At 42.5% G+C, this 60,948-nt stretch overlaps 3 protein-coding genes across 6 annotated transcripts; all 3 read left to right on the forward strand.

Moving 5' to 3' along the window:
- Positions 1-2,165: 2,165 nt before the first annotated feature.
- Positions 2,166-23,439, forward strand: mrps9 (mitochondrial ribosomal protein S9). The gene is made up of 11 exons (XM_085265263.1): positions 2,166-2,307; positions 2,629-2,814; positions 9,799-9,861; positions 11,193-11,223; positions 11,311-11,390; positions 17,946-18,031; positions 18,122-18,197; positions 18,283-18,451; positions 19,959-20,067; positions 20,820-20,989; positions 22,698-23,439. Exons 1-11 carry the CDS (start codon positions 2,221-2,223, stop codon positions 22,787-22,789), a joined length of 1,149 nt encoding a protein of 382 aa, XP_085121389.1. The 5' UTR covers positions 2,166-2,220; the 3' UTR covers positions 22,790-23,439.
- A 747-nt stretch (positions 23,440-24,186) lies between these two features.
- Positions 24,187-42,381, forward strand: LOC146547282 (SLAIN motif-containing protein 1-like). Of its 4 annotated transcripts, XM_085264554.1 has the most exons (10): positions 24,187-24,755; positions 26,260-26,402; positions 34,950-35,093; positions 35,261-35,380; positions 38,079-38,228; positions 38,654-39,037; positions 39,765-39,776; positions 40,261-40,410; positions 40,530-40,851; positions 41,244-42,381. In XM_085264554.1, the coding sequence occupies exons 1-10, from the start codon at positions 24,361-24,363 to the stop codon at positions 41,317-41,319; spliced, it is 1,896 nt and encodes a 631-aa protein (XP_085120680.1). In that variant the 5' UTR covers positions 24,187-24,360; the 3' UTR covers positions 41,320-42,381. The 4 variants fall into 4 exon arrangements, with proteins under 4 accessions (XP_085120680.1, XP_085120681.1, XP_085120682.1 ...); XM_085264555.1 differs by lacking the exon at positions 39,765-39,776; XM_085264556.1 differs by lacking the exon at positions 35,261-35,380.
- Positions 42,382-45,917: 3,536 nt separating this feature from the next.
- fam171b (family with sequence similarity 171 member B) lies at positions 45,918-59,284 on the forward strand. Its single transcript, XM_085265117.1, has 8 exons — positions 45,918-46,328; positions 46,990-47,223; positions 48,190-48,282; positions 49,420-49,578; positions 51,768-51,938; positions 52,030-52,146; positions 52,236-52,359; positions 53,629-59,284. The coding sequence occupies exons 1-8, from the start codon at positions 46,130-46,132 to the stop codon at positions 54,947-54,949; spliced, it is 2,418 nt and encodes an 805-aa protein (XP_085121243.1). The 5' UTR covers positions 45,918-46,129; the 3' UTR covers positions 54,950-59,284.
- Positions 59,285-60,948: the final 1,664 nt, after the last annotated feature.

Here is a 60,948-nt window from a genome sequence, read left to right on the forward strand (position 1 = left end):
CTGTGGTTTTGCTGTCATGCAGCTTGGATTATCCTGTTCATGCTCTTCTTTTGCTTTTTGTTATGCTTTAAAAAGCTTTTTCTTTTACTTCACCAACACACATGTCAAGATTTATCTGGTACAAAAACAAAGTGTGCGGTAAGAACGTGGTACCATGGTGCCACAGGCACAAACACAGGACCTTTTTTTCAGTAAAGTTCTAGCTTAGTGAAAGAGTAAATTGTAAAAACACCTGCAAGAAGATGTATTTTTTTTCTTACCAGATGTTGTTTTCATATTCGTGTTAATGAAATAAATCCTTTAAAGTTGGGGTACAGCCATGAAAATGATATATAAAACAGGGAAATATTTTCTGTGTGTGCACAGTTAAACTTGAGCTGCTACCAACATAAACTTGGATAATCATAACACGAACTAATAAGTAATAGGAAAGGTGTTTCTAAGAATTGTTGGACACTTTCTGAGGAAGTACACTGAATGAACCAACCTAAAAGAGTCACAACAACAAGGTTGAGTTGATGCCGAGGTTTTCTTAGTATTTGACCTGTATTTTCTTTTCTAATTATCTGCGCACCTATTTTTACCTTGCTGTATCCTACTAAAGACAAAACTAGGAGACCACACAGATAATGCAGTTTAAGCTAAATAGAAATATAGAGCAGCTAAATGTTTACAAGAAAAAAAAACACATGCTGCAGGCCCATTTTAAACAATTAGCCCAATGGTAACAGATTTGTTTTCTCTTAGGCCCCGCCTCTAATACGCTACCTGTTTCCTACACAGATGAGGAAGAAGGAGAATCAACCACACAGAGTGGGAGGGATCATCATTGCATATTAATTAATAATTAAGGAACTGCAAAGGAAAGGTTTACCAATCTATGATTAAAATATCTCATCAACATTACTGGTAACAACAACCTCATCTACCATATCTTTATCTCCAAGAAACTCTGTAAAAGATAGATAGATAGATAGATAGATAGATAGATAGATAGATAGATAGATAGATAGATAGATAGATAGATAGATAGATAGATAGATAGATAGATAGATAGATAGATAGATAGATAGATAGATAGATAGATAGATAGATAGATAGATAGATAGATGGGGGAAAAGCTCCAGTAACATGAGACTGTACTCTAAGCAGAAGGAAGAAGCCCAGTGGCTAGTGAGTGTCAGAACCACTGTCTAGGATGAGACAACAGACATCCTTGAGTACATCAGAGTACATCGAGCTGGACTGATAGCAGAGAGGAATGTCTGTCCTGAGTATGGCATGAAAATCCAGAGTTAAAAATGTGATATGCCCCCTCAGGGTGGTGAAGAATTACCATGCTAAGATCCTACTGGTCTTCCAGATACAGACAGACAAACTGATGATGGCTAACTAACCAGACATAGTAGTGGTGGAGCAGCAGAGGAAGACGGCCACAGTGATAGATAGTAGCTATACCAAGTGACAGCAACATCAGGAAGAAGGAACACGAGAAGCTGGAGAAAAACAAGGGCTCAGAGAAGAGCTCGAGAAGATGTTGAGGGTGAAGTTACAGTGGTCCCAGGGGTAATCGAAGCACTCAGTGCAGTGACCTCAAAACTGGGTGAGTGGCTCCAGCAGATCCCAGGAACAACATCCGAGATCTCTGTCCAGAAGAGCGCAGTCTTAGGAACGGCAAAGATAAAGCACAGGACCCTCAAGCTCCCAGGCCTCTGGTAGAGGACCCGAGCTTGAAGAATAAAGACCACCCTTTTTATACATATATACACAAACAGCTGATAATCATCTTCAAATAATGTCAATTTTACAGCCTGAAATACAAACTACTGACCTAAATTTCTTATTTGTTTGGCACAGTTTTGAGGTCTACACTTTATTCCCTTTGCTAAAATTACTTATGCCTCACTCATACTATCAGCATCTAATTCTTGGTGGGATGTATATTATGCCATATTTTCAGGGGTAATTCTTCTAAAATTGTAAACTGTAAAGACACCAGCAACATTCATCTACATACATAAATCAGGACATTGTTTTAAACAGAAAAGGGCTGCAAAGAAACTAAAACAAACTCCTGATTTTAGAATTTACACTTCTAATAACGTTGTTGTTGTTGTTTTATTAAGCGGACAGAGTTTATTTTATTTTATTTTTACGGATTACCGCACGTGTTTCTGACGTAGACAACTTCCGCCTCGGACGTCACCGCTGTCAGCAAAGATGGCGGCGTCCTGTGTGCGGACCGTGGGCTCGTTTCTGGGGAAATGTATGACATGCAGCTCGAGTATAAACACAGTCGCCACGCAGGTAAGCCAACAGGTAGAATTAACGTAGCGTGTGACATTTTAACGCGTTATTTCACCTTTAACGCACGCGAATATGTTTAAATAAAGGACGAAACTGCCTCGTCCTTGAGTTAGCGGCTTCTAGCAGGGTTTGTTAGCCAAATCTCCGCTGACGGATATTTAAATTAAGAACCTGTCACCACGTCTGTAGTTTCATGAATGTGCCACAGTCGTTGAGGTGCTTTATGTCAGTTTACTGAGCTCTTAACTGTAATTCGGCTGTGTTATCGAGCTGCCCTGGATATTTGTCTGACAATAATGGCTCTTTTCCCCCCGTCCCCAGGTGCTGCTGAGCAGGCAGGTATGTGTGAGCTCTGCCCTGTGCAGGAAGAACCTGGCGGCCGCTGGACCGGAGAAGTTCACCCTGGAGTACATCCAAAAGCAGGTGGAGGAGTACGAAATCGGGAAACGCCACCTGGCCAACATGATGGGAGAAGATTCCGAGAACTTCACCCAGGAGGACATCGATGTAAGTTCGCTTTAATTAGAAAGAATTTGGCAGCAGCTTCTAAAGCATCACACATAGGCAGGATGCTTTATGTGGGAAATAAAGGATAAAAAGACGAGAACGGCGAGGTTTTCATGTGATTTTTTTTGCACCATTTTAAGCTTTGAACTGTACATGACATAGTTGGGGATTTTCAGCACTTCTTTAGTGAGTCTTGAGTACTTGACAGTGGTGTTTGCAAAGGTATCTGCAATTGATGTAGGTCAGGAGCTGGCCTGGGCAGGGGTCACTTAATTTTGGCACTTGCGAAAAGAAAATATAGAAATATAACTGCAAATCAACAGAAAGCTGGCGTGAGTGAGTGATCTCATCTGGCTTGGAGTGTGAAAGTGATGTTTGTGTAGTATCTGAAATCTGCCCCAGCACTCTCCTTTCTTGTCTTTTCTCCTGCTACTGGGAAACGCAGGTGACCCTAGACTAGGGCTGCCACAAACAATTATTTTGATAGTCGACTAGTCACGGATTATTTTTGCGATTAGTCGACTAATCAGATCATGCATCCATTGGACGTAAAACGTACAGCTTATTGCATCAGCATGTGTCTGCTCTTATATAACTATCATTAGCTTAAAGCTTGAAGTGTTTAAGGTATGTGCTAACTAAAAATAAAGAGCAGATGATAGTTTATTAAGCTTTTATAGAAATTTGCAGATTGTCTCGGTGGAGTTTAATAAACTCAGCCGTCTGCTCCTTGCTATCTAAAATATAACAGGACATCGGAGTATATTCTCGACCATCTCACACTTCTGATGATCAGTTGTCTGTTTGACGTTTATTCAGCTGTGTAAAAACTATAACTTTAATCTCAGACAAACTGATTTACTCAGGAACAAAACAAAAAACTGAAAAAAATCAAACAATAACATTTTTAAGTTATCTAAGTGACTTATATATCATGTTTAACCTGAGTAGTGAAAGACGGCGGTGGGTTTGAAAACGATTTGCTGGGAGGTTTTTCGCAGCTCTAGTGAGCCTTGAACCCCGGCTAGCTATCAAGCTAGTGGGTAACAGACGTCTCTGAAAACGTCAGAGCGCTTTTGAAAATATGTGGTGTCCTGATAAACTGAGCAGATATTTGAAGTTTACACAGCTACATTCTCGCCTGAAAATATATTAAACGTTTATTTTGTGACCCAGAAAGAATAATAAGAGTAATATTAAAACTAGCTAGCTGCTGGAAACTGAGCAGGGCTGCGCTATGAATTCTGGGATAGCTGGGCCACGAAGGATACACTCGACCCATCCTTCAAATCTGGGGAAAAGGAGGGCGCATTTTTCGGCTGCATTTGGAGGAGTCTTCGAATTTGGACGTAATCGGCCTACAAATGCAGCCTCAGGAGGATGCGGCCCTGAATTTGGACACAGCTACAATACCGGACACTGCTTCTTCTTCTTTGGGGTTTAACGGCAGCTGGCATCCTTGTACATGCAGTGCTGCCATCTTCTGTTTCAGTCCGTTATTACACAATTAAATCCTACTACTTATTCCTGCATCTTTCTTACAAAGCTTCAAACTAGAGCAGGGCGATATAACCAAAAATATTTATCACGATATACATTTGAAAATTTGCGATAACGATATAACTGACGATATAATTGACACTAGACAAAATACTTCACAACTCCACAACTTCATTAGTGCAAAAAACCCCATCAATGTATTTTCACTTAAACAAGCAGCTGTTTTTTTATGTGCATTAAAGTTATATAAAAATGTAACGGTGCAAATTCCTTGCTGACAGTTTAACCAAAAGGCATTTCCAGTGGAAACTGGCCGACATATCCTCAGCATAACCATGTTTAATATCCACAAAATTTAAAAAGAGGTTATACACACACAATACGGTAATATTAGGCGCCTGCCTACGATAGCCGTAATGCTCCGACAATCCATCAAGCGGTGCGGTTTTGTAGCTTAGCAAAGTCGTACTGAAACATTTGACAGATTTTCGAGCGCCGTGTACGACATAAAATCGTTTCGAGGGAAGTAAACACAACCAGAATTCATACATAAGGCACACGGGATTATAAGGGGCACTGTCGATTTTCAGAAAAATCAAAGGATTGATTTTAAGTGTGCCGTAGTTTCCAAACAACACGGTAATAACGACGGCCCGCTAGCATGCGCTATCAAAAATAGTGCTTTGTTGTGTATCTGACGGACGAAAGCTAAACCAGTTCCACACCACTGAAGTTGCAGCATTTTTACAAACCAATTCTGGTTCATCCGTTTCATTCAACGATCCACTTTCGCTCTTTTCATTCTGCGTCGCCGCCATGTGTGTATGTAAACAAAGGCACTGCGCATGCACGTTTTACCCATATTCTATCGCAATATTTCATTTTCCTATCGTTGCCCAAAATTACACCAGTATTACCGTGAACGGTATGATATAGCCCAGCCCTACTTCAAACGACGCGTCGACTATTAAATTAGTTGTCTCCGATTTTGATAGTCAACGTAGTCGTGACTAGTCGACTAATCGTGGCAGCCCTACCCTAGACAAAAGGCTAATCCTCACATCTAAGATTACAACAACCACCCTGCAGCCACACTTACTGCTGAACTACACACCTGCTGATGTCTCCTCGTGCTCTGTGTTTCCTGCTGCCATCTTCAACAGCCAGTCTTTTAACCTTTTTACACCCAGTTTTAAATGAGCGTAATGCCATCTCGTTTTGGGCAAAACTGCAGTCTTAGACCCAGATCTTTGCTTACCGTCCATCTGACATTTTCTTTCACTAAAAAGTGTCTAATCCCATTTGGATATGTGATTCCAGCTAATGAAGCGATTGAGTTTAAGGGACTGTACGTATGGCATTTGCTGACGTTCACTATATTAAATTGTGGAGTCTGTTTATTTTTTCCCACCTCTCTAGACATTAAAACCTCCAGATCCACTGAGCAGATGACATATTTATATCACATCTCAGTCAAATGCTCAGAAAGCCACTAAATGTGGATTAATACGCCACTAAAAAAAGTCCCAAACAAACTGTGGTTGACTCCTGTTTGTTTGAATTTCCTTTTTAGGAACATTTCTGTAAATTAAAAACAATAAATTTTGGAGTCTTTAGCAGTGAACAGTGAGCTGTAAATCTCTGAAATGCTGAGTTTGTGCGGCAGTGTAGATTCCTACTGTAGCATGGTGGCTTTGAATCCACCGTAGGCCATCTTTGGTATGTCGTTCCCCCTCACACCATCCTATCTGGCATTGCAGGCAGAAGTTTGATGCGTTTAAAGCCTCCACTCTTTGTCAGCATCATTAGCGTCGTTTGGCTCCACGTGCAGCAGGCAGGTGTGGCCGCGTCTGTCTAATCCACTGCATCATTGCTATTAGCAACGCCCTTAAATGCACCCAAAGCTTGTTTGTGATTTTTCTTTTTTTTGGCAATACATTAGCCCTCACTGCTCTAACCATTTAGCTCGATTTCCCACCCGTCCCTCGTCCAGTCCCCAGTGCCCCTCACAAATAATGAAGTGAGCTGTTTGCGCCAGGCTGTGAAAGCCGAAGCGACGGCCAGCAGCCTGGACTTGGATGCGTGGAGGGAAAGAGGAAAATTTGGGAGGACTGCAGAGGTGCATAGTGGGGCACCTGAGAAATCCCTGCGCTCCAGTTTGGAGTCCAGACTCTTCAGGTGTGACGGTGATAAAGACCCGGGGAAAATCAAAAGGATGTTTGCAGCCAGGAGGAGGAATTAATACAGAGCGCAGACCCAGAAAGGCCCAAAAAATCTCAGATTTTTTTTATTTATTTGGGTTTTTTTCTCTTTTCTGGGACTCTGGTGACTTTTTGAGCCAAATTTACTTGCAAGTAAACGAGCACTGAAACAGTTAGACAATATTTAATAGATTAATCATAAATAAATGAAACATTTTTAGGGAACTGTTTATAAAGTGCTTAGAACATTATCAGGTTAAACAAAGGCGAATAAAAGATGATTTCTGATTTTAGAGGTAATAAGGAGGCTGAAAAAAGTGTCACTAACTGCAGTTCCTCTAATGGCCACGAGGCTGCTTCCGATAGTGGGTCAATCCCCACATCATGTTAAAATTTCCAACTAGGCTAGCTTCTCCCTTCATAGCAACTGTATAACTCATACATATGAATACAGATAAAGCTTAACTGCCATTAAAAAAAAACATTCATGAAGTTTGTGCTTTAGTTTTGGTCGCGTTCTTGTTAGCGATGATCACAATTTTTGAATATTCAGTCATTAAATTATATATAAATTGTCCATGCAGCTATTTATGATCTTGAAGCTCATAGTTTGCTTGTTTTTAACTGGTTCCTGCTAAGATGTAACACACTGCTACAACCAAAAGGCGGCAGTAGTGTACCTACAAGCTGTTACCGGTAAGAACTGAAAAACAAAAATAAAAGTATGTACCAGTTAGAGATTATCTGCTACTGTACAAACTATATTTGAAAAAATAAAGGGAAATTGGGTCTACCATAGGCAGTAGGATTCCATCTTTTATATACAGTCTCTGGTCTTTAGTCTTTAGAAGCTGGAACTTGAAAAAATTTGTCTTATTTAGCTAAACTGATTTTTGAAAAAATTATACATTTGAGTACATTTGTGGCATCTCATGCAGCTGTGATAGTGTTAGTCGAGTAAACCTATATTAAACTGGCTGCATTGGGGGGGAATCCAGCACAGGACCCTCCCAGAACTGGAAGGCTGCTGAGTGCAAATATAATAGTTAAATATGAATTTCTGTCTTTGTATTTTTTTATCACAATTAATTGCTGTATTATTAGAAACTGGTTTCATGTAACGGACAACTTGACTCCATTCAGTTGTCAAGTCGGCTGTTATGGCAACTTTTACGGCAGGTTTCAGCAAGTGTTGAATTGTTTGACAATCTCAATAACTGAAGTGAGACAACTTTATCTTATTGGATAAACAGATACTGGCAAAGTCTAACTTTGAGAACATTATTTGCAGTACCTTACTTTCCGCACTATAAGGCGCACTTAAAATCCTTTAATTTTCTCAAAATCGCCCTTTATAATCCGGTGCGCCTTAAGTATGAATTCTGGTTGTGCTTGCTGACCTCGAACTGATTTTATGTGGTACACAGCGCTCAAAAATCAGTCAGAAATGTTTTAGTACGACTTTGGTAAGCTATGAAGCCGCACTGCTTGATGGATTGTTGGAGCATTATGGCTATTGTAGTCAGGAGCCTGGCAGAGTAATCTGGGTCAAAAAACCGTCCTCTTCAGGTCCCGTTGCTGCTTTACCAGGTGTAACAATTAAGTTTAACATCCATGAAAACAGAATTTATGAAATTCAACAGAGTTAGAAGTTAGCAGGAAGTTAGCTCGCTAGCTTCTACCTAAACATGATATAGCATGTTCTGACTGAGAGATATCTGAAAGAATTCAAACTTACAGCTCTGCCATCACTTCCAACATAAATGAAGACAGAAAACTGAACAGCAGTGACTTTTTTAGGGTTGCTGAAGTTGGGCTAGCTGGTATATAATGATGTGCTACGCCATCGCTAGCAACACAGCTACGTTAGCATAACATAAACACAGTCAAGCTGGAGGACGAATGCTAACCTTTTTCCACTCAATAAAAGTCAACGGGAGACCTCACCAAATGCAATCGCATGGCAGGATGCTGTAAACAGACCAAACTTCAGTCAGGAGAACAACTGAGATAATCCATCCACAATATGAGGTTAGTCATTAATATACTGCAACAACATGGGAATAGAGCAGCTGTGAGAGAATTCAGCATTGGTGAATCAATGGCACAGAGGTGGAGGAAGCAAGAAGAAAAGGTTGACTAAAGTGTGACGTATCTGACTGTTTTGTTTCACTTAATGCGCCTTGTAATCCGGTGCGCATTGTGAATGAAAACAGACCGTTCATTGACAGTGCGCCTTATGGTCGTGAAATACGGTATATATTATTGCAATACTCGAAATATTACAAAATGTTAAAAAATCTCACAGATATTGAATCGTGCAGTGAATTTGTGAAGTTTTGAATCTTCACTCGTGGTTTTGTAGGTTTAAAATAACTCTGTTCATCTTCGTCTTTGATCTTTTCCTCCACTACTGTCTGTCCTGTTGCAGCTTCCTATTTCACCATGAAGTAAAAAAAAATATCTTTGTGCGCTGTGGCTCTGCTAAGTCGTCTTTTCCCCTCTGTCACTCCGTCTTTCCCCCCTCGGGGAGCTCTTCCACATCTCTGTCAACTCTCTGGGGACACACAGGTGCGTCTTCATCTGTTCCTCGTCTTTCCCTTTTCCTCCTCCTTTTATTTTTTTTTCCTACCCTTTAACTTCTCCTCACTTGTCTTCCTCTTCCTGCCTCTCACAGCTTTAGCGCAGACATTTCCCTCGACCGGCCCCCTTTTTTCTTCCTACTTTTCCGTCGTTTTGACAACCTTAAAGGCAGCAACCTGCTCTCTCCCCGCAGCACCTGCTGCCTCACTAATTGAACCGACAGAGAGAGCAGGACAGGAGGAAGAGTGCAGAGATGGTGGGATGAAGAGGGAGAGAGATGAGCAGGCTGTCTTGATGAGGGGCCTTTCTTCCCTCACACACACATTTCCAATGCCATCTGTAGCCCTGCTAATAACACACACAGCAGAGGATGAACTCGGAGTGAACTGTTAGACATCCACAGTGTCCTCTGTTCGCTGTCAACAAAGCCTAAACTTGTGCCTTTTCATGCTTGTTTTCTCCTCTAACTACACACACACACACACACACACACACACACACACACACACACACACCTTGCTCGCCTTTCCTTGAACCCGCAAGCAGCTTGCACCTCTTACTCTGTCACTTTGTTGGTGTGACCTCTGTTGTGTGGACATGTCAGCGTTGTCATAATGTGCCATCATCTCTCAAACTGCCATCTCCTTTTATTTATTTATTTATGTATTTGTTTGTTTGTTTCTCTGTCTTTCGCCCACAGAGAAGCATCACGTACCTTTTTCCCTCCGGCCTGTTTGAGAAGACAGCTCGGCCGCTCATGAAGGTAAGACTGCACGGTTTAATTTACTTGTTGGTTAAGCGTTTCTCTTTTTTCCCCCTATTTACTTCCATTAACCTGTCGTGGCAACACCTTTTAAATTAGGCTATTGCTTCAAGGCTTTTTCACATTGTCAGGAATCTCTGTTTAAACAAAACAAAAGACAAAAATTGAATTTTACAAAATGATAAAATGCTCTGGTGAAAATTCTCATCTTTGTGTTGTTTGGGTCGGTTTCAACCCATTTATAATATGAGACTATAAAACAATAATCAGTGCCAAAACTGAAATCATAAACATACTGTGAGGTCACTAACACTGTCAGAGAGAAGTTAGGGGTTTCCCTCTTTACCTGTTTGTCTCCTTCCCTGAACAAACAGCCCCCTTTATCCCCACTGCTCCAATCTAAACGTCCACATGAAAAGGTACAGACATGTAAGGCATGTGCAGACCAACTCGGTTTAGTCGCTAGCTTTCACAGTACACATCTCCAGTTTGTAGCATGCAAAAATAAGCAGATTTACAATAAGCCAAGCTGTGGTTCATCATATCTGGACACAAAACATTAATATGGATGAGCCAGTTTCTGTGGAGGACGACGATGTAGATGATCAACCAGTGGACACAGATACGTCTGATTTTCTTTACCATCTATGATCTTGGACAAGAACTTCTCAGGAGGACACGTTCCATGGTGGGCACAATAAAAAGAAAAACAAAAATAAAATCTGAACTGGGACAGGGCTCCACTTTCTTCAAAACCAGTTTTTGTAGACGCCAGCACTGTTGTTTCATATTGTCCCAATTTTTTTTTTTGCCCTTTTCTTAAAGGAAATAGGTAGTTGAAATATTAAAATAGAAAAGAACAAATGAAACAAATTTAGTTTAGAGATGGTCTGTTCAATTTACCTGTTTTTTTTTTTTGTTTTTGTCCTTTTTTTAAAGATTGAAAGGGATGTAAAAAACAAACAAAAGAAGCTTAGTGCTGAGTAATTTCTCTAATGTTGGTGGGTCTACAGTGGAAACACAAGCAGCAGTTTGATGGAACGCATCAGTTCTGGTGCTTTTATGATGAAATGTCCTTGATCTTTTCAGTTTGACCTCAGGTAGGTTGGTAAATTGTCTCGTTCACTGTGGTCACCAGTATAAATATAAACATCACAAGCACAGGTACTTGTCTGGTACATCAGTGAGTTTGAGGGGTAAACAGAAGCAAAAGATGGTTCCTGAGTAGAGCTCAGGAGTGGTGGCTTTTAAAGCTCTACACATCACCAGTTGTTTGATTTTATTTATTTGGGTTTTTTTTTTTACTGAAACAAATCTGTTTTTATTTCCAGCATCCTGATGAAATCTTTCCCAAGCAAAGAGGTATGTAAATCTGCTCCTGAATGCATTTTTTATTCATTTTTTTTAACTGAGGGTTTCCAGAGCTGATTCATTTTCCTCTCCATAAAGCTGTCCAGTGGGGAGCAGACGGGCGGCCCTTTCACTTCCTGTTTTACACTGGCAAGCAGTCCTACTACTCCCTCATGCATGTGAGTACGGCAGTACAGCTGGAGCAGCGAGCAGCGCTGTCAGTTAAACCTTCATCCCCCTCAAATCCCCAGCTCTTCCTCACCTGCTCCCTCCCTGCTTCCCGCACCCTCGGGTCATATCCTATTCAGACAGAGTGAGTTGAAAGAAGACGGTGCCGTTCCCTGGAGGAGCAGCGAAGTCAGATCCTCTTTTCCACGCAGCGGTGTGAGGGAAGAGGTGGGAGAATAGAGGGAGGTGAGGCGAGCAGGAGGTCAGAGGTAGTCCAGCTTAACATGCGAATCTCAGGGGGGAACCTGCTGCAGAGATGGAGGCTTATTTTCACCTGTTTGGATTCATGTTGAACCTTTTGAGGTCATCTTTCATCTGTCATACCGAAGGTTTATCTGTGTACCATGAATTTACAAAACATAGTACCAACAGTAGTTTTTATTTATGTTTTTATGGCATATCCTTGAGTCTGTTTCTGTACTTACAGTCTGAGGTCAGGACTAACCCACAATCTGCTGCACGACTTCCTGTTCTTCTTGTAGCTGAAGATATTTTTTATAGCCCTGCATGAATGTAATTTTTTTAGCTGGTTTTCAAACTGCAGCAAAAGGTTGTTTTTGTAATATAGGCTGCATGTCACTAAGAGATGTAGTTTCATAGCTCACATTTAAATGCAGTTCTTGTCAGCTGATGTAGTTGTTGGAAAACACTATGAACTTAAGTATTTATAGTATATATATTATATTTATTTCCCTGCTTCAGCTGCCATCAGACAACTTCTTCCACCAAGGAAGTAAAGCTGTTACACTACACCAGATGCCACGTCATGTTATTCGCAGACTGTTATTTATGACTTGATTGGTTAGTTTTTCTTTTGTGTGGAACTGAAACCAGCGCGTTAAAACTGAAAATCTGGATGTAGCTTCCCAGTCTACGTCCACACATAAATGGCATTTTGGATCACTGAAAATTGAGCTTTGGAAAAACTCCGGCCAGGGTGCAGATTTTCAAAAAATTGTGCGCTCTGTTATTGTTTGTGGGCTTTTGATTGGCAAACATTTCTTCACGGTGAGGGTTGCATCATTACCTGTTGGTTTTGTACACTCTTGACTGTCCTTAATGTTTTGCTTTTTGACATAGACTGAGATATGTTTTCAAAATGAACACAGAAAAAACTTTTCTGGATGATTTTTTTTTTTAATGATTTTTTAAATTCATCCAGCCCGAGGATTTATATCAGTCAACCATTTGGATTTTATGACTATAAAGCATTTGAATATGAAGGGTAGTTCCCGGATACTTTTAGGGGACCTTGTAAATCTTGTTAATATCACGCATTTAGTTTTGTCACTGTTTAAAACAAGTTTATGTGCAATAGCAGATTTCTAAAATTTATCAGAAGCCAGCTGCAGATTTGCAATGGTCAGATCAAGGGAAGAGATGGTGGCATATGAAATGGTGTCTTCTGCATAAAAAATTGCGGATGACAGAGATAATATTGTGTAAAGAATAAATAAAAGAGGTCCAAGAATGGATCCCTGTGGAATACCTAATCACCCAGCCCCCAAATCTCAGCAAACAAAACTAATGGAGGATTTTATTTTTGTTAGGGCTCTTGAAGACTTGTGAAGACTTTTAGCACAAAGGAATTCACAACACTGTGACAGTTTTGGGTTTGGTTGTTTTTTGCTTTGTTTTTTGGGGGGGTGTGTTGTACCTGAATATCCGTCTGTTGTGTAGGTATTCATTGGTCAATATTGGCATTTCGATAATAGTTTTGTACATCTTCAGCTTTTAATCTAAGCAGTGAGCATCACATGTCATTTTCCTCCAGTCTTAGTTATCAGGAATGGGACTTGCTAAGAACACGGACATTCCTGCTTCTGTTGCTCTCAGGCTGTGCACCGTGTGACAGAATAAAAGTACTAGAGCTTTTGTTGCATCTAACTTTCCCCCTCGGTGATTATTTTACATTTAAATACAGCTGAAATCACAGCACAGACAGCCATTATCTTTAATTCAAATCTGGGGTGATTTCCTTACCTGATGTCGCAGTTATATAATCAGACACAAGCCCACCTGCAGAGGTTTATTGTTTAAGCTAATTACAGACTCTATTTTCTTCATGTGGAGATGTTTATCATCTCACCTCTTCAACTTGACATTGTGCGTTAGTTTGCCTCGTTGTTGCAAACTTAACAAATTTGCCACTGGGTTTTGCAACTTTTTATATCATTTTAGCAACTTTTCTTTAAATAAGCACATACACAGTCACAGGCTGGCTCACTGACCTTTAACATTGTGTTGTTCAGTCAGTCTGTCCGTGTAAACAGAAGGCAGTCGAGGCTCCAATCTTGGCACCCCAGTGCTGGCTTTCAGATCCTTAATCGTAACTCTTTCCCCCGTAAACACAACATTTGGTGACCTCCCTGCACCCTTAATGAGGAGTTTTGACACCTCATTATATCTCAATAAAGATTTGGTTTTCACACCATTAGAATAGGTTGAGTTTTTCCAAGGGTAGCTCCGTACTCCGTAAGCAGACACCACCCTCACTAACTTCTGATGCACCCGGGCATTTTGTTCTTTGAGCAGGCCTGAAATATGACAGAAACTGCTCAGTTCAGGCTTTCAGGGGGCACCAATTAGCACTTACATACATACTGATTCTCATTCCCCTCATCCTCTTCTGTCTGTGTCTGTGTACATGTGATGTTTGAGGGTGGCTTTGGGATCGGCTTAGCCTAAGCACCCAGACCTGCTCTCTGGGTGCTTACTAAACATACCAAACAGGACCTGTCTTCCTGTCTTAGGTTCATCTACTGCAAATCTCAGAGAGTTCGAATATCAGTGGTCACCAATAGTCAGACCAATATTTAAATTTGAAGTCAAGGTCAGAGGTCAAGTTTTCTGAAAATCATGTGAACACGGTGACTCCAGAAATGAAATATACAAACATTTCAAGCCTCTTAAAGTGAAGATGAACCGTACACTGGTGTTGAGACCACAAAAGAGGGAAAATTTAAAAACTACTACAACAGAAAGTAAACGCACATCAGCAGTATATCCAGACTCCACTAAGAAAAATAATTTCAGGGCATTTTTGTCCTGCAGTGCCGAGATCATTTGTATTAAAAATAGATCAAATGATGTGTTTGGCCTGTGTAATAGCAAAACAGCCGTTTGAGACAAAGATACAAACACAACAGAATTTTAAAACCCTTTTGATTGGAATAAACGGTGTAGTTTTATTTTTTTATGTCCAGGATTCGAGTCCCATCAAAGGTGTCTGGTTGTCAGGCTTTGTCCCGCTACGGGGAAGACCTCCTCCTCGGGGATTTGGAGGGAAGCAGGGCTGGGCGATGAAGAGGAGGATGAGTGGGGCAGATGAGCAGGCACACCGTTCACGCTTGTTCTTCTGTCTGATTGTATCTGCAACACAGAGAAGGAGAGAGAGAAGAGGGGGATGATATGTGAATATTTGTCCCCACACACACACACATCGTTTTGCCCTGCAGCTGTAATCTGCACCCCCTGCTGTGGGTTTAAATAGGTATGTCAGACATGTCTGTCTTTCCCGTCCTTCCCATCCTTTGCCCTTTACCCATCGTCTCGCTGTCTCACAAGCCCCAGGAGCGTTGCCAGGAGGGGGCAGTGGCGTGTAAAGAAGCAGCCTTCGTGCTCAGCTGCTCTCCTCTCAGCCGGCGTGGCACATTAACCTGCTCGCTGCTCCGCTGAACCCTTTATGGCCACAACTCCAGGGAGGCCCGAGAACTCGCCTTCCTTTTCCACACGAAGACCGAATAAATGCTGGTAGTTAATGCCTCATTCTCACGTAGCCGGAGCTCTGAACGTGCATTTGAAGAGCCTTTATTGACTGTCTGTCTCTGTAACAGCCTCAACTTAAATGTATCCAGATACTGGCCCACTACTCCGCCGCCACCTCCTTTCATCCCGCCAATCCATGCGAATTATTCCTCGCCATTGTAGGAGCCAGTGTTTGCACACGTGTAACTCAAGCTGCCTTCTCCTCTCGCCTTCTTTTTTTCTGATTTTTCTATTACTGTATTTTTTTTTTCTTTTTGTAAAGAAAATTGGTTTTTCCTTGATGTTTGCTTGATTTTCTTTTTCTCTCCTCCTCCCGTACCCCTCTGTCGCTGGTCAGAGTGGCAGCGGATTAGGCACACTCTATCAAGAAGGAATTAAACAAACATCTGGTGAATAATTGACGGGGAAATGAGTTCTCACCCAGGCGCTGTGTGGCTAAGGTGGGGTGGGGGTGGGGACTGCCTCGGGGACGTGACCAGCATGCCCACCCTCTCCTCCTTCTCTTCCCCCGATCTTACCCTACCGTCTGTCTGCCTTTCTGTCTGTGTCCGTCGCCATGACACATTCTCCCCAGGTTACCCCCAGCGCGGCATTGATCCGCCGCTCAGCGAAACTCTAGTGTCGGGTATTTAACTCCAGATTTTTTTTGCTCCTTCCAGCTCTGCTTCAGTTGTGCAGCACAGTTGCCGAGGTCAATTTTACTACACAATACATGAGCAAATGCATCATGACATTACAAACTGACTGAAATTAAACTGTAAAGAAAACTAATAGAAAATTAGTAGAAAAATAGAAAAGAGTTTTTATCCTTTAAAAGTGTTTAGTTGTAATCTGCTTTTATTCTCATTATTTTTAGTTTTTTTTCCACTAAAGGCTGATATGAAGTTCTTTATTTTCAGTTTCTCAACAAGGCTGCAAAGAAATTAGCATCTTTTACACTAAAGTCTTGAACTGTCTGGGTCTTTAACTCTACGCTCACTGGTCAATTCATTAGTTACAGCTTCTTTGGAGAGGAAAAACCCAACAATTAAATGGCCCCAATATGAGCAAGAACCTGGTGACTGTGGGAAGGAAAAACTCCTAACAGAAGAGAAACTTCCAGCAGAACCAGGCTTGGGGAGACGCGGCCATCTGCTGCGACCAGTAGGGGTGACGAGAGTAAGACAGGACAAGAGACACACTGTGGAAGAGATTAATAATGACTAATGATTAAATGCAGAGAGGTGTATAAAGAAAATATCCTCCAAACCATTACACCAGCAGCAACCTGAACTATTGATATAAGGCAGGATGGATCCATGCTTTCATGTTGTTTGTACCAAATTCTGACCCTACCAACTGAAACTTGCAGAAGAAATCCTGATTCAGATCTGCAAAACGTCTATTGTCCAGTTTTGGTGAGCCTGTGTGAATTATAGCCTCAGTTTCCTGTTGTTAGCTGACAGGCGTGGTCCTGTGTGGTCTTCTGCTGCTGTTGAGATGCTCTTCTGCACACATTGGTTGTAACGAGTAGTTTCTTGAGTTACTGTTGCCTTCCTATCACATGGAAACCATCATTTTCAGCTGACCTCTGATGTCACCGGGACATTTTCTCTTTTTCAAACTATTTTTTTTGTAAACCCTGGAGAAGGTTGTGTGGGACAATCCTAACAGATCAGCAGTTTCTGAAATACTCAGACCAGCCCATCTGGCACATGTCTAAAGTCACTTAACAATGATTCAGTTTGACGCTGAGGTGTCTTAAACTTGCAACTCTGGTCACAGGAAGTAGTCTGTGTAGAAATCCATGTGAAAATGAGCCTCCAATTATGGCCTCAGTAAACTCTTTACTGATAAAGCTATGGTCTCAGTCTCTTGTTTGAAGACTTATTTAGTAGAGCATGAGGTTTATTTCATAAGCATAGAGTCAAAAAGAAGGATGAAGCTTCAGGGCGTCACTTGTGACGTTTAGGTTTAATTAAACAAGATGTTGACAAAGAAATCTGTACCTCATCCATCTTTTATTGTGCAGAAATGATCAGTAACTGTACACAGAACATTCAGACTTTGACTTTCATGCTTTCAATGAGTTAAATGAGCAAGATTGTGCCAAAAATCAGCAGCGGGCGATGTAGGTGTAAAAGCTGTTAGCAAAATAAAGAGCAGTGAATCAGTGCTTTATGATCATGTCACAATGATTTCTTTCTAAAGCACAAATCAACCCTCGTACACCCCTGCGCTGCCCTGCCAGAAGGTGCTGTGCGGATGCAGCCAATCAGCAAGGTTTAACCGTTCCTCTGTGGCCACAGAGAAGAGAGTCAGACAAGTGCTGTGGTTATTTTCATAATCCTTTTGGCGCTTTAGACTTTAACAGAAGGAAGAAAAACAGCTGCCTGAAGGAGGGGAAAAGACTTCCTGGGAATGAAAGTTACTTCCTAAACAGAAGAAAGGGCTTTTGGGCAGATCACTCCATTTCCATCACTCATTAGTTGTTCAGTCTATGAAATGGGTAAAATAGAAATGGAATGAAAACTGTTTCTCCTCTTCTGGTTAGAATACGGCTGAACTTTTTCTCGTTCTCGAGAGCTTTGGTTGGATTTTTAGGCCCCATGTCAGTGTTGATGTAGGGCTTAAATCTGACTGTGGAGGGCCAGGATGGGCAATGGAGAAAGCTGTTCCCCTTAAAATCCCGTTTTCAACCCTGATTTGTGTTCAGTAAGATTTTTCTATAAGACTGAGGAAAGCTTTTGTTGTTTTAGGATCTTTATGGCAAAATCCTGAAAATCGAGAAGCACCAAGACCGTCTGAGGGCCAAAGGACTTTTCTCCCAGGATGCCCAGCTGATGTAAGAGGAGGAAGAGTCCACAATCAAAAGTCTTTAAAGCGGTTTTGGCAATTTGTTTTTTTATTTCGCATCTCTTCCTGTTTCCATTAGCTCTCTCGGCCCAAGCCGGTGGCTGACAAAGGAGGAGCTGGAACTGTTACTAGTGGAGACCATCTCTACTCATGATGTAGGTTTTATGCTTTTTGTTGTCCTATTTTGCACCTCTTTTGTGTCCAAGAGTTTGATTTGCATTTTTGTGCATTTGTCTTCAGTACGACCGTTTTATCAAGCTAATGGAGCACATGCTTTGCATGCCGTACAGCAGCACGGAGGAGGAGTTCGTTCAGCGATACCGTCGGCTGCTGGAGGCTCAGTCCTTGAAGCAATTGGTGCCACTGCTGGAGAAGGATGAAAATGGTGTGGCCTTCAGCACCGCGGAGGGTAGGTTCACAACAGCGATGTGTTTCTCAGAAGTTTTGAAAATCGACCAAAAAAACAGTTTAACACAGAAAAGGAACCTCTCAGTTTAAGGCACGTTTGGTTGATTTCACCCTGGTATGTCCCTTTTAATGTGGCTTTTTGGGATCTGTACATGTGTACTAGAGGTCAGCATGCATATTCTGTATAGAAATAATGGCCACCCTCACCACCTGTTGTTTTCTTGTCATAGTGGAGCCAGTTGACCAGGCACAGCCATCACAAATGGATAAATTAGCAAGACCAAAACTGTTTTTGTAGCAAGACGTAAACACGTTAATCTGTGGCAGTCTGTGGAGATTCAGTTTTTGGTATTTCTGTCTTGGCTAAAACTCTGATAATGTGACAGTGTGAGCAGATTTAGCCAGGCTTAAAAACAAATGCAAATAATTTCATTGCACAGTTTTTGTGGAATTCAGAGTATTTGGGGGAAATTTAAAAAAAAAACAAAAAAAAAACCAGCATGATTTTATTGTGCTGAGCAAAGGTCTTGAGCCCCTCCTCAGTTCTTTATATTTTGCTTCCAAAGAGCCAGACTAGTGTTTTTTAAGTGCTCTTAAGCATTAGTTCTCCAGGCTCTCTGAAGATTCATTCAAACATTAAAAAAAGCTCTAGCTAAAGGGATGAACCAGTGTTGTTAAATTGTATCTTTAGGCACTTTTTTTATTAGCAGCCTGTCACAAAAACACACAATTTGTACCCTTTTCTTTTGTTTAATCTCTGAAAAATTCCAAAGATAACACAGTTTAAGATTAAATAGTATCATTACACCAAAAAGGGGATTCTCAAACAGCTGTTAGCTAAAAACTTGGCATATCTCAGCATGGTGTGCAGGGTGTTCTTAAAAAAATCAAGGACACTGAACAATTGGAGGACAAAAGAAGTTTCTGGTCTAAAAAACTATTAGTAGATGAAATGTATCATGTCGAGTTGATGAGTATTAAGAATCAGAAAATAATCCAGCAAAGACCTGACACAGAACTTGAGAGATGCATCTGGACCTTCAGCTCATCATCTACTGCCATTCTTAAGGAAGGGAAACGGGGAGATAGGGCTGAGGCATCCCATATTACACAAGAATTGGACTAGAAATCAGTGAAAATGGGTCTGATGGAATTGTTTGGTTCAAAACATCATCAGTATGTACGGAGCAGGTCAGGAGAGAGACCACTGTAAGTGTCTACATCAAATAATCATCAGTCTGACACCTCCTGGGTATCAATTCCTTCTAATGTCTGATTGAGCCCATCAATGAGGGTAATTTCTGCTGAATTATCATGCTTCATGCCTCCCTCGCCTAAACAAAGTGTTTTGTTTTCTTGCTACATGCGAGACCAGGTAACTTCCTCCATTCCCAGTCATTTCTGGAATGATTTGGAAGGTTAAAAAAGGTAACCTTTGTAGTAAACTTGCAAACATGACACTCGTGTCTGAAGTAAAAAACCAGACTGTGTTTCATTGTCATTCTCAGGTCGGAGGAAGACATCAGACTCATCAGTGATCCTGCGGGACTGCGGCTCAGGACACATTACCGTCAACGGCCAGGACTACCTCCAATACTTCCCCGTGCTGCAGGACAGGTGAGGAGAGCAGCACGAAGGTTTCCACTCTGAGCAAATAAGCCTTTCCACCTCACAGCCTCTGCACTGCTTCATTCACAGATACCGTTTTCCTTAAAATGCAAGACGCGATGGGTTTTACTCTCCACCCTCCACCCCTACCTCTCCAAAAAAAAAAAAAAAAAAATTAAAAAGCAGCTTTTTCACTCTTCACAGCATCGCCTCGTTTTTTATTTATCTCCTTGTAGTAAGTTAATTACACAGTTGAGTGATTGTGTGTGTGTGTGTGTGTGTGTGTGTGTGTGTGTGTGTGTGTGTGTGTGAGAGAGTGTGAGTGTGTGAGAGAGAATGTCCAGAGCTGGTGTTGTCACGCAGTGTGAGGACGGGGCTGTAATTGGAGCAGAGAGGTGACAATTGACTTTGTCAGCAGCTATGGGCCATTCAGCCTAAGACGCCATCCAGAACACAGACACTTTCTTTTTCTCACTCACACACACACACTCTTATCCTCTTCCTGCTGAGTCAGAAGTTACTCTGTTATATGTGGTGGTGAGATTGTAAAAGAAGGCATTTCACAGCGCCGGGATCCTCTACGCTTGTCTGAAAAGTCACCCAACCAGACATTAAATTAGCTAAGCCTCCGCCGTTGATACCGCTATCTGTTAAATAGTGCACACTCCTGGTCTGCCCATTCAGCCACATTTCTTTCTTTCACCTTATTATCTCTTGGTCATTTTCTCTTCTTCTTTTTTTTTTTTAAAAATACCTCTCAGAGAGCAGCTGATGTTCCCGTTGCAGTTCATGGGCGTGCTGGGCCGCTTCAACTTGGAGTGTAAGGTGAGCGGTGGCGGCAGGTCGAGCCAGGCGGGGGCCCTGAGACTCGCCATTTCCCGTGCGCTGCTCAGCTTCCTGTCTGAGGGAGATGGGGAGGCGATGAGACAAGGTGGGTAGTTTTGCTTTGTTTTGTTTTGTTTGTATCTCCTACGGCAGCATCCTGTCTGAAAACTACTACCACTGATATACTTTTACAACTTGGGATTAAAAGAGTGCTCATTCACCAGCTTGTGCAGCTGGTTTTAAAAATCTTTGGTTGGATGGACATATCTAAGCGTGGTTTGCAGTGTGTCCTTAAAATATTTGAAGAACTGGACAAGACATGTAAAGCCTAAATAAACCGTATCTGAAAAGCATGTTCTTTAAGGTAGAGGGTCTAAAATCTCTGTCAGTAGATTACATATTACCTTTACTGGGTTCTGTTTTCCTAAGCATGGATTCTGGAAGTCTGGGGGTCTACTTGGGTCCCAGTCACGTAAAGTTTGTCGTCGGATGGTTAGTGCAAAGGTCCTGTTTGGTTTTTGTTACCGTGTAGACTTCTCCATAGAGAATTTACATTACACACTGACTTTAAAGCAGCATAACAGGAATGACTGCTTGGCCGTCGGGTCTGCAGCAGTCTGTTTGCAAACCTGAGGATAACCTAGGCTTTACCCCTCCCAATTAAGTGCACCGCCTTAGCTATGGCAGCTGCCATGTTTTAGTCAGCAAGGAGAGATCAACAATATTAAATTTAGACTGTACCCCATAAAGGCCACACCCGGTCGGCATGTTTCTACTGCTGTTTGTGTAAAAAGGGAAAACAAACAAACACATTTTGTAAACTGTAAATGAACATATTTGAATAATATCAACACTTAGCAATAAAAAACAGAGATGGTTACCCCGAGTCACTCAAGTCACCGTTCATCTGTAGCAAGAGTTCTCAGACAGCAAAGCAACTCTAGAAAATTTCCTGTTACTAAGCACAGCTGTATTTTGCCGTTGTTAGCCTCTGTTAGCTGATGCTAGTTTCACTGAGAATAAAGTTTCACTGAATTGCTGCATTCAGACACTTAGTTAATAAATTTTCATACTGTATGAGAGTTTGTCACAAGGAACTTGGGATTTTCAGGAGGCACGAGCCTAACATTAACTAGCATAATGTTAGCTTATAATCAGCTGTTGTTGTTTAGCCGGCTCGTTGTCACCAGGAACGGGAGGGTCACATGTCTAATCTGCTGACATTAAGTAATTGTGACAATAACGCAGAAAAGTGCCATCAGGTTTTGAATCTATCATGCAAGGAAGCATCTGATTGATAACATTTTTCAGCATGACAATGATCCCAAACACACTGGTAGTGCAGTAAAATCAGAGTTGTATAGAAAAACATACAGTGGAACACTATCAGTCATGAGTCGGACCTCATTATTGAAGCAGTGTAGGATCATGTTGACGGAGAACAGAACAAAGCACAGTATTTTCTCCAGAGTTTTCTTTCTTTTTTCTTTTCTTTTCTCAGCTAACCTTTTTTATTAGCCAACTATAATAAAGTAAAGTTATTTAGTCTTGAATTTATTGTGTAGTTTTTATCACCTCTGGTTTTCCTGAGACCACAAAGCTCCGTGACAGCTGGTTGTTTGCTGCTGTGTTTTTTGTTACTTAAACGTTACCGTGATCTTCCCTACCATAAATATTTATGTCACTCTCCAGTCTCATAAGGACTACTTGTGTTATGACATGCATGTACTAATGAACTAATAGATACATAAAAATTTACTCATCTGCGCCTGTGTTCAGTTATATTTCGTTCTTTTCATTTTTTTTTTCCACAGCTGGTCTGCTGACCCCCGACCCAAGAGTGAGGGAGAGGAAGAAGCCTGGACAGGAGGGAGCACGACGGAAATTCACCTGGAAGAAGCGCTGAGGGGCGGATCAGTTCCACCTGAGCTTGGATATGAAACATTCAAACTGATTTCTGACATCAGTGAAACTGCTTTATTTTCTCTCCAGAGGCGATGCCACTCTGTCCTCTTTAAGCTCTTGGTGCCAAGTGCTATGCTTTCTCACATGGTTTTCATGATGCACCTGCTGCAGGGAGCTCCTTCAGCCACCAGATGGAGACATGTTATAAGAAATTCATAGTTTGGACTGTTTATCTGTACATCAATTAATAAATTAAAGATTTTCTATAAAATATAAATAAAGGTTGTGATATTTTGGCTTGTTTTTTTTTTGTTTTTTGTTTTTAATACAATTTAAACAATTTTCCTTTTTTCTTTTTTTTCTTTTTTTTTTTTCAAATACCTTCTTAGGTAGTAGGTTAGGTACCTATGTTCACCATAGTGTGAGATTATTTTATAGTAAATGTTAAAGACTCGAGGCTAATTTTTGTTTTTTTTGTTTTTTTTTAAAGGCAGGAGTAACGATTTTACGGCAAACTGTGCAGTTTTTGAAGCAAAACTAAGAATTTTTTTTAGATTGAATCAAGTCAACTGTGGTGATGTGTTTAAAAAAAAGTTTTTATATAAACAAATCTACTAATCAAATTAATCAAATAAAATATGCTGCCAACAACCTGCAGTAGAACCAGATATGATTTTATTCCGCGTTTTACGTTTTATTTTGTCAAAATCCATGGCCTACATTACCCACAGTGCAACACTAACGCTCGGGCACTGCCTTCGTGGATTCGGAGCATCCGGGTGTTTTCGGGAGTGTATGCTAATAACGGTGAAATACAAATTCGCTTTGGGTGACTGTGGTGATTTCTACTAAGTAACGTTTTTTTATTAATAAATAAATTGACGAATTCGATAGTTTATCAATAGTTTAGTCTCTAGAGTGAAAAAACATATTGCTTTATCGACATATTGCCGATAAAGGTCAAAGGCAGAACCGGACGAACGTAGGCTTTTTTTTCTGTTTTATTTCTGTTATGAAATAATATATATTTAATTTGATATATCCCTCACTTCAACCACTAGATGTCGCCAAAGTTTCACAAATGCCTGCCATGTGTGACCGTCTGTTGCTAATTATAACTTCATCTCATTATAAAATAACATCATTAATTAGTTAAAAGCTTATAAGTAAATATTAACTGAGGCAGTGTGTTTGCATTGAGTGAAGCAGAATATAGAAATGTGTTACAGCATGAAAAAAATAAATGTCATATGTTTACGGTTAGGTGTGTTGGACATTAGCCCACATTTTAGACTGACAGGTGCACCATCTACCTGTAATCAGTGCCGGGAGAGGAACAGAGGGAGGGGTACGTGTGTAAATGTGTCGGAGGGAGGGGGGGAGTTATGTAGTCTCCCATTGGGTGAACGTCCAGACAGGCGTACTAGACAGATTACTACCGCTGCCGAATACAGAAAGCAGTCTGAGGGCGCAGCAGCTTGGCCCTACCTGTCCTCCATTTGTGGTTTAAGGTGGAGGTAGAGGTGAAGGCGGCTGGTATTGTGGTCTTTTCGTGTGCTTTTCTTTGCTCCAATGGAGGCGGCCGTGCTGAACCCCGCGATCATGACGGAGGTGGACTGCAACAGCAACACCCTGAACGCCGAGCTGGAGGTGAAGAAGCTGCAGGAGCTGGTGCGCAAACTGGAGCGGCAGAACGAGCAGCTGCGCACCCGAGCCGGCGCCGGCGGATACTGCCTCCCCAGCCCGCTGCCCACCCTGCTGTGCCACTCGTCCTTGGGCTCGTTCTCCGCCCCCGAGGAGCCTTTCGACTATTTCCACCCGCACAGCGGCAGGGATGGAGCGGCTGCTGCTGCGAGGGAGGAGGACGACGAGGAGGAGGAGGATGCATCCGAGCCGTCGGTTCTGGACGAGCTGGAACTTCTGGATTTGAATTCCCTGAGCTGCTCAGAGGAGTCTGATGAAACCTGGTAAGTGCACACTGCATTTCCAACCATATGTTGCTCAGTCATGTAGTATGTGATTTCTAACTGAAATGTGGGATTTTAAAGCTTTGTTTTCAGCTGCTCCAGCCCTCTGCAGTGCCCCAACAAAGCCACACACACCTTGAAGTTAATCAGGCCCTACTTATGTGCTGCCATTTGCCTTTAAAGCTTCAGGGAAACACTTCTTGTGTTTTGCTGTGGAGTGGCTGCAGAGAGGACTAAATCAAATTAAGGAAGTGAAATTTTTTGCTGATTTTTGTCACAGCTTGTGAGGTGTTGTGCAAACTCATAAACAGGAAGTGACCCAGGGCTGCATTTAACTAATACAAGTGGTCATTTTTTTCACTTGTAGCGATAGATAGATAGATAGATAGATATGAATATGACAGATCTCCATGTGTGGGTGTGCACTCAGTCCCCTTCAGGTCACACTCTCACCTGATGTCAGCTGGGGTTTTAATCTATAATTCAGCTTCTTCCATGTTGCCCACAGAGCAGCAGCATCCGGGCTGTCAGAATAATCTGATCCACTCTGTTTGAGCCTCTTCCTTGCTTCTAAAAAGGCTTGACACCACCTTCAAACTGAGTGGGAGACAGATTTCTCTGACTCAGGAGGAAACGAGTTGGTGGAGGAAACGAGTTGGTGGCGCAAAAGGAACGATGGAGTCTGGAGTGCGATCTGTCAGGGACTGTGTGCTGAGAGATTATATATGTATGTCACAGCACTGAATTATCCAGATTGAGTTGGTTATCTGTATTCAACAGCTAAGAGTTGAGTTAAAAGAATAGGCACGTGATTAAGGCTAGATATGTAGTGAGGAGGATGTTGACATGAAACAGGAGAAGTTTTAAAAGAGGAAGATGGCATTAAGAGTAATATTTGTCTATATATTTTAATAGTCGCAAAGAGACACTACCAGGTGTAATCGATCATGATGGGTAACAAGTTAACAGGCCTGTGTATGTAAATGCCTGACCACAGCTTCTTATGACAGAAAAGGAGGAAATTCTCATGTGGGCATTGTTAAGTACTGGTTTTAGATGTCTTTCAAGCACAAACTTGGGCAAAACAGTGGCAGTAATTTGTGTTTTCTTGTTTTGCCATCTCAAATGTGAGCTTTTACCGCTTTTCTCAGAGTCACACAAACACACTCTTTGGTTTTGAACTGTTTGTTGGGCAGTAACATCATCTCTACGCCCTGAAACATTAGGATGGACTACTTGGTTTATAGGCTAAATAAGTAAAGCTCCAGTTGGCTTTCAGAATGAATGAGCATTCAAGCACCTTACTACAGAGTAAGTCTTTGTTGACCTTTGAGTTTGGCTTTCCCAGATTTGTCCCCACCACAGTGTACACACTGTCCAGCTCTTTGTAGTCTCTTAAACTGCTCCCCTGATCATGTTTGGAAAGATCTGGGATTGGCCAGAGTCTCCTATCAGAGCTCATAGAAGTTGTAGAAGTCTAGTTCACTCTTGCTTCTCTTTCCAGGTTATACGTGTCATCAAAGGACCGCAGGTCGGAGACCACGAGCGACGCCCTCACACCGCTGCAGTGGTGCCGGCAGGCTCTGGACAGCCCCAAATCGGAGGTGGAGGCCGCCAGAAGGTCGCTGTCCCTCCGGCTAGAGCAAGGTGCGAGTCAACTGGTTTGTTTGTAATTTGTGTGTAGAGAAAACGACTCTGACTGCCCCCCCCCCCCCCCCCCCCCCCAAGGGAGGTTGGATTGCACACACCTGGCTGTGCAGGTCAATGGTGCAAAAGAGGACACAAGCCACATGATTAAGTTGCTGCTGGGAGCACTGCTGTAGCTACTGCTGCAAGAAAGATGATCAAGTCTGATATTTCTCTGAGTAGATGAGTGAAGAGTGGGAGTTTCTTCCTCATTAACTTGGAGTTCAGCCTGTGGGTGTTTCTCAAGACGGTTTCTCTTAATAAAATGCATCTTTATCTTGGGAGCATTTCAGAGCTTGAAGTCCCCGCAGTTCTGTTGTTCAGTGCACGCTAAAACCAAAGGCTGAGGCAGCGGATTAGTTTGCAGGGTGCCGCTCGCCTCCAGGCTATTTTAAAACTGATGTACACAGCTTTTAGTGTCTTGCCAAAAACAAGAGCGCTCGCTACCTCACACGCCCCTACTGTCTCTCACAACACAAATGCTGGCCAGGAGGAAGTGTTGGTGTTAGTTCGTACAGATCTTGCACACAGCACAGCTGCTGGCTTGTTAGAAAGAAATGTGTTGAGCACAAATACACTACACTGCAAAAAGTATTCACTCATCTGCCTTCACACACATCTGAACTTAAGTGACCTCCCATTCTTAGGGTTTGATATGATGTCAGCCCTTTGCAGACACAACAGCTTCAACTGAGGTTCAGGAGCGTTTATGGGAATTTTTGAACATTCTTCCAGAAGTACAGTCGGATGAAGGCCTGGTTCACAGATTGCAATCGAATTAATCCCAAAGGTGTTCTGTCGAGTTGAGGTCAGGACTCTGTGCAGGCCAGTCAAGTTCTTCTACACCAAATTCTCTCCTCTGTGTCTTTATGGAGCTTGCTTGTACAAGCAGGCTAGCTGCTTGATTTTTATACACCTGTGACCACTAAAGTGATTGGAACACTTGAATTCAATAGTTTGTATGGATGAGTGAATACTTTTGGCAGTATAGTGTATTACTGATGAGATGAGTCCCTGGGTTCAGCAGATTAATTTGTCAACACTGGTTTTTGTTCAGTGTGGATGAATTCCTTAAAACTGTGTCAGCGTTTGAGCATGAGTTTCAAAATGACATGCAGACACATTTGAATCATTTATTTTTTCACACCAGTATGATAATACTGAGCAGGTACAAGCCCCACCCACTCGCTGTCAAAAGCTTCTGTTTGTGAGAACCATCCAACCAGAAGAAAGCTAGCTTTAAGGACATAATGAGATAAGAGGATTATTTTGATACTGTGAATCATGCAAAGCTGTACTAAGAATACAAATGCAGACATAGAAATTAATAGAAAAGCCCTCCCTTAAAAAAAAAAAAAAAAACAGCCCAGCTTCTCATTTACTTGAGCAATGTGTAATAATTCATTCAGTAATGAATAAGTAAAGACTCTTTACTTTAGATACGTCAGCACATCTGTGGGCAGCTGGGGCCTCGGCATGTCAGCATAAGAAAAGTGTAATTGCACTCCATTTATTTTTATTAATTTGTTGTTTTTGTTGTTAGTATTATTTTACAATGTTAATTTTTAGTTTTTCCAGCTGAAACTGTTCTTCCTGCTCTTGTGGCCATTTTCTGAGTTTGTATTGAGCGGTGTTGTGTTACAAGAAATTTTGTGCTATTGTATTTAGAAGGTTATTAATTAGGTTCCTTTTATGACGTGCAATCGCACGTCACCTGTGCGATTGCTCTGACAATATGACGCCAAACTTCGTCTGCTCCAATATCTCTTTAAAATGAAATGCATACAGAAGGTCTTTGTTTTAGTTGCCTGTTTGAAATTAGCACAAAGCTGCCAGCAAACTGCGTGGGGTGGAGGAGAAGGAAAAACGTCACACTCTGTTTTGGTGATTGTGCCGTATGAACCAGTACAGGCAGAAAATATGAGCTTGTTCATCTCTGCTTTTGTTACCTGTTGAAAATCAAGATTGACAGCTGCTTGTTTGGCTTCTCAACTTACTCAGCTTGAGCAGCTTGTTTCTTGATCTTCATGTCTTGGATCGTGTATGAGAGAAGTTGTGTTCTCAGTGGTGGTTTACTGTTTGTGGACGGAACGGTTTGCTCAGTCCAACATTGCATGCATTAAAGTCGAACTAACGGCCCCACAAAAGTTGTTGATATTTGTGTAGCTATTTTCTCTGTGCCATTTATTTTGGAGGAGCCATTAGCAAGAAAAGAGCTACCACTCATTTGTTTATCTTGCTAGTAAAATAAGAAATGGGTGCAGTTATTATATTGAAACATGTAAATACAGTATTTAAGGCAGAAACAGAGTTTGGACAACGAAATTTCAACTTTATTTGTATAGCAAATACTAAACAACTATAGGTGACAAAAGTACTTTACATTGAACACAAAAATAAGGGACAATAGAAAAATAAAGTACTCTAAGGTAAAAGTACAATAAAATAGGAATGCACTGAGATGTTTGTTCACTGAAGTCTCATCAGAAATGGTCTCAAACGATCCACTGAAGTTCCAGATATTTTTCATAGATTCAAGAAAAGAAATGTTGTTGTCTGAAGGACTGGACTGAAAATGTGTGAAAAAGCAGCTATTGTCCAAAGAAACACTTTAGAAAACCTCTAGAACTGGTGACTCTTTAGAAAATGACAACGTCTGGCTCTTTGTAAGCAATATATAAAGAAACGAAGGTTGGTGCACTAAAGTGTTTTCCAGAATTTATCATGGTGATCCCCTTTTTTACCAATATGAAGGCAGGGGCATGACATTTTTACCTAAATCCTGTTTAAAAAAATGTATCTCACCCCTCAAAGTTGTTCAGATAAACCTGTGATGGTCAGACGGGAGGTGTTTGGACTGATATGCAAAGACGCAGCAGTAATGTGCTAGAGCACAAGTGTAACGTGACACTGCATTTGGTTAATCAGCTTAAGAAGCAGGAGACATTTCCTGTGAGAGGTGAAATCTCAGCAGGTCTGGAGATGAATGGAAACAGCTGGCAGCACAGTCACTAGCGCTCTTTTTAAATGATCCACTTTTTAAAGCCAGTAAGATAAGCAGTCACCTCAGTAATACTTCCTAAGTACTCTGTGGTCACGGTGATCAGTCTGAGGTCGGCTCACCTTCATCCATGCACTGCAGGGCTCAGCAGTCCGTCGGCACTTCTTAGGCAGATCAGGCCCAGGTCAGCTGACCTGCGTGTCTGTCATAATTACAGCCGTCGCTTAGCGATACTGAGCAACCGGAAAAGATCTGAGCAAGTAAAACAGGAAGTTGGTGTAAATATACCAGCAGGTTAAAGCAAGGAGCAGACCAGTGGATCGATGGCAGTGGTGAGGCCGCCGCTTGGCTTAGTGTTGTCATGGTTACCTCATGGGTCTGTAAAAATGGATTTCGTGTTTGGAGTTTATCGACAGGTGACCTGGAAAAAGCAGATCAGGATCATCAGTCCTGATGTCCGTGTGCTTATCAGAGTCCTCATCAAATCGATGGGTCTCTTTGTAGTTTTGTGTGTGTGTGTGTGTGTGTGTGTGTGTGTGTGTGTGTGCGCGCGTGTGCAAGATGGGGCTGCTTGTGAAGTGTGAGTGGAGGCGACAGCTCCCACGGCCTCAGCTGAACAGGCAGCTTAACGCCCGCAGCCTTTAATGAGGCGAGATGGAGCTCCACTCACCTGCGTGGGCGCGCTCGTCTGCATACGATCCCGCTCAGCCTCCACATACTTAGGAATCAAGTAATTATGTGCAGTGTTAAAGTCAAAGAAATACTTCACTTACACTGCAATTTTGCTTCCATCAAGGGCCGGCTGTTGGTGTAGAAAGGCTAATCTTCACACTGTAACCGCAAAGCTTGCAGAAAGAGCAACATTGAATTTAATCTTGTTAGATGCGCAGAGTGGAGATTCACCAACGCAATCCAAAAATTCACTGTGACAGTAATGTTTTTGATTAAATCAATTAATAAAGAAAGGAGGCAAGATTTAAAGCCTGCATGTATGCCTGTTCTTTGTGCAAAAGCATCCCCCGCCTCCTTATGCAGTTTCAGCAAGTCTCTAATGGTATCATGCCATCATTAAGTCAAAGTTTAGGTTTGCCAAGGCAAATAATTGGTGCTCATGTTTGGTGCTATTGAAAAGTGCCTTGAATCTGTTTTCTTTCTAGTGACCAGCCAGGATCAACACATGGTTGCAAAAGAGGGCCCAGCTGTCTGGTTGCTAAGCACTTTTCCTGCTGAATTTATGGTGCCAGTCTCTAGGTGGCCATGTTTGATATGACTATAACGCACAATCAAGTAAGCTACGACTTCACATTCAAAGTCTGACATATCCTGATGCTACAGTCACACAAAGGAAACCGGTCGTGGGAGACAAAGTTGTTGCTACTGTGCTACTGCACTGAACTTGTGATCGTGTTGCCTTTTGAAATGGTCATTTTGAAGACGGGGACCGTGTCTGAAACCACTCGTAGTCAGCTGCCGTCTTCAAAGCAACATTGGCGTGTCAAGACGGCCATAAAACAACAACAAGAGGTCGATAAGGGTTGGGAACTGCATGACAACTTGACCTCATTGTTGCTATACAGTGATTAATTGCACTAAACTGGCAAAAATTACAAATCTGAATGCATGGAAATTCACATTCACGACTTGAATTCAGAGACCAGCCCAACTCACAAATCTGAAACAGGAAGTCCTCCACAAATAGTGACGTAGTTGCTGCAGGATGACAATTTAACTGTAAAATGACATGGTGCTCGGCAGCGTGGCTTTGATACAGGAATACAACCGGTCGGAAACCAGATGTCACTTTGAACTTTGGGTTATTCTGAGCATCTAACAGAACAAATTGTGGTTTAATCAAGATCAAATAGCCCCTCCCTCTGTTAGATTTTCCTCATCTTTATGATGACATCAGTAGGAAACATCATGAATTGGTCATCTCAGGCACAGAAGCCACCTGCTTTTAATCTTGTGCGAGGAAGAGCTAACCTCTTGTCTTGTTTCAGAGAGGATGATCTGAAGGCCTAGAATCAGATAAAATGAGGATTATTTTGAACTGTGACTCATGCAAAGCTACTCTGTTCAAGTCTTGGTGTAGCAGCCAGAACTCGATACTTGTGAATTTCATTACAGCATATCTTTTCGGCCACACTTGGTTTGTAGCAAGTTACTTCCTGAGAGCCATGTTGCCAGTTAGACACATTTCTACGGTAACTCAGGCTTGTTTTAGATGGGCTGAGTGCGAGTGCTGACAAACAAATCTTAAGGAATATTGCAGCTGCTGTGATCACTGTGCTGGAGTGTCACCTCTGCATTGCTGATCACATGCTAACCTTCCATGTGCTTTAAACTAGCCTCCCGTTGCAGTCTCAGTATTTGGGTCACAGAGTTCGACTCCCTGACTCGGCTGCATCCTCTGAAGTTGCCTCGGCTGTGCACCTTGTTGCATCAGAAGCAGTTAAACCTCCACTCGACACACTAACCATCCTCTGCAGAGGAATCCTCCCACCAACTTGGCCCACTAGCTCTCTCTCCCCCACCCGAGGTTTGCCGTGATGAAATGAAGAGCTGTTGCCATAGCAACGGTGTACATGAAAGGTTCGTAGCTAAATGCTTTTATATTCACATTGACAGGTAAAGGAGAGAAAGATTTCCCTCGCATCTCTGTGCGGACACCAGCCTTACTCGCACACCTTTTAAATAACACAAGCAGTATTTTCTTTTATTCACCTCTGATTCCAAAAGTGTGTGTGTGTGTGTCTCAAAGCTGTCATGTTTCTTCTTTCTATGAATAGTATTTGTGTGAGAGGCGCACAGCACCAGGTACAGCTGCATTGTGTGAGCGTCTCTGTTGTGTTGAATCCTGCTTTGTCCTCGGCGCTGAGCTGCTGAATAGAGCAGTCGGTGACAGACACCGCTGGTGAGGTAGCGGCTGCACGGCGCTGCCCTCGTGCACAAAGACGTCTGTGATGTCTGGCTTTGTGTGGTTATTGTCTTTTTATCTCTGATTTTGAGCTGTAAAGAACAAAAGAGTCGAACTGATGGTGATTTTTTTTTTCCCTTTTTTTTAAGTCCCATAGAATATTCACTGATGGCATTTAAAGAGACATTACACCCAAAAATGTTAACATGTTTCATTTTGGATGCTTGCTGGTGTGAAGTACCAATTCATTGTGAGGAAATGAGGACTACGGCTCATTTACACTCTAGTTTGTCCTTTATTCCCACTCCTGCACTCATTGATGTAGCGCTATCGAGGCACAGGTGGAGTAAAAGGACATTAATCGAGTTGGCAACAAGTCGTTACTGTAAGTGAAATAAAAGCTTCTCAGTGATGTCCTTCTAGTTTCTACGTCTACCCGACTCTGAGCTTAAAATGTTACAGTCAGTCGTTTTTAACAGAAAAACAATAATATTATGCTCATAAATATATATTTATAAGTGCATAATTATGTATTCCGACAAACTGTGTTCTCAAACTTAGAATTAATCTGTTAAAAATACGTAGGTGCAGGTTTGTCATATTGGCCCGCCACCTTGAACACACTGTTCAGTCTTGTTTTATGTATGTAGCTAGAGACCGGCCACATACGAGAAGAGAAGTCATAGACAAATTTTAATTCATTTCTGCAGCTTCAGAGTTAAGATATGATAAAGTACTGTCATCTGAGAAGGGTTCCTTATTTGCAAAAGCAGCGAAAAAGTGTCTCAAAGAGTCACCAGCTAATGATAAGGTCAAGTGACCTGAAAACTTTTTATCTGACAAAGAGTCTGACTTCATTCTCACATCATAGTCTGACAGATGTGTGGTAAGTCTAACAATGCTAGAGCTACCCTCAAGGTTTCGCTAACGGAGGTTAACGCCGGCTAAAAGAGGCTTACGGCAGCTAACACTGGCAAAAATGATTAAATCAGCACTTATTGGCAGAAAAGTTCAGATATCTGTTCCAAATAACGGATGTGTATATCCCTATATTAATGAAATATGATCTGTTCAAAATAAAAATGTTTTTGTATGTTAGGAAATCTTTTTCATTTTATACAAGATTGATGTAAAATTTGCACTGCAAATAAAAGCAAATGTGTTTATCTGAAATCAGTCAAAGAGATTCTCCAAAAGATTTTTACTAAAATATTATTGGGCAGTTGGAGCTGTATGATGGAACTTCACTTTTATATAGAGACAGAACCAAAATATGAACTATCGACGGAAGTGAGTGAAATCAAATGTTAATGTGTATTAATTCTAACAAGCTGCTGCATATTCTCAGTATTGGCCTTTGCTACATGGTCCTGAACAGTCTAGCAACATGTTTGATCTTCCCATCATTCATGTAATATGGGAATGTTTTTATTTAAATAAATGAGTGTGTCAGCTCAGTAACTTCCACTGATCAGTGGTGTCAGACTAATTTTACATTGTGGGCACCATCCAGCCCAATTTGATTTTATGTGCGCTGGACCAATGAAGTTACAGCATTGCCTCATCGATAAACATGTCTACCTGCCAGTTGTTTCCCTCATAGCATGAAAACTCTTTCCCTTCTTCCATATTTAACACCCTTTGTCCAATAAATTCCAGCCTTGCCTCTCTAACTTTGTCTCCAAAGTTGGGTGTTGGAATACTAATGGTAAAGAACGCCTACATTTCTACCTACTTTGGTGTGGTATGCCATTCCTTGGGTGAAGTCTTTTGACATATTGTACTTTTGACAAGTACAATATTTTGTGCAAGTATCCTTCTACTTTCCAAGTGTCACATTTTCTAAAGCTGTCCACTGGGTCAGTTTGGTGGCCCAGTTCTGTCCCCTGGACCAGATGTTTGACTTGACACCCCTGCACTGAAAGCATGAATGGTGCATGTACTAAAAACTACTTCATCCTTTGGGATAATGCACACTTAATGTGAAACCATAGTTTATATAAAAGTATAATAAATAAAAATATAATTTTTTTTCTTTTTGGGGTGGGGGGGTAGTTTTTGTTAGATGGGTCGATGTACTCACATGGAGGTGGCTTGTTTATCAAGAGGTAGTCACTCCTTAAGTCATTATTACCAGAGTATCCACTACTAAATACTCTGCTTTTTATCATTAATTTCTCTATATTGGACTAACATTTATAAAGTAAACCTGATCTTGTATTAAATTAGACTTGAAACCAATGTTTAAGACTATAAATGTAAATTTACTAAGTAAATAAAGTGAGCAGTTGGGCCACTTTCCCCTTAGACTTCTAGATAAGCACACTTGCTCTGTTGTGCACTCCTGAATATTCACAAATTCCAATAATTATGCTGAAAAGAGCAGAAATCTTATAAACACACTGTCGTGTGTGTGTGTGTGTGTGTGTGTGTGTGTGTGTGTGTGGGTGGGTGTGTGTGTGTGGGTGGGACTTTCTTTTGTTTCTTTATCCGCCCACAGCTTTTAGTTGGTGTGTCATGTCTGACAGGGAAACGTAACAGTTTGTATTAAACATATGCTAACTCTGTGCTTGTTTTCTCCCTCCTTCAGTCTCCAGGTGGCGTAGCTCCCTGTCCAGCCCCTCTCCTTCCTCCTCTCCCGGTCCTCCTCTGAGTCGAGTTGCTGGAGTGTCTCCTATCAGTGCTTCCCCTCCAACCAAGCCCTGCTCCACTCCTCAGCCGTCTGAAAGACACGGTACCAATGTTTTATCTTTTTTCAAAGCATCATAATCAGCTGGCCTGGGACTTAAATTTCCTCGAGTACTGTCCAGATTTGAACATCAGTGCAACTTTCACTCATGAATCAGCTGTCTGTCACATCTTTTTCTCCCAAAACTGGCTTCCCCTCCCTCTGTGCCTCAGTTCCTTCCCTCTCCTCCCCGCTCCACCCTCTCCTCCATCGGACTCTCAGTCCCATCGGGAAGGAGCTCTCCCCCGTAGCTGAGAGGACTCCCACCTTCCTCCCTCACCCGCTCACCCGAAGTAAGCCTTCCTTTGCTGCTCTTCTTAAAAGAACATGTTGATTCCTTACAAACATTAAAAATTTAATACGTATTGTAACCAGAATACGAATGTGCCGGGGGAGGAAAAAACTGGGTCATGCTCAAGCTTTTTATACATTATTCCAAACATTCCCTCCTGTAGGAAGTTGAAATTGAAGAATATATTTTCATCGCAGCCTTTTTTTTTTCCTCTGCCCTGCTTGTTGCTCGTTATAAGACTACATTTCACTGCTGCACGTGAATCCTGTTTGAAGGCAAAGTGGATTCAAGTGCATTATTAGCAATGGAAAAAACGACGTTCCAGACACAGGAGAGGGCGAAGCTGCAGGGAATAAAACTGCTCAGCCCTGAAGGGAGCGAGCTCACATCCTGAGCAATGTAGCTCAGAAATAACTGCTGGGGGGTCTAAGTAGTGGTGGTGGGTGTTTGCCCAAAGCTTATTTCCATGACACTGGCTTTAATGAGCCTTTTTCTCGTGCTCTCCTAAACGGGAACCTCCCTGCCCTCCTCTGTGCCACCAATGTGTTCGGGGCTGTCAAATGGGCTCTGTGCTGGGCTCAGTCAACCCAGGGTTTGTTCATTTATCTATAAGCACGCTTTCAAGAAAGAGGCACGATTGGCAGCGTCTTACCGATGAAAGCTTGGATAAAGCTACAATACTGGAAAAATATGAAAAGGTTAAACACACTATGGCAGCTGAAGCACTAAATGTGATAGTTAGATGCTTTATTGGTCCCACAAGGGAAATTATTAATATTACAGCAGCAGGATAAGGAATAAAAATAGTCAACAACAAATAATCAAGGTGGATAAAGTGCCACAGTTGCGTAGTGAGAACCTTATATTGTGAGACTGCAGCAGTTTTACATAAACAGTGAAAACAAGGGAAATGAAAAGACTGATGTGTAAGAGAGTAGCACAGATTGTATTAATACATAATATGTACACTATAAATCTAAAACGGCTCCAAGAATGTGTGAAGGCTTTTACACACTGAAAGCATTTAGAAAAACAATGCGAAATTCCCAATTTTTCATATGCAAGTGTCTCATAACGTTTAAATGCACCAAAAGCTCTGCATTGCATGAGTCATGGTGAAGTGAGATTGAGCTGGTCCTGATGTTTCTAAACAAGAAAAGGAAGAAACTGAGATTGTGGGTTCATCCGGTTCTCATGAGCAGGCGACAGCAGGGACGCTTTAATGGTTTGATCCGGGAGCTGAAGTTGTATCACAGCTGCTTTAGTACTTATTTCAGGATGTCAGTGAGGCATTTTGAACTGTTGTTGGGAGAGTTGGGTCTAGATGTTGGGGAAACGATTTGAGAGAGCCGATTAACCCCGGAGCAACGTCTGCTGTTTCCATCTCATTGTGTAGTTGGTACCGGTGCACGTTTTGGAGCTACGACCACAAATGCAATGATCCGATTGATCATATCTGTTTATTCGCATGTGAAAAGTCTCAAAAATCGAGATTGATTCAAAAAATGAATGCCAAAAAATTCCTCCTACGAAATTTTGTGATCGGTGTGAACGACTGTTTAAGAGTAGATGAGTCTGAAAATAATTTTAAAGGCCTTAGAACAGAAATGTGTCTTATTCTCAACAGGTGTGTTCTCCTCATTGTACAGTTTCATGGAGAAATTCCACCATCAGCTGTAAGTTTTGGTATTGCTAAGAGGAAGCTTTTAGAAACCACAGCAGAACCACATAAAGTTGCAGATCGGGGAACTGATTGCTGACTTGTAACCGCGGAGCTCCAAACCTCCTCTGGCATTAACATCAGCACTAAAGCTGTGTGACAGGAGCTTCATGGCCTCATTTCTATGACCAAACAGCTCCTGTAGGTGGTGCAGCCCGTTTGGTGTGTACTCTACCCACTGAAGGAACAACCACTTAGCCCTGGCCTTTTATTAAAAGCACCTCTGATCTAAACTGCACAGCAACAATATTCTAAAACTTCACTGCGATAGTTTTAATGAGGCTTTATTTATAGAGTGCTTCCCTGAAGGCATGTTACAAATTACTTCACACAAGAAAATATGACAAACTCATCGACCTGAAGGAGGGAAAAAAAACCTATTATGGGATTTGTTTTACCTGAAGAAGCTGACCGTTGACCTACCTGAGCTTGTGCCCAAAGTGGAAGTGAAGGAAATGTCATTTGTGCTGATCTCAAAAGTCTCACTTGTCTATCCAGAGAAACCTGTGTCACTCAGCACAACCCACAGACATTTTTAATGTTCCTTTCTTGATTGGTAGGAGTTAATTTCAAAGATTCAGAGACGGCCCGCGTTAAAGAAGCTCGTAAAGGTGCAGAAATCCTGGCCTGTGTGAGTCAAATAAGACTAAAGTAATTAGAATAATGGCACTGATGGAAGGGATTACTTTATAGAGCAGTCGCAGGGAGCAGATATCAGGCAGATCGTTAACTGTGAAGAGGTTTTTGTAACCTCGGGCTTAATATTTCTGCCTCACTGCTGCCTAATGGGCTCTAATTCTGTGAGCCGAGCATCGCCCTCCATTAGTCCGGACCCCTCATCTTTATGTGGAGGACGCTCTGAAGAGTGAAGGGTACTTCTCTCATCGGAGCAGTCCTGCCTCATTTGTTTAACTGTGCAGCATGAAGTGAGACATCGGAGAGGAAAGTCTGACTTCTTGGGTCTTGTTTTTACTTGAAGGTCGCAGCCTGCGGCGCTCCACCCTCAGCCCGCAGTCGTCCATGGACAGCGACCTGGGAGCATCTGAGGCAGAGGATGACTCCATTGCTCTGGGATACAAGCTGCAGGACCTCACTGATGTCCAGGTTATGGCCCGGCTGCAGGAGGAGAGTAAGTAGCAGGACCTCCGTCTGCACCCTGACTGCACTTCCTGATTTTTGATTTGAGTTGTAGACTGTTGGTTAGTTGTTTGCTCCGCCTGCCAGAGTGCTTAAAATGCACTATAAATCTGAATCTTTATACAGAAAGAGATGTTTCTGAAATGATTTCAGGACAGTAGAAATCATTCTGGCTGTTTGGTCACTTTTTTATGGTTATCTGTGTCATTTGAGCCAACTCACTTCTCCTGCTGTCCGTCTGTCTATCCCTACTGTCCCCCCCCCCCCCCCCCCTCCTAATAATTTAACATATGGCACCAGATCTCAGAGCCCATCGCTACTTCAGCTTCATTAACCCCAGGAGGTGATGACTGTGTGTGTGCGTGTGCGTGTGTGGTGGGTGTTTTGCACGCTGGTCCTCATATCTCGCTCCCCCAGGTCTAAGGCAGGACCTCGCCAGCACCTCATCCGTCCTGGCCAACCGCCGCAGCCAGAGCTTGACCTTCCAGCTCAGCCAGCTCAGCGCCGGTCCCGACCTGGAGGAGGAAGACGAGGAGGACGACGAAGACTACGGTCTCCTGCCGCCACCACAGCCACGCCTCACCCGCCTGCCCCACTCCCACACTTTCTCCAGCATCCGAGACTGGCGAAGAAGCACCAGTTCCCTGTGCACCCCTCCTTCCACCCCCTCCACCCCCCCGTACCCTTCCGCTGGGTTCGCCGTTCAACCTGCGCTCCAAGCCCAGTCTCAGGGTCTTGGGCTGGGGCTGGGAGTGGGCAGCACCTGCGCAGCCGAGCAACAGTGCTTCAGACCAGGTTCAGGTGAGGAAAGGGGGAAACTCGATCTAAATAAAGAAACAAGGCTGTTGTGCGGAATTATCAAGGAACAGATTCCCTTTCAGCTCATTCTTCTGGTCTTCTGCTTCCTGAGAGACCAGAAGAATAGCTGGTGTTAGTGAAACTTTCATGAAAGTGGATCTAACACTTTTGATCTCAGACACTTAAACTCTAATACGTTGTGAGAATGTAATCAAATTGTAAGTGACTTTTAAGGACACTCGAGCCTAACATTAGCTTATAACAATATCAAAAATGAATGTCTATGAGAATATACATGTACAAATCTCTCTCTCACACACACACACACACACACACACACACACACACACACACACACACACACACACACGCTACTCCAAATTTATGAGTATATCACCTCTTTTTCTTTTCTTTTCTTTTCTTTTGTCTATTAAATAAGCTGAAAGCCTGACTGTACCTTTAATCTCAGAGTGTAGTCCTTTAATGAGGATGAACCAAAGCCTGATTTTAAGAATCTGGCACTAGAAGGTATTTCCATCCATCAGCAGACATGGATTAAAACTACTGATGATCTTTTGATAGAATCAGCACCTATTAATGCTTTGAAGAGTACTAATATAAATTATCTCTGTGTTTATGTTTTGTGCGTGTGATATTTGTGTGTATTGCTGTGTACGTGTATGACGTTGGACATGTTGTTTTGGGGGGAAAACTTCATCATGGCCTCCAGCCGAATATGAGAGTAAGTCAATAACATGGTTCAGTATATCTAACCTCATACATCATCTCTGAACATTAATTTGAGTATTTTTTTCTTCTAATTGTGAACCTCGCCCCTTTAACACTGTGACGGTGTCTCGGTCCTGACCTCGCTGATGCTCTACCTGCTTCATAAACTCTTTCTAATCCTCTTGTACAACTGCTCTTAAAGCTCTCGGGCTGGCATGTGTTTCCATTTTGAGGCGGAGACTCCGAGAGTTTGATGGGATTACAAGTTAGGAGTGTATATCTGACTGTGGGGGGCTGGAAACTGTTAGCAGTATAAAGAAGATCAGAGGCTGCTTTGAGGCATCTTTAAAAATAGTTCAGCATCTGAAGGTTTCTATTTGTCTCTGTGTTTTTGTTTGGAAGCTTCTCTGTTTGCAGACTCTGCAGATAACTTTATTAATCTGGCCTGGCGCAGCTCTGGACGCCTTAAATCTGTTGGCTGTTTTTGTCTGTGTTAGATAAGCTGCGGAGAAGCATGCCTAACCTTGTCAGAGCTCCCAGCATGCCCAGTGTGCCCATACCAGCCAATCCCAGTGCTTCCCCTTCTTTGCTTCGTAACAGCCAGAGCTTTGATTCGTCCAGCGGACTGGCTCGACTGCAGTCCTCCAGTAAGACGCTGCTTGTCTTCTCTAATTAAAGGGACAGCTCACCCAAAAATTCATTCGCCTTGAAGGCGCCGCCAGCCAAGTAAGTTTACTAACTTCAGTTTGTCTCCTCTCGTCTTCAGTCCCCTCTCCAGGCCAACTCCAAAACAGAGTCCAGAGTGTCGGGAACTTCACCTCATTGTCACGGCCACCTCTGAAGGCCACTGCCTACGTCAGTCCCACTATCAAGGGCTCCGCCTCCATGCCCACCTCCATCAGTCTCCAGTCTCTTAATCTGAACAGCAGTGGGGGGGGTGGGGCCAACAGCGGGATCCCTTTGCTTAGTAAACCTGCAGGGACACCCACCACCTCAAACACTGCACGCAGCAGCCTGCCCCGCCCTGCCTCCTTTGTTGGTACCACAAGCTCCACCCCCCGCAGCAAGGTGGCCCAACCAGCACGAAGGTAAACTTTAAAAAGAAGGGGTGTGTGTGTGTTTGCTTGCGCAATCTGAAGTAACACAAACCTACCTCATTGGACTATAGTCAGTAAATGTGTAAAATAATGGATTACTTTTTAAAAATAAAGAGTACTGTGTAATTTGTTCATTTGAAGCAACAACTCTCATCAAACACTGATGTTGCTGCACTCTCCCTGGAGCACATGGTATTAGATTCATTTGGACTCACACTAAAAGTTTGAAATGAGGCAAAGCACCGAGTGTTACTCGTCATCCACACCGCACTGGTGGGGTTCCTGAGACATGTGGCTCCAGCGAATGTCTGTTAGATTTACCTGTTGTGGAACATCATGTCTTTGTCTGTCCTCTGACTTTAGTCGTCCTCCTGTTCCCTCAGTTTACTGACTCCTCCAAAGAGCTTGTCCACCTTCAGTGCCCTCCGCGACAGCACCTGGCGAGACGGCTGCTACTGATGGACGTGACGTTTGCGGCGGCGCAGTAGTGGCAGCAACACCCCGCTGGTTGGGGCGACTCGCTGCACTTCAGCATCAAGGTTTTTTTTTTTTGTTTGTTTTTTGCCCGTGGAGATGCTGAAAGGTTTCTGACCAAAAAAAGTGACTGTTGATGACCTTAAATCTGAGATCCTGCATAGAAAGGTCGGCCGAGGGTCTTTGTGAACCGATCTCTCAGAGTCTATGCAGAATTTCTTCGGGGAAGTCGGGTTTTCTTAATCTGCGTTTGCACGTCAGCCCTTGAATTCACTGACTGCTTCACAATCGACGAGTGTGGTCTGTGCCAAGGGGGCGCTGTTCCCTGCTGCTCTTGTGCAATAAACCGCTGGCTGATGGGTACCAGTAATACTAACCCGCTGAAGAGGGCTGCCAGTTTGTTTGGGTTTTTTTAATGACCCTCCTGATGCTGTGTGTGTTTGTTTATATCACATTTATTTTGAATAAATAAATAATTTTGACTAATCAGGAGATTTTTCCCTGTGGCAACGAGCGCCCACAATGCTGCTAAAGTTTAATCAGTCCCTGTGCATTTGGGTACAATTACTCCAGTTTTTACAATAAACGTAATAAATGACGTATTCGTGTACAAATCTAACTATTAAGTGTGCATACATATATATTAATTGATCCGATATTTGATTTTAAACGTGACGCTTGACCAAAATATCTGAATGTTTACACAAGTTTTGTGCATATTAACACTTTAAAACTGTCTGACCGATAAGAGGAAACGGTTCTTGTTGCACTTTTGTATAAAATCTCTCAACTTTGTTTCTTTTTTGTTCTGTTTACTAACACTTGCACTTCTTTTTTTTAATATATCTGTATTTGATTTTATGGATTTAAAGTGAGTAAACGGCTGTTAGTAAAACGTTCTGGGGATGTTTCACAGTTAACACGCAGCCTAATGTAGCACCGTCTGTTTGTAATATTTGACCACGGCACATTTCACAAAACCCTGACACTTTTGTTACTGTGATAGACTGAATGAGTGAGCATTTTAATAAAATATTCTAAATTAAAGCTGTTTTTATGTTTGCATGAGTGAAACACTGTAACAAAGTGGAGCAGACTTCTTCAGCATCACTTAAATTGTGGAAATGGTCAACGCTGCCACCTAGTGGTATAATATTTTAATGGCCCCGGCGGGGGTTTGACTCCACTGAACGGCTACATTGAGGTACCCCTGAGTAAGGTACCGTCCCTACACGCTGCTCCCCGGGCGCTGCATTGGTGGCTGCCCACTGCTTCACACCACCACCATTAACAGGTTCAGCTCATGGTGTTATTTCTTGTTTTCAGTAGCAACCGATGCCTATGATTGTGCCAGAGCACAATGGGCATTTAAGATTTCACACAGGTGCTTGGTTGTTACAGTCTGGAAATGGAATGAAGGTGAGTGTTATTAACCCTCTGTGTGCGCACCTCCAAATCACATGACTGATTTAAGCTGACATAAAAACAAGCTGCAGCCACGCTGAGTCTCTATTTCAGCTCGTGTTGAAAGTTTGGACTTCAAAGTATACACCAGTTTTGAAATTTTCATTAAAGGCCACTAAGTCCAGAGATATGAAAAAATATATATAAGCGATGCCTTTTTCTATATACTAGAAAGAAGAAATGAAAAAAGAAGAAGAAAGCATTTTCTAAGGACAGTCCGAAAACTGTAAAGACAAAAAAAAGCCAACTCTTTCCTGTTGGTGGAAAAATGTACCCTGTCAACCAACTTTGAAGAGGAAAAAAAAAAAGGCAGCATGTGGGATTTGGTTGTTTAGGAAGAGGGGAAGGTTTGAGAGTGACAGCAGCGAGACGGAGCGAGCGAATTGGAGAGAAAGGTAGAGAGAGTGAGAGATGAGAGATTTGTGACATTTAGTGTGTTATGTAGTCGTTGTTTTGTGTGTTAGTGAGGGTGCTAATGACTGTCACAAAGGCAGATTGCAATGTAAACACTGTCCAGGTGGAAAACAGGAGCAGTGATACACCTGCTGTCAGGCCTGCAGGGTTTATCCCTGTGGTGTTCTCCTCTGTCTTGTGGTGGATTTTGTGTCAGTAAAATCTTTTACTGACACAAATAATTTGTGGGGCATCTTATTGTGACACCTGACTGTTTTCTCATTTTAGTTTTAGTGACTTTGAATGTGACATGGTTGTTTGTCTGCGTGAAGATCTGCTGGATCTGCTGTCTCTAGAGTTTGAAGAGACTGGTCTGAAAAAGAGAAAATGTCCAGTGAGCAGCAGATCCCTGTTGATGTCAGATAATGGCCAGACTGCTTCAAGCTGCTGGTGGTGTAATGATCTAGAGGACATTTTCTTTGGACTGAGCTGAGCATCACTTAAACACACACACAGTAGTAGGTGTACCTAATAAAATAACCAGAGAGAGTACGTCCGTTACAGCTTGTAGAATTATCATTAATTAGTCAGACTTTGGGTCAGCAGCGATAGGCTCCACTCAGTTTCACTGTTGATGTCAGTATTTGCATATAAAGCCTGAAGTTTTTTAAATGATCATGTACATGCAGAGTTGTAGTTCCTGATAGTGACCACTAGAGGGCAGTTATCTTGTAACAGGGCAGCAGTGTGATCAACAGAAGTCACCAGAACAATTACTTAAATAATTCTCTGTATTTTGATATGATTTAAAAGGATCACCTGTGTTCACTGACTTTTTTTTTCAAAGAAATACACTAAACCCAGTCCATAAAGATCCTGAAACACTTCAGCGCTGACCATAAACCCCAAAGGAGAGCATTAAAAAAGCGCCCAATGTTTTTAGAAGGTTCGGGTTTTCTCAAAGATTCAGAGAGTCTAAAACTTTGAAAGAAAAAAAATTGAAGGTATGACAGCAAAATAACTCTTAACCTCTGGGTTTATTTAAAAGTCTCACTTTGGATGGAAGGATCTAACAAGTTTAGAATTTTTGAGGTGTCTCCTACATTTTTGAAACCCATCATTCTGAGGAAAAGTCTGACAAGCTTTCAGAGAGAGCTTCTCATCAGATTTCTGAGGCTGATGCCATGGAGTAATGAATCAAGACCACTACAGTGCAGGGTGATACTGACAGTGGGTTCACTCCTATAATAATTTTTATGATCTTACACCCAGTTGAAGGACTTACCAACACTAAGGAACACGGCAAACACATGAATTAAAAACAGGCAACAGCCTTTAATTTATTTAAAAAGCAAAAAAGCAAAAAAAAAAAAAAAACGACCCAAATATAACAAGAGAAATACAGAAATTATTGAACTGTTGATGATATTTCAAGAAAGTCATGGAAATTCATCACCCAGGTTTTCACAGGTTCAGATTTTCACTTATATTTGAATTCAACTTTTGATTTCATCAGCCGCCCCTCATTTCTTTATATTTTGCTTTCAAGGAGTTCAACTTTCTGGTCAGTTTTCAAAGTGCTCTTGAGCAGTAGTTCTCCAGCTTTCTGAAGATCTTTTACTGTGTTTATTTGTGCATTTGCTGCTTTTTCACTCATTTTCAGTCGTTTTTGTTATGCCACTTATCACTCAAGCATAAAAAGGCTCCTAAGTCACGGGATGAGCCAGTGTTGTTTCTACACATCTTTAGGCACTTTTTTAAGCAGCCTGTAACAAAAACACATAATTTGTTCCAATTTCTTTGAATCTATGAAAAATACAAAAAAGAACACAAGTCATGTCCTTATAGAAAGAGTAAAGAATCTGACACAGGACCTGATAGATTCATCTGGACCTTCAGCTGATCATCTATTGTTCCTCATCAGAAATGGTCTCAGTGGCTGTCAACAAGCCATTCTTAAGGAAGGGAAACGGAGAGAAAAGGCTGAGGTATGAAAATTATGAAAATCATCTAAAGGTAGAAACACCCAAAGAAGAGCTTTGAATGTCCTTCAAGAAGCCTGGAGAACTATTCCTGAAGACTACTTAAAGACATGACAAGAAAGCTGCCTAAGAGAGTTTGCCTTATTTACTGTATTTACATGTATGTTTAAAAACGTGATTTATTTAAAGATGTACATAGCAAAGTATAAAGAATTCCCTGTATGATCCGAAGTGTTGAGTCCCCAGTTTACCGACAGAGGGCCGCGCAGACCCCGATGATGTAACAGCATGTTGGGTCTCATCAGAGATGACGCAGAGAGAGGAGCGCTCACTCTGACACTTTTCCCGCGGACAGCAGAGACTCTTGTCCAGGGCTGCCCAATCCCAGTCCTCGAGATCTACTATCCTGCAGCTTTTAGATGCATCCCTACTCCAACACAGCTGAATCAAATGGTTTGATTACCTCTTCAGCATGCCATCAAGTTTGGCAAAGGCCTGATAACAAGCCATTCAGTTGATCCAGGTGTGTCAGAAGAAGGATGCGTCTAAAAGCTGCAGGACGGTAGCTCTCGAGGACTGGGATTGGGCACCCCTGCTCTTGTCAAACAGTAACATCCATGAAACGTTAGAAAACAGCGGCAGTGCTTCTGCTCCGGGTATGTTTACTGATACACGCCCTCATTTTGCTTAATCTCGATTACCGCACGCATTCCTCTAACAGAGTGAGACATCTCGGTTTATATAGACGATCTTCGGCCCCACACGCCCAGCCTCAGCACCAGTGCATCTCCTCTCCGCGGGGTGCCTCCTCCTTCTTTCGGCACCAGCATCACAGGAACCCTGACAGACACACAGACGGAGGGAGGGAGGGACGAGGCCTCGGTGATCGCGCTCCCCGCTCCAGAGCTCGATTCCTCGCGGTCCGTTATGTCTTTGAGCCTGCTCCCCCTCTCGCCATGCCCGCCGCTGAACGCCACCCACCGCCGCTGCTCCTCTTCTTGCCGTCGCTGCTGCTGATCTCCTGCCTGGATGGGGTGGCGAGGGCAGCAGCGGCACTGGAGGAGGGCGGCGGCCTCACGGCCGGGGCCGGAGACCCGTCCGGCACCTACACCGCCGCCTCGAGCCGAGCCGCCACCCTCTCGGCTCTATCAGCAGGTAAACATAAACAAAGAGGAAGGGGGTGTTTGCTGGAGGATGGAGGGGGGTGGAGGATGGAGGAGGGGGATGTCATTGTTTCTGAAAATGGAAATCAGCTGCAGAGGAAACAGTGGGGCATGACTGATGGTGCAGGTGCGTTAATAAAGGGGGCTTTCTGCAATAAATTAGGAAATCAGGAGCGCACTGATACACTGCTGGACTGGAATCAGACAGTCCAGTGTAATAGGATTAATAGGAGGAATATGGAGGTGTGGAGGATTAGGCTTTTATCTTTTTGGCCTGAGCAGGTGATGTCTTAATGGGAGACAGGGAGGCTCTGGGGAGGGAGGGGAGTGTGGTAATCCTGTGCTGCTCTGCTGATACAGTAAGTAAAGTCTGTGTTTACATCCTGTCCCTAGTGAACACACAAAGGACAGCTGAGGCTGTGTGTGTGTGTCCGTCAATAACAGCAAACAGTGCATTTATCTGGAAGCTCGTATTTAAAAGTCAGACTGCATCTCTTCTGTGCTGTCGTTCGGTTCCTGGATGTATTTTTCCACCCTCCCCGCAGAAGTGCTCGCCTCATCACTTTTTCATGGCGAGAGAAAGGTTACGGAGCACGCAGGAGGGACACGTGCAACCCAGATCTCCTCTTTTTCCTCTGGCATCTTCTTTGCAGAGCCTCAGTTTGCCCTGAAGGTCCTGGTGAGAGATCTGGTGACCCGCCAGCCCCTGTCGGGGGCTTCGGTGGACGTCTACGTCAACCACACCTTGAGGACTTCTGCCCAGACCGGGGAGATGGGGGAGGTTCTGCTCTGGGTGCCGTACAGCCCGGGCCTCGGTCTGACCCTGCTGGGCAGCATGGGAGGCTACGTGCCCAGCCTGCTCCCCTGGAGCACCAATAAGAGACCAAGTGAGTAACCAGCAGAGGTGGGCAGATCGAAACAATTACTGATATCAGTACTGGATCAATACTTTATTTCTATCCTCAAAGTTCAGTATGTAGCCCACTGAATTTTATTAAATAATTTTAATTTTCAATTACCAAGTAAATACAGGGAAGATATTACCAATACCAATATTGGTATATCGGTACTGGTATTGGTGAGTATTGTTATTGGTCTAAAGTGCTTTAGAGACAGAATTCAGAAAGTGGGCTCACTGCCAACCTAAAAATGACCAAACCAGTAAATAATTTTTTAAAAGGTGACGTAAAAAACCCAAAAACAAGACTGTGGAGCTTACAGTATTGCTAGCACAGTTCCCACACACTCAGACACACACAAACACACTCGCCTCCATTATTCATTGTCATTATAGATTAATGAAGTGTCAGCGACAACACACAACTTGTCTCTGAGGTTTGTCCACGATGAGGCGATTTATGTTCCCAGTCGAGTGTAACTGAGCGTGGCGTCCTGTGCTCGCCTCATCGATCGCTCTTGGAGTCGAGGTGTCTGCCTCAGGCCGGCATGAGACCTATGCTTGTCTCAGCAAAGTGTCTTTGTCCTGCCAGAGCAGGGGGGTGGTGGGGATGTTTTTATTCTGCTGGCCTTAGTGTGGAGAAGGGGCAAGGGAGCAGGTGGTGATTCAAAGGGAAGTGGGGAGCAGGTGTTATGGAGGAGAAAATGCAGGAAGGGTGGGGGGAACAGTTGCATTAGCAGAGACGCCTCCCTTTTGTGGTGCTGAGCCAGACAGCTGAACTCTGCTGTGCTCCAATGTTTGGACGCCCTCTGCTGTTGGATTTGTAGCTCTACAAGCTACCAAACCAACAAACAAACACACCAGCAGATGTTATAGGTCATGAAAACCTGACAGATCGTTGTTGTTCTTCTGTACTTGTGATTGGCTCCTGATCTTTCTCTTTGTTCTCTGGCAGTTTTCTCCTCTGTCACGTTGCTGCTGCTGCCTCACAGTCAGGGGAACATCTGGCTGTATGAAGACTCCGTGCTCATCACCGGGAAGGTACCTGGTGAGTTCCTTCTCACACACACACACACACACACACACACACACACACACACACACACACACACACACACTGTGTTTAGGCTTTTAGTATTCAATTTACACTGCTTTAAGTAGGCTTTTGAGTGTGTTTGACAGTGTAAAGTGGACACACTTGGCAGAGACACTGAGACGAAACCAGAGGTGTCTAAACATGTGGCTTCAGAGGCTGGAATCGGTCTGCCCAGAGGTACGATTCAGCCCTCTGGATAGTTTGCAAACACTGCGCTGCTGTTCCTGGTTTGGTGCATCAGCCTTACTGCACAGCAGTAAAAATATATCCAGAGTAAACCGTCCCTCTGATGTACTCATTTCTACTTTTGTCTCCCTTGGTTACTCCCAGTGTCCTGTCTTTTTGTCAGCACCACTGTGTCCAAACCATTAACCATATTCTTAACTTTCCTTTCCATTCTTGCTGCCCTCTGTCACTCGTCTCCAACCGCTCCACCCTGCCTGTACTCTCTTGTTCACCATCTGTTACTTTGGGATGGTTGACTCCAGGTATTTAAACTCTGTGACACATGCCTCCCTCTCTAAAATGAATGTAGTGAAGCTGCTTAAGGCTAACTCCTGCAGGTATCACTGCTGTCAACCTTCAGCAAAGACAAATTCCAGATTTCAGACTGCAGAAAACTAAACAAACTGCTTTTCTGCACACAGGCTGCTCTTAGTTTAGTCAGTTTTTAATGTACTTGTGTTCTGTCACTGTGTACAGCAACCCAGTGGGTAGATGGCAGGGCCCCTCTTCTTTACATTGAAAAGACTTTCATTAGTAAAGTGAACATACTGACTGTAAGATCAACTACCCAGTGAGGGTTCATTTTAGCTAGTTTGCTTCACAGTTAAATCGATAGATTGAAACAGCAGACCAAACTGAGCTGTATGTGGCTACTTTACAAGTGACTTTAGTTCAACTAAAGTCACTTGTAAAGATTATTTGAGTAAAGAGAAGATTCAATTACACCTTTAAAAGGAGGAGCTGTTGTGGAAGTGGTTTGCAAAGCGGCTTGCAGATGTGTAACAAATGTGCAGAAGGCTGAATCGACTTAAAAAGCACATGTGCCCAAATTCCTACTGATAACCTGCCATTTTGTTTTCACAGACAGCTCATCCCAGCCGATGGTGAAGTTCCCAAAGAACATTCTCACGATCCCGGATAAGACCAACATCTCTTCGGTGATGGCGTACCTGACTGTACCACATCCCCACCTGGCGAAGGACTGCACCAACTGCACGCCGGGCTTCATCAGCAACAAATCAGGTAAAGAAAAACATTTCCTGATCAGATTTTTTAAACGTCACAATGACATTTGGTCCAGTTAAAGAGGTACAGAATGAAAGAGATCAATCATGCCTTTGAAAAATGATGTTCCACGTCCCAGAAACCAGTCTGTGGTGCTGAAGGGTCCACACACCCAGCTCACACTCCTTGTCAGTAGTGGGTTAGGGTGGTTCAGGTTTTGATCTACTGCTCCATCTACATCCCAACCTTTACCTCTGGTCATGAAATCTAGGTAAAGAATGAAAAAGTAAGGTCGTGAACAATGTTCCCTCTAATTTTCCATGTGTCTGAGCGAACACACACACTCCCTGAGCGGACACTTGGACCACTGTGAGCAACAGCAGACGACTGTGGTCATGCCAGCATTGAATCCATCCAAGTTACATGGTTTATTAAATTACAGCATTTACATTTATGTTAGACTACTTTTAATTAACTGCTTTAGCCCACTTACAATGAAAATGTAAAACAAAAATGTAGTCATTGACCTGTGTAGGATGTTAACACTATTGGAAGTAAAACTAACTTGAACTCAAATTTTGAAAACACAAATTTCTTCTTTTTTTTTATTTTATAAAGCTCTGAGTTGTATTATGAGTATGAGTCTGTGGTCTGGGAGAGAGTCCTGTAACTCTGTCTGCAAAATACAATATATAATGACCAATGTTGCGCAATTAATTATATAGTTACTTCTTCAAAAAAGTAACTGAGTTTTGCAAACAACGAAGTTTTTTGCAGCTATTTTTTTAAAAATGCAGCCAAGGTGTTTTTTTTTTAAATAAACATTTCAAACTATTTACAGCATAATCAGCTGTTTGGCATCAAATTTGATGCCATACAAATTATTTGTGCCACTCCAAAAATAATTTCTGTCCGCATCAAGGAGAACAACAGCCTGATACCTGCAGGCCTGACAACAGGAGATGTATCACTCCTGTAACACCTGTAACATTCAGCAGTCGCCTCATTGTTCTGACACACAACAAAACTATTGACTACACTACACACTAACGACATAAGATTTGCGCTATGTCGCAAATCTCTCACATCTCAAAACACCGCCGTCACTCCTAAAACTTCCATCCGTTTCTTAACAACTTGCCATATCATTTTTTGATTGGTCGACATGGTACTTTTTTCGACCAATAGGAAAAGGTGGGGTGTTTTTGGTTTTGTTTTTGCTCACAGGCGGAGAGTGCTTCCGTACTTCGAGCGTTTTTTCTTATAGAACGTTTCTTCCCGCAGTAAATATAAACAACGACAGTATTCAGGAAGAAACCAAACATTGCATATATTTTTTTTATCATAACTCTGGTTTTACGTGGCCTATCAACACAATTTAAAAACTGGTATAAAGTCAACACTTTTCCCGTCAGTTGTTCCGTCAGTCCTGCTCACATCTCCAATGGTTGTACACGTTGTCATTAACGTGGCTTCACTCCACATCAGCCACGCTGCTTCGCTAGCTAAAACACCGGTGTCGGCACATAAGGACGCTGTCGTAGCCTGTCAACGACGTTGATTAGCTGCGTATATACGAATGTGAATCGCATTATTGGCTGGACTATGGGATACGGTGGCATCGTTCTAATCCCATACTGGAGCAGCCAGTCACGTACTGACTAACACTGCAAAACAGAATTGTTGAAATTTTAATTTCAATTTCAATTAAGGTTAGATTTTTTTTTGTGCACAACGCAGATTTTCTGTGCGCAGAGACCGTGCCAGCAGTGGGCAATTGCACACGTGCGCAGCTTAGAGGGAACATTAGTCGTGAATACAAGGCAAGGCAAATTTATTTGTATAGCACAATTCAACAACAAGGTGATTCAAAGTGCAAGGGGCTGAGGTAAGCTTCCTCAGTAGGGTGGTTTGGCTCAGCCTCAGGGATAGGGTGAGGAACTTTAGGTGGTTTGGGTATCTGGTTAGGATGCTTCTTGGGTGCCTGTCTTTGGAGGTTTTCCAGGAACACCCAACTAGAAGGAGATCCTGGGGTAGACCCAGAACCTGCTGGAGAGATTATATATCTCGTCTGGCCTGGGATTGTTTCAGCATTCCCCAGTAGGAACTGGAAAGTGTGGCTTTGGAGATGGATGGATGACTTTTTTATTGAGGTACCCAAACAATATGCTTTACCATTTACATTCCTGGCATGGACTGTTTTGCAGTTTTCAGAAGTATTGATCTGAAAGCCGTGGCAGCCATCAGCGTCCTGCTGTACTCCGGTGGCGAGGAGATACAGGTTCGAGGACCCATCCAGATCAGTCTGCCGCTGGGCCACCACACACACCTCAGGGCCTCTGATACTGTGCCAGCCTGGGCCTTCAACCAGAAGACAGGTAGCAATGCAAATAGCAGCAGAGCAGCTGAATTACAAGAAAAAGACTTAAAAGAAATTTCCTCTCATGCTATTTTCCTTGCTGTTTGAAGGTGGCTGGGAGAATCATGGTCTGGGAATAGTTAAAACGGTTGGAAATGAGCTGGTTTGGACCTACACCGCTTCCCATCTGGGCTACTGGATCGCCGCCCCTCTGCCTTCATCAAGAGGTAGATACCTCATTGACCTTCATTAACACATGTGAATGCTATTTTTGTTTAGACCTGTTTCACACCTTCTTATACATTTATCCTTTTAGATTATCTGGGACATGCAAACTCTTTGGATTTCCTATCTTACCATACCTACCTGTTGGTAGGAATACTGGGTGGAACTCTGGCCATAGTGATCGGATTTCTGTCCCTGCTCTTGTGCCACTGTGGGTAAGAAACCCTTCTAGAAATGTTTTCAATTGACAATATATGCAATGCTGATCAACAAGAGGCAGATTAAAAAGGTGTGATCTAAGAGTGCATCCATAGCTTCAAGATTGCCTTCTAATGCATCGCTAAAGAAATCATCATAGCAGTTTTATTCTTCAGATTTGCCTGCGACTTTGCATACAGAAAATTCCTAACAATCTCAGAAAATGATAAAGCCATACAGAAATAATTACTTCAAGTTATTTCTGCTATGGGTTGTGCTTAGATTTTCACAGGCCTTTAACAGTATCAGTAAATTTCTCTTTGGCCTAACTGGTTACAATGTCACTTTAAATTAGAGCTCAAACAATATGGCTCAATATGGCAGTTTTTAGTAATCAAGGAAACAGTTAACAGTTGTTTGGAACAGATATAAATTTGCTATATAAACTAAAGACAATTTTTGGGCTCAAAAATTTCTAATTAAAACAGAACTTTGTTAGCTTCTGTTCTGACACCTTTCATACAGAGAAGGCTAGGCTAAAGCTGCTAGCTGTAGCCTTAGCTTAGCCTTCCCTATATATCGCTGCAAAAAATTGCTAGATTATTCAAGCATTTTTAGTAAAAATGGTAAACTATGCATGCTTTTTATCAGTAAAGTGGATCAGAAGACTGTGCAGCTGCAGCACTAGGAGAAATGATTGCCATGCTTGTTGCAACTCCACCATATCAGTTATCTTAACTCTGCACCATAGCACTGTATCAGCATGTTAAAGTACAATTATAAAAGACTGAACAAGGTCCAAACTGGGTCATGCAGCAGGACAATGATCTGAAGCACAGCAGCAAATCTGCAACAGAATGGCTGAAAAAGAAAAGAATCAAGTTGCTGCAAGGGCACAGTCAAACTGGGAAAATATACGTGATAAAAGTAGAAGAGTGCAGGTGCACAATTAGCAGAAAGGATTGCAATGCTAGTCTTAAGAGTGACTAAACAAACTGGACCCCTCACCTTCTACCAAGCTCTTAAGACTAGTATGACCTGGATGACTGAAAACCTAAAAAGACAGATTACAATGCTTGTTGCAACTTTAGCAATATCTTCTGCCAGAGTTATGCTAACTCTCAAGAGCTGCTTAACAAGTAAATGTGGTACTCTGTGTTCAGCTTTGATAGGCTGTTAGTAATGAAATAGTGAAACAGTTCCTACTTTAAAGGTTCTTTGAGTGAGTCTGAAAAGCGTGTAGACCAAAGCTTGTCCTGCTTAACTTTTGCTTCTCCCATGTACAGAGGTTCTTATCGAGAGCCCAGGAGGAGGAGAGCACGTTTTTCCAAATTGACGGTTGTAAAGAAAGACCAAACCACCTCCACCCACATGGAAGAGGGCTTGTTGTTCCGATCTGGCGACAACAGCCTCGCCACCTGCAGCATCCAGTGCGAACCGTCATCTACTCCAAGGCACAAAGCCAACTATAACATCTATGTGGAGGATCCAGGGACTCGTGCCACGGCACCGCTTTATGAGAACATCACTCCAGATCGGATGAAGGGTCCTCAGCCGCCACCTCACTACATCAACAGTGAGGAGGTGTCTCGATTAAGGGAGAAGTCGGAGCAGAACCGGGCCAACATCAACTGCGACAACTTCTTTCAGGATAAGCTGGTCCATATCTACAACCAGCCAGTGGCCATTATTCCCGCTCCCGAGCTCTTCAGTGCTCAGGAGCAGCAGCTACCAGGCTGCAAGTCCGCCACCTTCCCCCGCAACGGAAGTGAGTATGATGCTCACTCAGAGCCTGCAAGTAAAGACAGCTACACCCAGACACTACCCAAAGTTCCTCACCACCACTCACAAGGTGGGAGCAGCCCACAGCAGAGTAGCCAAGATGATACCCAGCCTCTGGAGACGCCCCCTCAGGGGCAAGGCCCTAACAGTGTGTGGGGACGCTACAGTAACCTCCTTGAATCCTCCGTCTCTGTGCCTGGGACTCTTAATGAGGCAGCTGGCATGGAGGGCTTCAACACCGGGCACGGCGTGCCCAGTGAGTTGCAGGGGATTTCAGAGCGCACCTTGCTGGAGCTGACACGTGGCAAGTCCTTGTCGTCTCACCCCAGAGCCTGGTTTGTCTCCTTAGACGGGAAGCCAGCAGCGCAGGTCCGCCACTCCATCATTGAGCTCCAGAGCCACCACCGCCCGCCAAGCAGCAACGACACCAGCCTGGACTCAGGGGTGGACATGAACGAGCCTCAGCAAAGCATCCGCGAGACGGAGCGTGACCGACCTTCTATCAGGGCTTCTTCCCTGCCGCACCACAGCCGTGGCGGGCGGTACGGCGAAGAGCAGGACCTGAGCAGCAGTGAGAGCGGCACCACTGCTACCTGCACACCAGAGGACCCGTCCCTGAGGAACATTTTAGATGGGAGCAGTGGGGCCATTCCGAATATTCCTGAAGAGCGTGATGGGATGGATACATCCAGCGCTCAGGAGGACAGTGAATCAAGAGGTACACCACCTCCCCGGCGCCTGAGGAAGGTTAGGGAGAAGGGGAAGACGGAAAAGAGGAGCGCCAAGCACATCCGGGAGGGCAGACCTCTGACCAAGAGAAGCTAAAGCTTCTCAGGCTCATTTCCCCACCCATCAGTGCTTCAGTTAAAATCCAAATTAAGTAATTCATATGAGTTTGTGTTCACACAGGCATTGTTGTTGTTGAGTTCTGTGATTGTACAACTTTGCCAAAGAATGCATAAGCTAGCTCAAGAAATGAATCAGCATCTGTGTCACGTTATGTAGCTGCTGTTAAGACGAGTTTGTGCACCGTGTTCTCTCATTCTCCCAAATCTGACGATCACCAGCGAGATTCCTCACAGCAGATGTCCATGTGAACACGATGTCCCACAGTATCCGGTTCTGGCATTATAGAGGGTGCCTTCTTACTGCCTGTAATCGTTAAATAGGGTTACGCAAAGGTGGTGTGTTTCGATATTTAGTATAAAAAAAATCTGGTGAGTTTGCAGGATGGACACAGATACAGGTCAATGTGTAGTGCACTTATCCTCACCATAAATGCCTGCTGTATATTAAATAAGACGAAGAAGCTTTCCCAGTCCGCAGCACTCGCATCTCGCTTTGTATCCTACTGCCTCATTCCACCATAAATGACGCTCTGGGATTTGTTAACTAAACTGAGTGTAAGTAAAAGGAAAACGAGCTTCAGCTTTCCAACTTTTGACTGACTCCAGAACCTTTGGATTGAAATTTTGATGTACATTGTAAAGCAAAGCAAAGCTGCCATTTTGAAGTTCATGTCTGAAGTTTAAGGTTTTTAGCCTACATCTGTTTTTGAATGCATGAAAATGAATGTTTTCACCGTGCGTATGAATATATTTGCATTTTACCGTTAACAGCAATTCATCATAGATTACTTAGAGACTGAATTGTTTTCCCATTTATTTCCATTTACAGTTGTCCACATTTATTTGTATGACAAAACGTGTCAAGACTTGTTTAACGGGATTCGTAAGAGCCCAAAGAATTAGATTAACTATTGGAAACAATCAGTGGTACAGTTGCTACTTTTCTTTGAGGGATACTGTTATAAATATGCTGTTGTCACACAGTGGACAAAGTGGACTTATTGTGCTACCTATTAGGTTTTAATTGATGAGGTCAGTGTATGTCTAAGTAACCTCTGCAAGGAAAAGTGCCGGCTTCAGTCTACTTTAAATACTTGCTTTCAGACAGTTTTTTCTGCTGTTGGCTCTGGATGATGTCAGAGAGTGGGGCTGTCTTTGCCCCACCCACTTGTTGTTCAAATCCTCTGTTTGTTAGTGGAAGCCATTTAGAAGACAAATAGTCTAAGATAGGCTACTCCAGGGCTCAGTATAAGGAATATTTATTATTTTGATCCTTGAATAATGCAAAGCTACTGCAGTAGAGTCCAAGAATAACAACATGGAGATGGTAACAAGCATAGCAAGTCCTCTGTAACTGAAAGAATCTGTTGCTTGACAATAAATTATGATTTGATTTACTTTTTTCTTAATACCTGAACATCTTTTCGGGTACAGCATTACCCTTTGAAACTAATTTCTTGACAGCATTGTGCAATTGGTGCCTTGGAGATCTGCTTTTAGCTGTACCTGCATGCCCAAATCTATTTATATATATATATATATATATACTCACACAGTAGGCATCAACATAGGTTTATATTTTCTAGAGGGAGGGAAAAAAATCTGGGTTTGAATGAACGCTTCAGTTTATAATAATGGTTCTCCTCTTTTGGTCCAGAGAGCGCTTCTTTGCTACACTGATATAGTGCAGCTCAACAGAAGGCAATGCCATTGTAGCGGTCTGTGAGCTCGTTGGTCCGTTGGTAAACCATTTCAACAACTGTTGGTGGTTTACTGTTAGAATGTGTACAGAGGCTCATTGTTTCCTGATACTGTATCACAGTTATTTCAATCACAAACGTATTTTTCTCTCCGGTTCACTATAAGGCTGACATTTGGTTGGATGGATAGCCATGTATATTAATGTTCCTCTCAGGATGATTTGTAAGAACTTTGCTGACCCTTAAATTTCCACGCTGCATCATCTTAAAGTCAAAGTCATAGACTGTATAAAAGATGGACCTAGCCACCAGAGCATCATCCATTGGCCTGTTAAGTGCTTCAGTGGATGAGTGTTTTCCCCAGCTGGTTTCAAACATCACAGCTGGTTTCAAACACTGTGATGTTTGAAACCAGCTATGATGTGTAAGGTGTGGATTTGACTGAGAAACTGCTTGCTCAGTATTAAGATTTTTAAAACGAGGTTGGAACGACTATGTTCTGAAACTGGCAACTTTGTCTGTAACTTGTCAACTAGGAACTGTGGGCGGTTTTCTGTAAAGGTTTATATGACCCAAAGTCTTTTTGCAGTCAGAGGACTCGCCCCCTGCTGGATATCAGAATGCACCTTTAAGGCGCTCCTGCATTAGCTTGACTTTGTCCATCCTTTAAACAGTCCATGGTCAAATTTTCAACGGTTCAGTTCCTGCAAGACTAATAATAATGTCTGTTGTACTTTGTGTCTAACCAGCAAATATGAGAAATATTAGCTGAAATAAGATGACTAAGGCCTCATTTACACAAGACGTAGAGAGCTGATGGCGACTGCCTGGCACTGGAAGGCTGCTAGGAAAAAAAAAAATCTCCAACCAAAAGAAAACTACATTAAGCTCTCCCATTATTCACTAAGGGTTTCCACAGTGGGCAGTGCTGCACATTTGATTGGGCAGGATACTCATCCTGATGCAACCCACAAGGTATTTCCTCCTGGTCTTGAACTGGGGGATCTTTTGCTTGTTGTGGGCAGTCGCTGTGGAATCCATTGCTAAGACCAGTGACCCCCTTGTAACTGCCGTTCACTATGGAAAAATGTGTTTTCCCAGATTAGCAAAAGGTTGTTGGAGGTTACTGTTGCTAGGTGAAGCTGGCTGTAACAAAATAGAGGGCCGATTTGGCACAGAGTTTGCACGGAAGTCTCCACCTGGTTTGCAAACACTTCATGTCTTGTCAACTACTCACGAAGCGATAGTAAAACTGTGAAGAATAGAGCACAGACTGTCTTTACAGTAAAAGTGTTGCCTTTTGAAATATGTTGGTTCAGCAGCTTTTACTTTGAACGCAAATGTTCTAGGTGGTGCTACACTTGTTCATGTTTCATTACCACTCATTGGTTGACTGGTGAGTGTTTGCAGACAAATTCCATGCAAACTGTGGACGACCGCAGTAATCTGCTAGCGACCAAAGCAATTGCAACAAGGTTTTTGAGGCAGTACCCTGTTTTGCAAACTATTTTACACAACGACAGCCAGCAACCACTCACCAACCAGTCAGGGAATACACATTTTATAAGGGGCGTGCTGACTGGTCTGCGGCCCTACAAGGCATATACATATACTCGCTTAGCATGTTAAGCTTAACTATTGTGACCATATTAGCATGCTAGCATTGAGCTCAGAGGACAACTGGTAGCATAAATCTGAGTACTTACGCTCTTAATATTTATACAAAGAAGTATTTTAGTGAAATATTGAACAAAAAGGCCAACCATACTCTTTCATGCCTTTCCTACCTGGCAGGACAAGGCAGGTTTATCCATGTTTCCAAGAAATCTTCAGTGGGTAAATATGGGTACCCACTGAAGGTCGGGTAAAAACCCACTAAAAGTGGGTAAAAATATCCACAATAAAACATTTAAAACTGTTGAACCATGATACAGTGTGAAAAACAATGGTTCAAATAGCAATATTTTCAAGTAAATTCACTTTTTAAAGAGAACAGTGCAGCAAAGCTTTTACCATAATTAGTCTTCCATCATTTTACGACTCTTTGGATTTCATTCTGTACATTCACGTGTGCTCTTTTGTATGTATATAGTAAAGATTTTATGTACGATGTGACAGTGATTTAAATCATTTGTGCTGTTTTTTTCTACCATCCAGAAGTGGAGATATGCACCGATTGAATGAAACAGATTTTGAGTGTTTTCCCCCCACAGGATTGTACAAAAAGCCTGAGCTTTGTAATTTTAAATGTAGCAACAAACTGAGCACTTGATCATTCAGTACGCTTACAGCTGAAAATATTTTTCTCCTGCTTGTCATCAGCTTTAAAAAACACGGTACACCCCAGCCTCAGCGGCCACTCGAGGAGTCGTATGTCAACACGTTGTGCTGGTACTTCTTGACAAGCGCAACAACTCCAATCACTGCCACTTCCTGTTTTTGAACGTGATTTGTATTGATTTCCATGTATAGTGTTCCCCTTGTGTATCTCACTATCGAATCGTCTGATTCTTCCCCAATGGACACCTCTTGTGTTTTTACCTCTGTAATGATGGTAGTGCTGTTAGTCTTGCCTTTTTTGTGCACCAAATTAATAAACTTAGTTGATACCAGTGAGAATTTATGGCTTTTTAATTAATGCTGTGTTGTAAAATACAGAAAAAATACAACTTTGCAAGCAAAAATAAATCTCATACTTGCAGATTCAAGTCTTTTTTTTCTTTTTCTTTTTCTTACTTGATTTTGATTAAGGATTAAGGATCTCCTGATGTTTAAAGAAACTGAAGTGCCTGATAGCACCTCGAAGTGAAGTCTGACTTTGCGGAGGTCTTCCTGTCACTGGTTCTAAAAGTCAGGGGGTTGTAAACAACATATCCATCCAAGGGGCAGGAGTTGGACTACCAAAGGATCGGGTCCACACAGTCCACGTGGAGCTGAAATGTGTGTGCGCATGTGAAGTTGACTAAGGTGAAAATTTAGAATATGAAATAACAGTTTGGTTAATGTTCGATTTTAATATGTAAAACTTTACACAGAAAAGTTTCACCTGAAAGGCCGTGTGATGCTAATTTTTAATGATTTCTTTCAACTGTTCTTTTTCTACGGTGGAATGATTGTACAGCTTAAATCTTTAATGTAACTCGTCATTGCTCTTTGCAGCATTAAAGTGATTGTTTGACAGCACTCATTGAATTGACCAATACTCAGAACAATGGGAAAGTTCAAGGAACTCCAAGTGACGATCCAAGAAAGAGAATTGTTGATTTACCCAAGTTGGGAATATTTTTTGGAGCCAACTGCAGATTCCAAGATCATCCATTTAACTCACTGTATGCAAGTACAGCTGTTATTAAGATCTATCACCATGTTTTAAAGGTCTGGAAGAAGACCCAAACTGTAAAGTATCATGACTGGTAAAGGTGAGGCTTTCAAACCTGAGAACACTGTACCAGCTGTCAAGCATGGTGGTGGTAGAATCGGAGGCCGTTTTGCTGCCAGTGGTAATGATACATTATACAAAATGGTTGGAATAATGAAGGGGGAGGACTCCAAATTCTTCACTTCAAATTAGCAGCTAGATGGTTGAAACTTGGACACAGTTGGGTGTTCCAACATGACAATGATCCCAAAAACATAAAAACTGGTTACAGAACAGATAAAGCAGGCTAACACTGAGCTTCTAGAATGGCCTTCCCAAAGCTCCGACCTCAACCCTGTTGAAAATGTTTGAACTGAGCTTAAAAGCCTAGATTGTGCCAAGAAACCACCCAATTTAAATGAATTCTTCCTATTCTGCCAAGAAGAGCTGTTAGATCTGAGCCAGGATTATTCCAGAAGCTTGTTGGTGGCTACCAAAGGTGTCTGGTTGAGGTCCAACATGCTAAGAGACATTAAGCCACAAATTAATGGGAGTGTATATGTATAAAATTAAAGTTGTGCACACAGTTCTTGTTTTTTAAAGCTTTTATAGATAGAATTATATAACATACATTAACTTTTTCCACCACTAAAAAAAGAACAGTTCAAAGAAAAAATCTAATTGATGCATGCTTAAATTTACACAAAATGTAACAAATCTACACTGCCATGAACAAAAATTTAAACCTAATTTTTCATGACTTGTTGCGTTAACCCTCTGATGTCCAAAATGTAATTCGCCATTTTTGACTACTTTTGATTTGACATTTGCATTTCACCTTCAAATTGTTCTTTTGTTTGTGTTTGGTTTTTTCCTTGCTTGTATCATTCTTTTCACCTCAGCCTCACGTCTGAATTT

The sequence above is a fragment of the Mchenga conophoros genome, linkage group LG23 (genome assembly GCF_057382185.1).
Source record: "Mchenga conophoros isolate Kocher_MC1m ecotype Shallow Benthic linkage group LG23, M_conophoros_male_GT1.1, whole genome shotgun sequence".
Lineage (NCBI taxonomy): Eukaryota > Metazoa > Chordata > Actinopteri > Cichliformes > Cichlidae > Mchenga > Mchenga conophoros.

Excerpts from the sequence above, each read along its gene's own strand:
- fam171b (XM_085265117.1), top strand. The coding sequence starts at position 46,130 with ATGCCCGCCGCTGAACGCCACCCACCGCCGCTGCTCCTCTTCTTGCCG. Across the intron at positions 47,224-48,189 it reads GAGCACCAATAAGAGACCAA|TTTTCTCCTCTGTCACGTTG; the intron begins GTGAGTAACCAG and ends GTTCTCTGGCAG. Across the intron at positions 52,360-53,628 it reads CTGCTCTTGTGCCACTGTGG|AGGTTCTTATCGAGAGCCCA; the intron begins GTAAGAAACCCT and ends TCCCATGTACAG.
- LOC146547282 (XM_085264554.1), top strand. The coding sequence starts at position 24,361 with ATGGAGGCGGCCGTGCTGAACCCCGCGATCATGACGGAGGTGGACTGC. Across the intron at positions 26,403-34,949 it reads GTCCCTCCGGCTAGAGCAAG|TCTCCAGGTGGCGTAGCTCC; the intron begins GTGCGAGTCAAC and ends TCCCTCCTTCAG. Across the intron at positions 40,852-41,243 it reads GTGGCCCAACCAGCACGAAG|TTTACTGACTCCTCCAAAGA; the intron begins GTAAACTTTAAA and ends CTGTTCCCTCAG.
- mrps9 (XM_085265263.1), top strand. The coding sequence starts at position 2,221 with ATGGCGGCGTCCTGTGTGCGGACCGTGGGCTCGTTTCTGGGGAAATGT. Across the intron at positions 11,224-11,310 it reads AATCTTTCCCAAGCAAAGAG|CTGTCCAGTGGGGAGCAGAC; the intron begins GTATGTAAATCT and ends CTCTCCATAAAG. Across the intron at positions 20,068-20,819 it reads TTCCCCGTGCTGCAGGACAG|AGAGCAGCTGATGTTCCCGT; the intron begins GTGAGGAGAGCA and ends AATACCTCTCAG.